Source organism: Prunus avium, chromosome 7 (genome assembly GCF_965620075.1).
Source record: "Prunus avium chromosome 7, drPruAviu1.hap1.1, whole genome shotgun sequence".
Classification (NCBI taxonomy): domain Eukaryota; kingdom Viridiplantae; phylum Streptophyta; class Magnoliopsida; order Rosales; family Rosaceae; genus Prunus; species Prunus avium.
This window is the reverse complement of record NC_142290.1, coordinates 5,068,351-5,140,439: the sequence shown is the minus strand read 5'-3', so window position 1 is coordinate 5,140,439 and position 72,089 is coordinate 5,068,351. Positions and strand designations below refer to the sequence as shown.

Here is a 72,089-nt window from a genome sequence, read left to right as displayed (position 1 = left end):
GGTTTTTCACAACATGAAAACCTCAACAAATTTACAGGGACGTTGATTTCAACAAAAACTTGCGAATTCTAACCAATTTTGTACAAAAACTTGTCTAATTCTAACAAAATTTGTACATTTTATAAAAATGTTTAAGTATGCTAAAATTCCTCTACTCCATATGAACACACACAAACTCTGCCCATTCTTTCCTAACTTCTTCAATGGCAGCTTGGGGGTATGGCGCTTGATCCTTTCCTTTGGCAAACTGCAGTCCATAAACAAAGATTAATCTCACAGACGACGCTATTATTCATTCACCGACATAGTATATATATTCAACGACGGTATTTTTAATTTACCGTCGTTGATAATATAAAAACCCACATAAAAATAAATCTGAAAATTGTCTTCTTACCATCTTCTCAAATTCCAGGGAAGTATCCTTTATGATGTCTCTCATAAAGCGCATGACATAATACCCGCATTCTACACTGCTTGGTTGCTTTGGAGTGCCGGGCAGAGTTTTCCAGAGAGGTGTTTTACGGCCTACTCTGCCTATGTGTGTATTATACATTTTTAGAGCAGAGTTCACAATGTTTTTCCCGTCCTCATCCACAAACCGATTTCCAGGCAGTGGATCCAGAAAATATACGGTTTCCTTCTTTGCTCTTACAATGATCAAGACCCAATGACGGCTGCACAAAATAAATATAAAGGTTAAATTGTGTTATATGCAGAGCATCATACAAACAAAATCCTGTTTTTTGTTTTGGAGACTAACCCTGGATTGTAAGGCATCAGGAATATCTGTTCACCATCTGTTTTTTGAAGACGATTGGCTACGAGACGTGATCTTTCAGTTAATGAACCAGCGTCAGCACTAACTAGAGCAGGGTCTATAAAGCCAACCATATTCACCATATTTGCAGCTTTCAGATGATCAAACAGGCACCTAAATATATGAATTGAAACCATGAGTGTTTTTTTTTTTAAACAAAAGGAGAGTGTCAAATGAATATTTGATAAGGACAAACCTCATATATATTGCAACGACAGTAGCCCCAATTTCTTCCATGCCAGCAAATTGGGTAATATCTTCATGCAAGACGAAGGTGTTACGATCTATGCCAAACACCTCCTTCTCAATCATAAAGCTCATAGCCTTCTCCTGAGGCTTTAGTGTCGATTCAACATAACTACAAAGGGATTGTAAAGAAGATGGCAACTCCAGCTTTGTATAATCTGGTACTTCAGTACTCTGTTTGAACAAATAAAGCAACATAAGTGACGTGGTAAATAAATAACAACGACGGTTTAAATAACAAAACGTCGTCTTAAAATGAGTTACACGACGGTAAAAAAATACCGTCGTAATGAATACTTTATTACGTCGTTTAAATAAAACCGACGTCTAATTCAAATGCAAAATTCATAATTAATGAATTTACCTTTTCAATTTTCTTTTCTCCAACACTGGATTGCTGTTTTAATAAATAAAGAGATATATATATAAGAAAGATTGTACAATAATTTAAACATTCAATTAAAACAAACGACGGTTGATAGAAAATATAGACGTCTGAAACTTGAAAAAGAAATGAAAAAGGCAAAGTTAAGAGAATTTACCTTTTCATCTTTCTTTTCTTCAATCTTTTCACGATCCCCAGATTTCTGTTATAAGAAATAAACTCAATATATATAAGACATAGTACAAAAAGGGCAAAAAAAAAAGAGTAAAACAATTAAATTAAACCGTCGTGGTAATAATAACAAACGACGGTATTTAATAATTACAGACGTGTATATTTAATCACACGACGGTAAATAATAAACGTCGTGGTATTTCATATACTACGACGGTATCTAAGCTTGTACAACAATTTAAACATTCAATTAAATAATTGCAGACGTGTAACATTCATTAAACGTCGTGGTAATTCCTTTATTGAAAAAAAAAATTGAAAAAAGCAAAGTTATGAGAATTTACCTGTTCAACTATCTCAAGTATCTTTCCTTCTACTCTCTTTTCAACTTCCCCTGATTTCTGTTATAAGAAATAAAGAAATATATAAATGACATTGTAGAAAAATTAAAACAAATAAATAAACCGTCGTGGTAAACATTAACAGACGACGGTAAATATAAACAGAGAAACAGAAAATTCAAAGTTCAAAGACGTTACCATTTCCTCCTGCTGTTCCCCATTCTTGGCAGTATCCTCCTCATATTGTAGGGCTCTAACATCAAGTGCCCCAGAACAGCTTGCTTTGTCAGACATTGGATTTTTGGGACTTTGCCCTTGGATTTGGGACAATGTATTCAGTTTCAGCAGGCTTGGATCAAAATTGGGGATGATTTTTGAGAGCTGACTCAGCAAATTTTCCCTCTCAGCTTCTACCAATTGCTTCGTCCTAGCCTCCATCTTTAAACTCTCTTCCCTTGATCTAGCCTCCATTTTCAAAGTCTCTTCTTGAAGGACAAGTCTTACACTTTCCTTCAATTGATCAGCAAACCTAACCTTCTGTTGTCTAGGTAAGTTGAAGTATTGCTTAGGGGAAACCCCAGCCCCTACACCTCTAACTCTTCCTGGATGCTCGGGACCCAAAGCCATTGTCAAAACATCATTGGATCCTGACAGAGAAATTGTGCCTTCAGAGACTTGCTTTTGCAAATCATCCTAACAAAAAGACATAATAAAAAGTCAGAATAAGGAAACAAACGACGGTTATTTATAAAAAATAGACGTAATATAATATTTCACACGACTCAATAACATAACAATCGACGTAATATAATATTTAAGACGACGCTAACTAAATACCGACGTTATTAATATATTAACACGACGTCAATAATAATCCAACGACGTCTTATGATATAATTACAAAAAACAGAGCATGGATTCCAGATTCAGACCTTTAACGTCGCCTTTTAAAATATTTCGACGTAGTAAAACTTTTCACACGACGGAAAAATATAACAGCAGACGTAATAAAATTTTTAAAACAGAGTGAGTAGGCTTACAATTAATTTTGCTTTCTCTGCAGTCTTTGGATCCGGGATGTTACCATGTTTGTCTTCTCTTGCTTTTTTCCATAAGGTAGATCGATCAATATCTACCCCAGGCATGATTTCCTTCAAGTCCTCCTTAAAACCAACATATCCTTTTCGAGACAATCGATGATTGTACTCGAGTTTCTCCCTCCTCTGTGATTGTTCTTCATGCACAGCCTCAAATTCTTTAGATAACCTTGAAGCTACAAAGGCATCCCATTGAGCTTTCTCTATGAATTTGTATGTTTCAGGGGGCTGCCTTAATCTATCCTGCTCCTTGATGAATGGAAGGATATGAAACCTCGTTAGTGTGGACTTGAAATCTTTCCATTTCTTGGCGGCAGAAGATAGCACCATTTGCTTGCCCCCTTTACCAACCACAAAAGCCATGTCAACGACTTCCCAAATCTGCTCTTTTATATCCTTGGATATTTGAACCCATTTCTTGTCCACAAGTGGGACTCTGGAGCGTGCCAACACACCAATGTAGGACTGCATCTCATTATGTGCACGGCCATAAGGTTTCCCTTCTTCATTGTACTCAACAACAGGCTTGATTTTCTGAATTTTTCTCTGCACAACACGGGGCATTGTGCTCATACCCCGACCTGACTTTGCCTCCTCAGAAATAGTTGCCGTGCTGGCTGGTTCTGTCTCAGAAGATGAAACAAGCTTCATCTTCTTCGAGGCCTTGGTTTGAGGATTTACAACTCTAAGCTCCTTCTTCGAGGATTCATTTTTTTTCAAACCAGACTCCTTACTTTGGGATTGAGAAACCATGGTTACAGACAAATTAAACCTGCAAGTGAAAATATATCAGTGAAATTAAGAAAAACCACGACGATTATTTATAAACTACGACGTATTATAATATTTCAAACGACGTAAGAACAAAACAAACGACGTAATAATAATTTTACACGACGGTAATTAATCACCGACGTGATAAAATATTACAACGACGTCAATAATAAACAACCGACGTCTTATGATATAATAAAAACAGAGTATTAAATATTACAACGACGTTAATAATAAACATTCGCCGTGGTATTGAAAATAAAACGACGTAAATATTAATATACCGTCGTCTATACCACAAAAACAAATTAGGAACAACGTAAAATATTTTCAGCAGAAAAATAATTAAAAAGATTTTCGAAACAAAAACCATTGTTCAGAGAAATCAAACATGCGATGAAAGCTTGGAAACTTAAAATGATATCCTTAAAAATCAAAAACAAAAAAAGGATATCATTTTAAAAAACAACGACGAACACTTTCACACGACGCTAGGGTGACTGACGAACCGTCGTGGTCTATAAATCTAAACACGTAAATAATAAGCCACCGTCGTCTTATTTAGTTGAAGTAAAAGAACCAGAGTAGTGTTCAAACTTGGAAACTTTTCGTCTTTGTCTGCAAATTTTATCAAACTTGGAAAGAAAAAATGTAAAAAGATTTAAAAAAAAGAAAATGATATGCGCATGCAAAACAGGAACAAAAATCCTTCCAGAAATGCTTACCCTTTGCTTGCGATGAAAGCTTTCTTCTGGAGTTTGGTGTTTCAGTTCAGAGATGAAGACGAAGAGGAGATAAGCTTGAAAGTTTGAAACAGTTCTTGGAGAATGAAAAATGAGAAAAGCTTGAAAGTTTTTCCCGGGTTTGGAACCAATGCAAGTATGGGTCAGGAAGGCGAAAAGTTTAAAATAATAAAAAAAAACCTTTTCATAACAACGACGCTATTAATAGTATGCGCCCTAGTATGATAGATTATACGGCGCTATTGTTAACACTGCCCTATAATATTACTTTCAATGACGGTATGTTTTAATGAAACGACGTTTTGAAATCGAATTACACGACGCATGTGTCTTCAAAAAAGATGAATCGTCATTTTCCAATTTACCAAACAACCTTATATTCAATAATAACGACGTTAAAAATTAATACCACGTCGTTTTAATTACTCATACCGACGTGTAATTTTTTTAATTACACAATAAATTAATTTTCCAAAAACTTACAACGTCGTTTTTATATAGCGTCGTTGTTAAATAATTTATACGACCTTATTTTAAATTTAAAGGACGTGTATGTTATATATAAACGTCTATATTTTAAAACACCGACGTGGTATATAAGATTTGTTTATAAATAATGGGTTTTCTGTCTTTCTGTCGTCTTCATTTTTCAATTAGGGTTTCAACTTTTTCTCAATTCTCTGGAGGCACATCACCTCTCTGTCTCATCTCGCTTTCATTTTTCAGTTTGGATGTTGATGTGTGGGCGCGTTTGTGTATCTGAAAGACACAAACACGCACACATCATCTAAATATTGTCTTTCTGCACAGAAGGAGAACAAGGTCTGCATCAGCCCTCTTTCTCAGCTCCTCCATGATGGGGTTCTCTGGGTTGATCTCCATGGTCTTCTTGCTCGACATGTACCCAGCCGCTCTGTTATCCCTCAAGGCCTGAGCCTTCATGATTCTTTCCATGTTGGCAGTCCAGCACGGTCAGACGGTCAGACACCACAACCTTCTCCACTCTGTCACCCAAAACATCCTTCACAACCTTGCAGAGTCCCTCAAACTTCTCCTTCAACTCTTCCTTCTTCTTTGCCTCGTCTTCACTCTCATCAAGCTTGAGACCTTCCTTGGCGGCTGAGACAAGCTTCTTGCCCTCAAACTCCTTGTGAGAGTAATTGGCACATCATCCACTTCTAAAACATTGCCTTTGTTCATTCTGGTTCGATTATGATGAGGAACAGAGTTCATTCTGGTAATGATAGACGAATAATTGCATAAAATTTGTACGTCGTTAATTTAACAAACCGTCGTGGTTAGTACAATTATGCGACAGTAGAGTTATGGATACCGTCGTAGTATATTATAATTAAAAAGTCGATAAATTTATATTTACAGTCGTGGTAACTTAATTTAAAGCGGCGATTTTTTTTGTAATTAACCGTCGTAGATTCCTTTGAATTTATGCGTCGCTGACTAAGAAAATTGGGTCGTGTTTATTAATTAATTAACACGGCGTCTTATTTTTATATCGTCGTCTTTACTTTCTACGGCGGTGATTTCATAGATGCAGTCGTTGTTTTTAGGTTCAGATTTTAACTCTGAAAATACCTTTGTAATAAGACGACGCTTTTTTAATTTGGTGCGTCGTGGTTTCAAAATATCTATACGTGTGCCGTTTTTTAGGTGTTTAAAGTATGTTTCTACGACGGGTTTCTATTACCGTCGTCTTTTAAAAAACGACGACGGTTTTTTGATCTACCGTCGTTGTTTACTGGTCGTCTTTTGCCGTTTTTGTAGTAGTGTTTCTTGAATGACACCATAAAAACCCATATTTGAGAGAATTGGGTTTTTATCCTTGGCACTAGACACTTGCATGGTATGTGCAAGTAAATAAACTCCACTATTTTGAACTGTCCGCACATCATCTTGTGCCTTGATGTTAAATTTAACACTTTTAATAAGATAGCTCCTATATAATGGCACTGCCATGTTTGGACCAGCTACTAGCCACCTTAAATTTTCTGATACCCCACGATTGCCTCCCTCATCAAGTTCACTTTGAACCTGCAAATTAATCATATCTTAATTCAATCTAACATAGAAAGAAGAAAATTAAAAGTCCAATATGTTATTGAATAACATATACCTTGAAGTGTAGCCATTGAATAAAAGTGCTATTGTGCTTATCTTGCAGCCACTTTGTTCTCTTTCTAAATTTTGGATAAGCGGCCTTAATGTGGATCATATGTTCCCTACATGACACGAAAAATTCAAGCATTACGGTCCCAATCAATTATTGCATACCTTAAATTTAACATAAGGAATAATTTAAAATGGAAACTTAAAGAATAAAACTCATACTCGATATAAGGTAGGACTTCCTCCGTATTCTCCAAGACATATAGATGTGCTTGGTTCAACAGGTCCCGATCAACTACGCTCACTGTGCAACCTGATAATGGCTTTGAAACTCCTATCTTCTGACTTGATGGCACTCCAATTGTACTAATATCAGATAAATGTTCAGTGCAAAATTCTACAGCTTCTTCAGCTATATAACGCTCCGCAATGCAACCTTCGGGATGAGTACGGTTCTGAACATACCCCTTTAGAACTTTCATATATCTTTCAAACGGATACATCCATCTAAAATATACTGGCCCACATAGACGAACTTCTCTGACAAGATGTACTACTAGATGAACCATGATATCGAAGAATGAAGGTGGAAAGTATTTTTCAAGCAAACACAAAGTAACTACTACATCTTCTTCCAACTTATCTAGCTTGGAAACATCAACCATCTTTGCACATATAGCATTGAACAAGAAGCACAAACGAGTTATTGCATACCTTGCAGGCTTCTCCAAAACAGAACGAATTGCCACAGGGAGCAATTGTTGCATTAAGGTATGACAATCATGTGATTTAAGGCCAAGAAGTCTTGAATCTTGTAAAGATACAAGATTTTTTATATTTGAAGAATAACCTTCAGGGACCTTCATACCATAGAAAGAATTGCAAACCGCTCTCTTCTCTGCTCTTGACAAATTCCAAGGCCCTGGAGGCAAACAAGTACTTCTTTCTCCATACTCGGGTTGCAAATCAGTTTTGACCCCCATGTTCAATAAATCTAACCGAGCAGCAATCCCATCTTTATTTTTTCCAGGGATCTCCAACAATGTACCAATGATACTATCACAAACATTCTTCTCAATGTGCATAACATCTAGGACATGCCTCACTGGAAGGTATTTCCAATACTCAAGATCAAAGAATTTTGACTTCTTCTTCCAACAAACTCTGTCACCATCATTTTCACCTCCACCTCCCCCTTTTTTCGAGCCCCATATGTAATTAATATCTTCAACCATATGCAGCACTTCTTCTCCCGTTAATGGCTCCAGAGGCGTGCCATATTCAGGTTTCCCATTAAAAGCTGCACGTTGCCTCCTATATGGATGATTGATTGGTAACCATTTTCTATGCCCAATGTAACAAATTTTGTGGCCATTTTTCAACTTGTGACTAGGTGTATCATCGCCGCATATTGGACAAGCTTTATATCCTTTAACAACACAACCAGATAAGTTTCCATAGGCTGGAAAATCATTAATGGTCCACAGTAATGCAGCTCTGAGTGTAAAGTATTCTCCTATGTGTGCATCATACACTCCTATAATCCCATCCCACAAAGATTTTAAATCATCAATCAAAGGCTCCAAGTAGACGTCTATATCATTTCCAGGTTGTTTAGGACCGGAAATCAATAAAGTCAACATCATGAACTTTCGTTTCATGCACAGCCATGGTGGGAGATTATATGTAACTAAGATAACTGGCCAGCAACTATATTTGCTACTTAGATAACTGTGGGGATTGAATCCATCAGATGAAAGAGCCAATCTCAAGTTTCTCGGCTCATTACCAAACTCGGTCCATTTATCATCAACAAGTTTCCAAGATGGGGAATCTGCCGGATGAGACATCTGACCGTCAATTGATTTTCTAGCAGCATGCCAAGTCAAATTCTTAGCTGTCTCATGTGATTGAAACATCCTTTTAAACCTTGGAATTGGAGGAAAATATCACAACACCTTTGCTGCCACACCCTCTTTCAAGAATCCATCTTTGGTTTCCTTCCACCTTGAGATACCACAAGTAGGACAATTAGTTGAATCTTCATACTCCTTCCTATACAAGATGCAATCATTGGGGCATAGAGGCCGGTATTGTATTTCCTTCTGGAAGCAACTCGCCCCGAAGTATCAATAATTCTGTAAAACATACATCACTCATCCCATGTTTTGCCTTCAAATTATACAACTTCACTAATGCCGATAACTTGGTGTACTTTCTACAACCAGGGTACAATGGTTGATCTCCATCCCCAATCACATTAGCAAACTCATAAGGATTGGATCCAAAATCACCAAAATCATTATCATCCATCTCTATTTCTTCAGACACAAAACTGTACCTGCTATGGTCATCATCTTCTTCAACATTTCTACTAGCATTAGTAGTTGGTTCCCAAGGTTCTCCATGAAATGTCCAATTCTTATAGCTTTGGTCAACTCCATTAAAGTATAAGTGATCCCTTATAATTCCAACCCCAAACAATTTCAAATTCGCACATTTAACACATGGACAACGGATATGCGTTGTAGTTAGAAGATTTTCTACAGAAAATTGCAAAAATGCTTCCACCCCTAACTCATATGCCTTCGATCTTCTGTCCGAGTGCATCCATGACTTATCCATCTCCGACACTATATCCTATTATCTATAATAAGGTGAAAAGACAAGCAATGACTATCACTATAGCAGATTATATAAGGTTTTAATAGCAAATAATATAGTATACAGACGACGGTTTTTAAACAACAAAAGACGAATTACACATATATAGACGGCGGGTTTTAAAAAAACGTCGTCTAATGCTAGCAAGAAACAGACGCCAGCGAACTTGAACCACGACGGTAGTTAAAAACTGCGTCGTGGTATATATTTACAAACGACGGTTTGTTAAAAAAACCGTCGTCGTATGCATAAAAAGATATCGAAATCCCAGTTTATTTTCAAGAACCCAAAATATATTCAAAACACAACATATACATTAATTTTTAGGTTGGGTATTAAGAACACGTATACTAAGCACGAAACCAACATATACTAAGCATGAAAACATTAAATCCATTCACGATTCATGAAAACATTAAACATTAAACACATTAACCCATACCGTCGACAACATTAAAAAATCACAAAACCCTTTACCACAGAACTGAATATCATTCAATGAATTTACAAACATGAGATTAGGGTTTGTACTTACAGGTAGGCAGAGCTCACAGATTATGGCCAACTTGGATTCGACGGAGTTGTAAACTTGGCCAACTTGGATTAGACGAAGAGCCCAACTTTGAATTAGAGTTGAAGTGAGAGAGCGGAGCGAAATGTTTTAGGTCACAAACTATGGCCAACTTGGTTCAGGGTTACAAGTATAAGAGTTAGAGCGAAATCTGAAAATTTTATGTCAAGGTGAAATTTTTAGAAAGCGCGCTTTTTAAAAAACATCGACGGAAACAACAAAACAACCGTCGTTAAAAGTTCAACCTAAACATGACACTTATTTAAAAAATGACGTCATTGTAAATATCCTTACGACGCAAAACCAAACTACCGTCGTTAAACCCTAATAGACAAATATAACCTAAACCCTAAACCCTAATAAATAAAATCACAATTATATATATATATATATATATATATATATATTTTTAAAATAATTTCTCCAAAGGGATTAGGGTTTTATGTCCTAAAATATCTCGTCCATAAAACCCTAAACCCTAATCCCTTTTCTAAATTTATATAAACCCTAAACCCTAAACCCTAAACCCTAAACCATGAAAGTATAAGTGATGTTGTGACTCATGAAAACATTTCTCTTTTTGGTTTTAATTTTAAATTTGTATAACTCAAACTTAATTTTTTAAAGCTTAAGGGGGAAGAAAATATCTCAATGACTTCATAGGAGTTGACGTTGCATTTTTTGGATTTATTTTAAATTTATTTTGAATATTTTGAATTAAATAGAATAAAATATTATTTTAAAAACCCACAAACCACGTCGGCGTTAATAAATTAACGACGTTTTAAATTATAATAAACGACGTAATTTTTAAACAAACGTCGTTTAAAGTTAAAACCATGGCCATTTTTACACAGAAAACGACGTACAAACCATTTTCCACGACCTAAACGTGTATAATGTAATTAATACACGTCGATATATTACAAAAAACGACGTGTTAAATAATATACCATGACACGAGAGATTAATTTATCGACTTATTATTTTGGAGTATACTACGACGGTACCTACAACACTACTGTCGTGTTTATTTACCACGTCCTAAGTTCAAATTACCGTTGTATTTTTTCAATTTATACATGTGCCTTCTCTGTAAACCGCTATCTTATTTTTATAGCTTTTTAAAATTAATTAATTTTTCTTTTATTTTGGTAATATCTTTCTTAACACAAAACAAAATTTAATTCTCAATCCTCAACAACATTTTCATCTTAAAAGGCAAATCTCTTCGTGTTAAATATTGATCAATATTTACACAATATATGTACACAAATTTGGCAAATACATCGTGGTTTCTTTTCTGCCTTCACCCTCAGCTTGTTCTCATATGCAAGCTGGGCCCTCTCCTTCCTCTTGTTCTCAAGCTCCTGCACAGCCACAGATGAATATCTAATAATTTCATAAAATCAAAATCAACAAAGTGTGAAAAGCTCACTCCTCGATTCCTGGTTACATTGTAGTCCCCTTTTCCATAGTGATCAACTTCAAAACTCCTGTGTAGCAAGGTGGAACCAGCCTTAGAACCTGTTGTGGGTTGTGCCTTTGGGGTGGGGAGAGTGGGGGCTGGGAAGAAGCTAGGAGTGGGCTTGAGGTTCAGAATGAATAGACTTTTCTCTGATTTGGGAGGAACCCACTACAGCCACCACCACCTGAGTGCGGCTGCAAACCCATGCAGGTTCTAAAGCTGGTTTCACCCTTGCTACACAGGAGGATTTAGCAAACCCATGCTTGGTCTTGTGAGGAATCATTCTGCAACCCTAATTGAAAACTGAGAGTTAAAAAACGCGTGAAAAAATCATATTTAAACAAAATATCGTAAATATCCACGTCGGTTCTAATATACATAGCGACGTCATATTTGACTAATCAACGTCAGTTTAGATACACAAGCGCCGTCATAATTACATCGGAAATCCAAAAGTCATTTGGCGAGTATTAAAAAGAGAACGACGTCGTTTTCAGAACCCCAAAGTAACCACGTCGGTTTATTAAAATACACAGTCGTTCGGCAGTTGTGATAACTACGTCAGTTATGAATTATTTACCGTCGTTATAACTTTATAATACGACGGTTTGAAAACCCTTTTACGTCGCTTTGTAAAAACTATGACGTTGTTATGTGTGTACAACGTCATTTTAAAAAAACCACGGTTTAGAAATGCGCCCTTCGATAATCATCGACGGAAAACAAAAAAACTGTCGTTAACAATATAAATAAACATGACGCTTATTACATCTATACCCTAAACCCTAAACCATAAAATATAAACCCTAAATTATATATATATGTTTAAATAATTTTAGAAAAGGGTTTATGGTTTTACTGCCTAATATATATTAACCGTAAACCTTAAACCCCAAAAATAAACCTTTATCCCCCTAAACCCTAAACCCTAAACCATTAAAGTATAAGTGATGTTGTGACTCATGAAAGCATTTTTCTTTTTGGTGGTAATTTTAAATTTGTATAACTCAAACTTAATTTTTTAAAGCTTAAGGGGGAAGAAAATATCTCAATGACTTCATAGGAGTTGACGTTGCATTTTTTGGATTTATTTTAAATTTATTATGAATATTTCGAATTAAATAGAATAAAATATTATTTTAAAAACCCACAAACCACGTCGGCGTTAATAAATTAACAACGTTTTAAATTATAATAAACGACGTAATTTTTAAACAAACGTCGTTTAAAGTTAAAACCATGGCCATTTTTACAAAGAAAATGACGTACAAACCATTTTCCACGACCTCAACTATTAACTTCTCGCCGTCTAAAATCAAGAAAACAACGTCGTCAATAGAACCAACAACGTCGTTTGAAAAACCTTTTACGTCGCTTTTTAAAACTGTGACGTTGTTATGTGTGTACAACGTCTTTTTAAAAAACTACGGTTTTTCACAACATGAAAACCTCAACAAATTTGGTTCAGCGTGATCTTGGGTTTTTCACAACATGAAAACCTCAACAAATTTACAGGGAGGTTGACGGTGCATTTTTTGGTTATATTTTAAATTTATTATGAATATTTTGAATTTTGATAGTTATAAAGACGACGGTATTCTATATAATTATGTCGTTGCAAGTGCGTTTACACGTCGGTCACACAATTTCCGTTTTTTAAAAATAATGAAAACCTATTTGAAATTCATAGGGAAAAAAAGAATGTTTAAGAATGTTTATGTCTAATTCTAACCAATTTTGTACAAAAACTTGTCTATTCTAACAAAATTTGTACATTTTATAAAAATGTTTAAGTATGCTAAAATTCCTCTACTCCATATGAACACAAACAAACTCTGCCCATTCTTTCCTAACTTCTTCAATAGCAGCTTGGGGGTATGGCGCTTGATCCTTTCCCTTGGCAAACTGCAGTCCATAAACAAAGATTAATCTCACAGACGACGCTATTTTTAATTTACCGAGGTAGTATATATATTAAACGACGGTATTTTTAATTTACCGTCGTTGATAATATAAAAATCCACATAAAAATAAATCTGAAAATTTTCTTCTTACCATCTTCTCAAATTCCAGGGAAGTATCCTTTATGATATCTCTCATAAAGCGCATGACATAATACCCGCATTCTACGCTGCTTGGTTGCTTTGGAGTGCCGGGCAGAGTTTTCCAAAGAGTTGCTTTACGGCCTACTCTGCCTATATGTGAATTATACATTTTTAAAGCACTGTTCACTATGTTTTTCCCCTCCTCATCCACAACTCGATTGCCAGGCAGTGGATCCAGAAAATAGACGGTCTCCTTCTTTGCTCTCACAATGATCAAGACCCAATGACGGCTGCACAAAATAAATATAAAGGTTAAATAGTTTTATATGCAGAGCAAACAAAATACTGTTTTTTGTTTGGAGACTAACCCTGGATTGTAAGGCATCAGGAAAATCTGTTCACCATCTGTTTTTTGAAGTCGACTGAATACGATACGTGATCTTTCAGTTAATGAACCAGCGTCGGCACTAACTAGAGCAGGGTCTATAAAGCCAACCATATTTACCATATTTGCAGCTTTCAAATGATCAAATAGGCACCTAAATATATGAATTGAAACCATGAGTGTTTTTTTTTTTTCAACATAAAGGCGAGTGTCAAATGAATATAAAAATAAGGACAAACCTCATATATACTGCAACTACAGTAGCCCCAATTTCCTCCATGCCAGCAAATTGGGTAATATCTTCATGCAAGACGAAGGTATTACGACACCTCCTTCTCAATAGTAAAGGTCATAGCCTTCCCCTGAGGCTTTAGTGTCGATTCCACATAGCTACAAAGGGATTGTAAAGAAGATGGCAACTCCAGCTTTGAATAATCTGGTACTTCAGTATCCTGTTTGAAGAAATAAAGCAAGATAAAGTGACGTGGTAAATAAATAAATACGACGGTTTAAATAACAAAATGTCGTCTGAAATTAAGTTATACGACGGGGAAAAAAATACCGTCGTAATGAATACTTTATTACGTCGTTTAAATAAAACCGACGTCTAATTCAAATGCAAAATTCATAAGTAATGAATTTACCTTTTCAATTTGCTTTTCTCCAACACTGGATTGCTGTTTTAATAAATAAAGAGAGATATATATAAGAAATCTTGTACAACAATTTAAACATTCAATTAAATAAAAAATACAGTGGAAATTTAAAACAAACGACGGTTTAAAGAAAATATAGACGTCTGAAAATTGGAAAAAAAATGAAAAAGGCAAAGTTATGAGAATTTACCTTTTCATCTTTCTTTTCCTCTATATTTTCTACTATCTTTTCTACTTCCCCGGATTTCTGTTATAAGAAATAAAGAAATATATATGACATTGTACAAAAAGTAAAAAATTAAATTAAACCGTCGTGGTACTCAATAACAGACGACTGTATGTAATAATTACAGACGTGTAAAATTCATTAAACGACGTTAAATAAAGAATTACGACGGTAATGAGAATTGAAAAAAAAATGAAAAAGGCTAAGTTATGAGAATTTACCTGTTCAACTATACCTGTTCAACTATCTCAAGTATCTTTCCTTCTACTCTCTTTTCTACTTCCCCGGACATCTGTTTTAAGAAATAAAGAAATATATAAATGATATTGTACAAAAATTAAAAACAAATAAATAAACCGTCGTGGTAAACGTTAACAGAAGACGGTATAATAATTACAGACGTCTAAATAACATCAAACGTCGGTTTAATAAAAAATGCGTCATGGTATAACTTTAACACGACGGTAAATATAAACAGAGAAACAGAGAATTCAAAGTTCAAAAACGTTACCATTTCTTCATGCTTTTCCCCATTCTTGGCAGTATCCTCCTCAAATTGAAGGGCTCTAACATCAAGTGCCCCAGAGCAGCTTGCTTTGTCCGACATTGAATTTTTGGGACTTTGCCCTTGGATTTGGGACATTGTATTCAGTTTCAGCACGCTTGGATCAAAATTGGGGATGTATTTGGAAAGCTGACTCAGCAAATTTTCCCTCTCAGCTTCTACCAATTGCTTGGTCCTAGCCTCCATCTTTAACCTCTCTTCCCTTGATCTAGCCTCCATTTTCAAAGTCTCTTCTTGAAGGACAAGTCTTACACTTTCCTTCAATTGATCGGCAAACTTTACCTTCTGTTGTCTAGGTAAATTGAAGTATTGCTTAGGGGAAATCCCAGCCCCTACCCCTCTAACTCTTCCTGGATGCTCGGGAGCCAAAGCCAATGTCAAAACATCATTGGTTCCTGACAGAGAAAGAGTGCCTTCAGAGACTTGCTTTTGCAAATCATCCTAACAAAAAGACATAATAAAAAGTCAGAATAAGGAAACAAACGACGGTATTTATAAAAATATCGACGTAATATAATATTTCACACGACTCAATAACATAACAACCGACGTAATATAATATTTCAGACGACGCTACCTAAATAACGACGTTATTAAGATATTAACACGACGTCAATAATAAACCACCGACGTCTTATGATATAATTACAAAAAACAGAGTAGTGATTCCAGATTCAGACCTTTAACGACGCGTTTTAAAATATTTCGACGTAGTAATATTTTTCACACGACGTAAAAATATAGCAGCAGACGTAATAAATTTTTTAAAACAGAGTGAGTAGGCTTACAATTAATTTTGCTTTCTCTGCAGACTTTGGATCCGGGATGTTACCATGTTTGTCTTCTCTAGCTTTTTTCCATAAGGTAGATCGATCAATATCTACCCCAAGCATGATTTCCTTCAATTGCTCCTTAAAACCAACATATCCTTTTCAAGACAATCGATGATTGTACTCAAGTTTCTCCCTCCTCTGTGATTGTACCCCATGCACAGCCTCAAATTTTTCAGATAACCTTGAAGCTACAAAGGCATCCCATTGAGCTTTCTCTATGAATTTGTATGTTTCAGGGGGTTGCCTTAATTTCTCCTTCTCCTTGATGAATGGAAGGATATGAACCCTCGTTAGTGTAGACTTGAAATCCTTCCATTTCTTGGCGGCAGAAGATAGCACCATTTGCTTGCCCCCTTGACCAACCACAAAAGCCATGTCAACGGCTTCCCAAATCTGCTCTTTTATATCCTTGGATATTTGAGCCCATTTCTTGTCCACAAGTGGGACTCTGGAGCGTGCCAACACACCAATGTAGGACTGCATTTCACTATGTGCAAGGCCAAATGGTTTCCCTTCTTCATTGTACTCAACAACAGGCTTAATTTTCTGAAATTTTCTCTTCACAACATGGGGCATTGTGCTCATACCCCAACCTGACTTTGCCTCCTCAGAAATAGTTGCCGTGCTGGCTGGTTCTGTCTCAGAAGATGAAACAAACTTCATTTTCTTCGAGGACTTGGCTTGAGGATTTACAACTCTAAGCTCCTTACTTTCATTTTTTTTCAAGCCAGACTCCTTACTTTGGGATTGAGAAACCATGGTTACAGACAAATCAAACCTGCAAGTGAAAATATATCAGTGAAATTAAGAAAAAACACGACAATTATTTATAAACTACGACATATTATAATATTTCAAACGACGTAAGAACAAAACAATCGACGTAATAATAAATTTTCACGACGGTAATTAACCACCGACGTGATAAAATATTACAACGACGTCAATAATAAAAAACCGACGTCTTATGATATAATCAAAAACAGAGTATTAAATACTACAACGACTTTAATAATAAAAATTCGTCGTGGTATGAAAATAAAACGACGTAAATATTAATATACCGTCGTCTATACCACAAAAACAAATTAAGAAAAACGTAAAATATTTTCAACAGAAAAATAATTAAAAAGATTTTCGAAACAAAAACCATTGTTCAGAGAAATCAAACCAGCGATGAATATATCCTTAAAAATCAAATACAAAAAAAGAATATCATTTTAAAAAACAACGAAGAACACTTTCACACGACGCTAGGGTGACTGACGAACCGTCGTGGTCTATATATCTAACCACGTAAATAACAAGCCACCGTCGTCTTATTTAGTTGAAGTAAAAGAACCAGAGTAGTGTTCAAACTTGGAAACTTTCCGTCTTTGTCTGCAAATTTTATCAAACTTGGAAAGAAAAAATGTAAAAAGATATTAAAAAAAAACGAAAATGATATGCGCATGCAAAATAGGAACAAAAATCCTTCTACAAATGCTTACCCTTTGCTTGCAATGAAAGCTTTCTCCTGGAGTTTGGTGTTTCAGTTCAGAGATGAAGACGAAGAGGAGAGGAAGACCAAAAGTTTTCTCTCGGAGATAAGCTTGAAAGTTTGAAACAGTTCTTTGAAAATGAAAAATGAGAGAAGCTTGAAAGTTTTTCTCGGGTTTGGAAATAGTGCAAGTATGGGTCAGTAAGGCGAAAAGTTTAAAATAATAAAAAACCGTTTCATAAAAACGACGCTATTAATAGTATGCGCCCTAGTATGAAACATTATATGGCGCTAGTGTTAACACTGCCCTATAATATTACTTTACACGACCCTTTGTTTTAATGAAACGACGTTGTTAAATCGAATTACACGACGCATTTTTCTTCAAAAAGATGAATCGTCATTTTCCAATTTACCCAACGACCTTATATTCAATAATAACCACGTCGTTTTAATTACTCATACCGACGTGTAAGTTTTTTAATTACACAATAAATTAATTTTCCAAAAAATTACAACGTCATTTTTATATAGCGTCGTTGTTAATTTATTTATACGTCTATATTTAATTTTAAACGACGTTTATGTTATCTTATAAACGTCGATAATTTAAAAAAACCGACGTGGTATATAAGATTTTTTTATAAATATTGGGTTTTCTGTCTTTCTGTTGTCTTCATTTTTCAATTAGGGTTTCAACTTTTTCTCACCTCTCTCTGTCACCCAAAACATCCTTCACAACCTTGCAGAGTCCCTCAAACTTCTCCTTCAACTCTTCCTTCTTCTTTGCCTCGTCTTCACTCTCATCAAGCTTGAGACCTTCCTTGGCGGCTGAGACAAGCTTCTTGCCCTCAAACTCCTTGTGAGAGTAATTGGCACATCATCCACTTCTAAAACATTGCCTTTGTTCATTCTGGTTCGATTATGATGAGGAACAATGGTAAAAAACGAATAATGGTTCGATTATGATGAGGAATAGAGTTCATTCTGGTAATGATAGACGAATAATGGTAAAAAATTTGTACGTCGTTAATTTAACAAACCGTCGTGGTTAGTGAAATTATGCGACGGTAGAGTTATGGATACTGTCGTAGTATAGTATAATTAAAAAGTCGATAAATTTATATTTATAGTCGTGGTAACTTAATTTAAATCGGCGATTTTTTTTGTAATTAACCGTCGTAGATTCCTTTGAATTTATGCGTCGCTGACTAAGAAAATTGGGTCGTGTTTATTAATTAATTAACACGGCATCTTATTTTTATATCGTCGTCTTTACTTTCTACGGCGGTGATTTCATAGATGCAGTCATTGTTTTTAGGTTCAGATTTTAACTCTAAAAAATACCTTTGTAATAAGACGACGCTTTTTTAATTTGGTGCGTCGTGGTTTAAAAATATCTATACGTGTACCGGTTTTTTAGGTGTGTAAAGTATGTTTCTACGACGGGTTTATATTACCGTCGTCTTTTAAAAAACAACGACGGTTTTTTGATCTACCGTCGTTGTTTACTGGTCGTCTTTTGCCCTTTTTGTAGTAGTGAGTAGTCATCAAATGAGAAATCCCCAAAATAGTTTTGCTTGTAATTGTTAACATGCCACCCATATGGATCCGAGATTGGTTGACGTTGTCCATAAGCAACATCATTTGAAGATTGAGTCTCGGATTCTTTCCATGAGTCGCTTGATTCCATCCCAACAGGAATGGGATATGAAGGGTAGGGAAATGGTTGGTTATGAGTATAACCATAGTTACTACTCATCTCATGTGAAAATTTGTTTCTTGCAAAAAGAATTCAAAACACAACCATGTATATATATAAATATTTTAGTATTTTCACAAAAACATAAGTGATATGGTGGTTAAGGTGTTGAAGGAGTAAAATGGTTTTCATAAATACCATGTATATAAATATTTTTGAGTTTTGTATCGGGATATTATCGGGATATTATCGATAATATCTCGATATATTGCCCAAATCATTCATAAAATTGTTGAAAATATCTTCCCGATATTATCGGGATAATATCGATATATTGACGATAACACTATGGTTAGTTGTTAAAATATCGGACCCCCAAAAATAAGATATTATCGGGATAATATCGGGGATATTGTCGATATTTAATACCTTGGTCATGCCATTCGGGTTATGTAATGCTCCAGCTACCTTCATGCAATTGATGAATGAGGTACTCCGCCCTTTCATTGACGACTTTGTCATTGTATACTTAGATGGCATTCTCATATTTAGTGTCACATGGGAGGACCATCTTCATCATATTGCTCAAGTTTTGGAGGTTCTACGAACAAATTAGTTACAGTTAAATAGTAAGAAGTGTGAATTTGGGAAACAACACCTTATATATACTTGGGATTCATTGTTGGTGCAGGAGAACTGAAAATGGACCTAGAGAAAGTACATGTGATTTCTCAATGGCCTACGCCCCGTTCAGTAACTAAAGTTCAGAGCTTTATAGGTGCATGTCAATATTTGCGAAAGTTTATTCGGCACTTTTCACAAAGTGCAGCACCCTTACATTCTCTTACAATGGCCAATCAAAAGTTTGAATGGTCGAGAAACCATGAAGAATCTTTCCAATTGTTGAAACGAAAGATTACAGGGGCCCCAGTACTAGCATTACCGAATCTGCAAAAACCATTTGAAGTAGAAGCAGATGCATTGAACTATGCCATGGGAGCTGTATTATTTCATTGTATTATTTCAGGATGGGAAACCAGTTGCATACCATTATGAGATGTTTAGTGGACCGGTATTGAACTATCTGACAAGGAGTTGTATACCATCAAGCAGTGAAGCATTGAAGAGCTTACTTGTTGGGAAAAGAAGTTGTAGTTCACTCATATCATAAACCTCTTCAGTTTTTAACTACACAGTCTAAGTTGCAGCAAGCTCGCCATATGAAATGGATGTCTTACCTACAACAATTCAATATTGTGATAAAGTACAAGAAGGGAGCAACTAATAAGTTGGTAGATATGTTATCTAGATCACCTACACCAGTTAGTTCCCCGTTGCTAGTGGCTATGCAAATCCAACCCATTGTTCCTTTTGAATATGCCAAAGGGTACGACGCAGATGCTGATTTCAACTCAGCCTATGCCAAGCTGCAACAAGGAAAGCCAAGTGGGTTTCAATTGAAGGATGGACTAATGTACAAGGGAACAAAATTGTGCATTCAAAAAGATGGCGACAAATTGCAGTGGATTCGTGAGGGTCATACTTCCAAAGTAGCAGGGCATTTTGGAGTTGAGAAAACTTTATTGAATCTTTGTCACTATGTGTATTGGCTGAAGATACATCTCGATGTTTCACGATACATTCGAGGTTGTGTTCTATGCAACAGATCGAAGCCTTCCAACAAAAAGTTAGGACTCTATCTTCCATTACCAGTACCTAGCCGACCTTGGGAGAGTATCTCGATGGATTTCTTAGGTGGATTGCCTAAAACCAAGTCTGGAAATGACTACTTGTTTGTGGTGGTAGATTGTTTTAGTAAGATGGTGATTCTCATTCCATGCAAGAAGACCATTACTGGAGAAGGAGCTGCTAAGTTATTTTTCCAACATGTTTGGAAGCATTTTGGCTTACCTACATCGATTATTTTTTACAGAGACTGTCGATTCTTAGGCCAATTCTGGAGGTCGTTATGGGGAATGATGGATACCAGATTGAAAAGAAGTACTGCATTTCATCCACAGACAGATGGGCAAACGGAGGTCGTAAATCGGACTATGGTACACTTGTTGAGGGGTTACAATTCCAAGCATTAGAAGACTTGGGATGAAAGTCTCCCTTACTTACAATTTTCTTTCAACCGAGCAATTCGTGGCTCCACACTCAAATCTCTATTTGAAGTTTGTTTGGGTTATTTACCCCAGAGTCCTTTTGATTTAGCATTCACTATGAGTGACCAGCCATTAAGTGGGAAAGAAGAAGAACAACATATTCGAGCACAGAAATTTCTCGAACGAGTCAGAAAGATTCATACTGAAGTGGAGGGACAACTGAAACGTTCTCAACAACGATATAAAACTTGTCATGATAAGCATCGTGTGCCATGTAACTTCAAAGAAGGTTACCTAGTATGGTTACACCTTGGAAAGGAGCAGCTAACCGTTGAAGGCAAGAAACTGAAGCCTATTCGTCATGGACCGTTCAAGATCATCAAACAAATTGGTGATAATGCCTTCAAGGTCATCAATGTCGAGAATCTTAAGATTTTTGAGCCATCTCTACTTGATGATGATCCCGATGAAGACACTCGTCTTCCATCAGTTGATGACTTAAAAATTGAACAAGAAGACCCCTTGCTGGAGGATTGTATCTTGGAGCAGAAGGTTCGTGAGACCCAACATGGAAAGTATGAGTATTTTCGTATTGGCAGTAAAGGGCAACTTCCCAGCAAATCGAAATGGTATATTCGAGACAAAGCTACCCAAGAATTTCCACATCTCACCATTTAACTTGAGCAAGAGCTCAAGGTCTTAAATGGGAGAGCCATGATCCAAGTAGATCTTTCAAGATAATTGTTGTGTGGATACAGCTGCACCAAAATGGATTAAGCTGCATCCTCAACTTGTGATACTCGCAAGTGCACGAGCCGTTTGGTAGTATAGCATATGTAAGTGCGAGGTCGATCCCACGAGGATTGGTGATTGAATGATCCCATTCATTTCTCCTACACAAAAAGGAAATGAAAAAAGGAAATAAATAAAACAAGAAAAAGGAAATACCTCAAGCAAATAAGTTCCCAAGTTCAATTAGATTAATGGATTGGTTCTAGCTAAAGTATGATTAAGCCATGGTGTGTGGTCATAACCTTGTGTTCCTAATTCCCTAATTTGATCATTTGTTGTCTAACCTAAAATTAAGCATTAGGAACCCATTAAGCATAGAAGAACAATTTAAACAACCAAGCATGTATCTAATCCCTGTTGTCGAATGTCCATACATACTCTTCCTATTCATAGTTCAATTCGAATTAAAGCATGGTGTCTACTCTTAATTCAAACCAAGATAGCTAACATGCAAGCCTAAATGGTGATCAATCATTCAAACTAGCATATTAACTTATAAGCATAATGAATAAGAACAAAAACCATAATTGAAACTTGGAAACTAATTCAACTTGAAAACTTAAGGAAAGAATTTACATTACAAAGAAAAATAAATTGGAACTAAGAAAACTTGAAGGAAAATTTAGTAAAAACATTATTGTTACAACAATTGACAACTTGAAAGGAAACTAAGAGAATTTGAGGGAGAGAAGGGAAGGGAGCTCTAGAGAAGTGTTTGAGAGCTCCCCCCCTTGGGGTGTGTTTACAAGCTTAGAGAACTTCCCTATTTATAGGCCTAGGGGAAGTGAAAATCTGAATTCAATATGGCTAATGCATACAACACTTGTTTTATAAAATCTGAAATGGTTGATGCACTTGTATTAGAAAATCTAAATTGGGTGATGCACTTCACCAATAGATCCCACCAGCAGCCCTAGCTCATCTTCATGTCACCATGACCAAGCTTCCAACCAAAAATGATAGCTCATACCTAGCTCACCATGACCAAGCATCCAACCAGCACATGCTGAGGTCAGCATGACCAGCAACTTCAAGGGCTTACAACTTGGGCTTCTCTTAATCAAATTAGGACTTTAAGCACTTGCAATTGAAGTTCAGAATGTCTTCTTTCCAGCCATATGTTATTTGGGCCAATCCAAGGTCGGAGGAAGAAGTTAAGGCCGAAACAAATTGCTAACTCATTTTCCGCGCTGATAAGATCCATCCTGAGCATGGTTCTGTGTTTGCTAGGTAACGGACTCCAGATTTATCCAATGGGGCTGAATTTTGGATATGTTATAGTACACACCAATTGGAACAACTTTCATGAAGAATGTGGCCTCATTAGAGCTATGTAGGTTGCTGAAACAAAGCTTTCAATATGACCTACGAAACTGGGCTGGCAGGGGACTGTAGCCAAAATTGAGTTTGTCTTTAAGCTCTTCATCCATTCATCCAAATTAGGCCCTAACATGCATGGATTGCATCATTTACTATCCAAAGCCCTCATTATTACCTAAAGCTCAATGAACTGAAAGATAAACACAAAAAGGATTAAAAGCACAAGTTTAATTCAAAAACATAACCAAATCATAAGCTAAAAGGGTACAAAATGATATGTAAATATGCACCGATCAAATACCCCCAAACCTAGATTTTGCTAGTCCTCGAGCAAAACAAAAGGAAAACAAAGATAAAAACAAACAAGAAGTTAACTAGACCACTTTCGTAGGTAACTCGATTGCATTGAGCATATGCAACAAGCCTTTAAACCTCTAGGCATCCCTAGTAGGAGGAGTTGTGTCTCCTGAGGGTTTAACAGATACGATACCCACAAACGTTTTACTGACTCTGTAAAACAAGGTAATTAGAAAACTTAAAAGATTGTTAGTCCTTAAGCAAAATAAAAAAAACAAAAACAAAAAAAATAATTACATTAACAAAAACAAAACAAAAAAACAAAACAAAACAAAACAAAACAAAAAAAATTACAAAAATAAAAAGAACTCAAAACAATCTTTCCGAACATTTTCTGAAGAGAAATGACTCATGCACATGACTCAAAAGTTTTAACAATAAAAGCTCAATTTTAAACATTATTCACAAAGCGGCAAAGTTCAAAACATAATATGCTCAAAGTGTGGTAGTGTGATAGCCAAATGCAACAAATTCCTCAATCTTAGTTTTCACACAATTTCAAAAATCATACAAAGCACAAGTTCAACTTCAAATCTCACCAAAGTTGTCCTCTCACAAATGAATCACTCGGAAGAGGGCTATAATGCAACACTCAGTTATAAACATGAGATTAGAGTTAAACCATAAAGACTTAACTCGAAATAGAAAGATGAAGAACTTGCATTAATATGATCTCAAGAAGGATGTCAAACACTTAAAAGTAGAAAAATGAATGCAATTCAACCACATGACATTTAAGATCAATTTAGGTCTTTAACATAGGTTGTAATGGGGCCAAGGGTGTAAGGTGAGTAAGAAATGAAAGGTATGGATAAAACAAAGTCCAAGGAACTCAAAATATAAGAGCATAAAACAATTGTTTACAAGACTTCGAATCATCACAATGAGAATTTATTTTTCTTTTACATGATCAAAACTCCTTATACCTTCATTTACATTGATTCACTCCTTTCCTGAACAACCACCAATTTATTTTGAAGGCCCAAAAATGAAACCCAAAAATGAAATTTCATTCAACCACCACTTAATCACAACTTTTCTCTTTTCTTTCACCAATTGTGTGATATATATATATATATATATATATATATATATATATATATATATATATATATATATATATATATTTTCTTTCGAAATGTAACACCCATTCCCTATGAGTTCCTTAGAAAGGTAAATATTTGTTTTTCGGGCTAAGGCGAGGAAATATAATCGGTAAATGAAAGAAAAGGTTTACATGTAGGCTCAAAATGGTTAACAATGGAAAATCATGCTTAAGCATGCATAAGGTTAACTTGAAAGGCACAAACGATCCAAAGAGGGCCTTAATATCACTTCTTAAATGTCGTGAAGTCAAATTGCATAAGAATAAATGACTTTTAAGTGTTCAACCAAATCAATGAATAATGAGATCAAACAACAACTTAGATGACAAGAAATTAAGAGTATGTGTATAACACTCATGAATTGAAGTACAAGGCTCAAAAGCTCACTTTATATGGTTGGTTATATAAGTCTAATTTATGCTTCATACAATTCTTTAGATCATGCAAATCCTTTAATTGGAAAATTATGAAACAAATGGCAAGTGTAAAGAAGGTTTCAAGCATATCATGCTAGAACAATGCCAATTTTTTTATTTTATTTTATTATTTATTTATATGAAATCCAATTTTCATTTAAGTCATGCAAACATTTATTACAATCTCATCAAATGTGTTCGGAAAGTGACTAAACAAAACAAGATTCAAAACAAGAAAGAAATTTAATTTAATTTTTTTTTTTAATTTTAAGAAAAACCAAGTTTACTTGCTAAACTCCAATACCCCCAAACCTAGAAATGAGCATTGTCCTCAATGTTTAAAAATTAGCCACAAACAATGTCATAACAAGAAATGAAAGGTACTAAAGTAAATATAAATCACAAAACACACTTGAATTAAAATACACAAATAAAATAAAATAAAATAAATAAAAATAAAATTACAAAACAAACAAACAAACAAATAAATAAATAACGAAACAGTAAGCCCTAAACAGACAGTCTTAGGCAAACTAAAACCCAAACGTTTGAAAGCCCAACCCCAAAGAAAGTTAACTCACTTTGAAACCAAAACAATGGTGAAAACCCGACCCACAATGAAATCCAAAGCCCACACGTTTTAATTTTAATTTTTTCTTAAAAAGATAAAACGTGAATTATGAGCGCAAAGCAGGATTTCTAAAAAGAGGGAATGTGGTCCCTGATGTCGTCTCATGGATAGTCATGGGCAGACTGAGCGAGACACGTGTTGACAGATAGAAGCACCGCAGATTTCACAAGCAGAAATTACGGGCTCATGGAAAGGCGCGAAGGCTTTACTGAACGCGTCCGTTCAGAAAAGACATGTCGTGATAAATGAGTTGGGTATGGTTGGAAAGCGAGAAGGTTGTGGGACTCGAGGAATGCTGGAGATTCAGAAATGCTTAGACGCTGCAATGGCTAGGGTTTGTCAAAGACTATGTATATAAGAAGGAAAAAGATGGGGATAAAAACAAAACCACAAACTCAGAAACACAAAAGAGAAAAGAAGAAAAAAAAAATCAGAAATCAAATGGCCTCATCCTACCCATTTTCGTTGGATCTCAACCTAGCTCCACCGACTCAGACATTGGGCCAAGCAGCGGCACCAGTATGGATGCCCTACTTTGGCTCCTCCCGGGGGCCTGTGTCTGTCAATGACTCAATACTCCTAGACAACGATGTTGCTATTGGAGTTGGCAGAAATTTAGTGACTCCCAAAGATATACGTGTGTTCGGGACAAGGGATAACAACCGGGTCACGAGTGATGCCCTGGCACTGAGCGTGCAGAGTACAGCATGTGTCGCAAGTTTGGGTCATCGCCTACTTGCGAAGTCCCATGAGGTGGAGGTGCTCAAAGCTCAGTTGGCGGCGGAGCGAAGTATGGTTGAAGATTGTCAGAGTGCTATAAAAAGCTTGAAAAGGGAAAGGTCAAGGATAGTGGAGGTGAATCGACACCAGCTAGAAGTATTGCGGGACGAGAATAAAAACCTATCAAAGATGGTAGAGTTGTATTCTCGCGACATGCGAAAGCAGCTAGAGGACCTAGACCGACTGGGTAAACGCAAGAAAGCAGATCACGAGAGTAGTTACGCTCAAGCTAAGATTGCGATCTTTGGGAGCTCAAGTGATGAGCCCCAAGAGGCTGTGCGTGAAGACCCAGAAGTGGACATCCAGACGGCCAAACTAAAAGCTCCTATGGTCGAGACACCGAGCGCCAAGAAGAAATGATTTCAGTTTTTATTTATTTATTTATTTTTAAAGTTTTTTTTTTTTTTTTTATATATAAAAATGTTATGCTATCTCAAAGAGACGATTGACCCTAAATTTAAAGAATGACAATCAAACAAAAACACGAAAACCCAAACATGAAATTTTTATTAGTTAAGTAAACACACAAATAGCTGCTTCTTCTTTTAAGAGAAAAACTTAAGGATGACCAGTTAAGGGCCTCAGAAAACACAGCCAGGGGTTCCGGGAAGGTTGGAGGGGTCACAATGATCCCGCTTAAAACCCGAACTTCTTAGACACCGAAGGTGCCGCCTAAAGAACTCCTAGACACTGTATAGACTGCGGTTGCTCACTAGAGTTACCAAAAATTTAGCTCCTTCAAAGAATATCCTATGAGTTTTAAATTATAAAACCTAATAAAAACAAAATAAATAAATAAATAAATAAAAACTGAAATAAACACGCAATTCAAACAAGAATTTAAAAGAAGAGATGGGATTCTTGCACCAGGTGTCCAAGACGCATCTTTAATTTTGTCTCTTCTTCCAACTAAATTCTTGAGAAACCTGACAAACAAGAAGAAAACAATTGAAAAAAAATAAAATAAAATAACAACTGAAAAAAGCAAAAACACAAACATCAGAAAACAGGGAGGCAAAAGTAAGTGAAAGTGTAAGCATGCTCCCTTTTAAAAAAAAACGTGCTCGCAATTTGCGCCGGAAATGAAGGGATCCGAGAGAAAAGAGCACAGGATAGCACCCTCGAGATCCGAAGTGCTTTCGGCTCCCTCGTCTGTATAAGTCTATTTAAACTCATCTCGGTGAAGTAGAAGAGCACCCCGCATTTCTTCCTGCAAATTCAGAGAAAAACATCAAAAAATCCAAAAACAAAACAATGGCATCCTCATGCACTCACCTTGATGATCTTAACCTTGAATTGTCCCTTGCGCCACCGAATGCGCAGATAAGGGTTCCTCCAAACCATGTCTTCCCAAACTCCACATATCATCACGGTACGGCCTCAAACTTTGCTGAGATAATACCGAACTTTTCTGAGGCAATGCCGAACAGAGCAGCGCTGCTGGGAGGCATGATTGGTAACAAGCTCACACCGACAGATCATCTGCATGTGGCACAGAGGTCTGACAAGGCAGCGGTGGAGGAGTCCCACAATTTAACTGTACTCCACGCAGTCTCGGCTACCAATTTGGGCATGCGATTGCTGGCGAGAACACGGGAGTGTGCCGCGATGAGCGAGGAAATAGCTTCCTTGAAGGCTATGGTGGCGGACTTGCAGAAGCGGCTCTATTGTGCCAATCAGCACGTGGAAGCACTGCAGAGAAAAAATGAGGACCATGTGGAGCTGCTGCAGATTCTGCAAGTAAGAGAAAACAGAGGCATGCCATGAAGATGAAGATGAAGATGAAGAAGTTGTTTTTATTTTTAATTTACTTAAATGTTTTTTTGTTTTAAACTTTTTATCTTTTTGAATGCAATGTTTGAATAAAAATGTGTTTTTAACACTCAGAAATAAACTAACTAACCACACCAAGTAAATAAATAAACTAACCTAATAAAACAAAAAAAACATAAAAGAAAACCAAGAAGTTCCAAATTGAATTTTTTTTAAATTTTTTTTTTTTGTTATTATTATTTACAACTAACTGACCACACAAAGAAAAAAAACAACAAAGAAGTTCCAAATTGCAATTTACAAGGAAAAATAAAAACCCAAATTTCAAATTTCAAATTTTTTTTTTTTAATTTTTTTATATTTATTATTATTGTTTTTAAAACACACAAATATACAAGCAACTCACGGATGACCAGTTAAGGGCCTCAGAAAACACAGCCAGGGGATCCGGGAAGGTTGGAGGGGTCACAATGGTCCCGCTTAAAACCCAAACTTCTTAGACACCGAAGGTGTCGCCTAAAGAACTCCTAGACACTGTATTAACGGAAGTGCTCACTGGGGTTACCATAAGTCGGCTCATATGAAAAATCTTTTTTTTTTATTTTAAAATTTTTAAGATAAGAAATAAAAACAAATTAAGATCAAATGAAACAACAAACCATAAACAAAAATGAACTAAGTACTGTAAACAAATTCAAACAAACAACATAAATTGTTGTACTAAAAGAAACAAACCAAGAAACCAAAGAAAAAAAAAAAAAAACAAACAAACAAACAGCACTTTCTATCACCCGTTTATCACCATTTGGACAGATTCGTTTCTATGTTTTTCAGCTTCGACCTCTGTTCAGTTTTTAGGCTATAACTTTCCAACCGTAAGTCCAAATTTTACGTTCTTTATATAGTTGGATTCAGCATAGAAAAACAAAGAACTCAACGTAGACCAAAAGGCAAAAATAACTACGAAAATAAACAGAATTCAAAGAAGAGAAAGGATTGAAATGCTCCCCCTTGAAGCAATTAGGTCGAGCATGGATGCACTTGGAGGTCGCGACTTCTCCCACTACTCCACACTTCCTATCTTTGAAGTTGCCATCTCTCTCCATTTTTATTGAGCTATTTACATTGCTAAAACAAACACATACAAAAACTTGAAACGGAATTAAAGGATTACGAAATATATATAAAAAAAAAACTAAAAATGAAAGGGAAAATCAACACAAGTCCAATTCCATGCTTCAAAGCAACAAGCACCAATGGGTTGTGTAAGCTGGGACTTAAACCCAGTTCTCTTGCCTGTTGGGCAATTGTCCTTTTCTGTTGGACTACAAACACAACTTGTCCATTAACGTCATTAACTTTAAAACTTGAAATTGTCCAGTTAAGAAAAAAAAAATAAAGTAGGAAAACCAAATAGAATCAAACAATGTTACCGATCCCCGGCAACGGCGCCAAAAACTTGTTGTGTAGATTTCAGCTGCACCAAAATGGATTAAGCTGCATCCTCAACTTGTGATACTCGCAAGTGCACGAGCCGTTTGGTAGTATAGCATATGTAAGTGCGAGGTCGATCCCACGAGGATTGGTGATTGAATGATCCCATTCATTTCTCCTACACAAAACAGAAATGAAAAAAGGAAATAAATAAAACAAGAAAAAGGAAATACCTCAAGCAAATAAGTTCCCAAGTTCAATTAGATTAATGGATTGGTTCTAGCTAAAGTATGATTAAGCCATGGTGTGTGGTCATAACCTTGTGTTCCTAATTCCCTAATTTGATCATTTGTTGTCTAACCTAAAATTAAGCATTAGGAACCCATTAAGCATAGAAGAACAATTTAAACAACCAAGCATGTATCTAATCCCTGTTGTCGAATGTCCATACATACTCTTCCTATTCATAGTTCAATTCGAATTAAAGCATGGTGTCTACTCTTAATTCAAACCAAGATAGCTAACATGCAAGCCTAAATGGTGATCAATCATTCAAACTAGCATATTAACTTATAAGCATAATGAATAAGAACAAAAACCATAATTGAAACTTGGAAACTAATTCAACTTGAAAACTTAAGGAAAGAATTTACATTACAAAGAAAAATAAATTGGAACTAAGAAAACTTGAAGGAAAATTTAGTAAAAACATTATTGTTACAACAATTGACAACTTGAAAGGAAACTAAGAGAATTTGAGGGAGAGAAGGGAAGGGAGCTCTAGAGAAGTGTTTGAGAGCTCCCCCCCTTGGGGTGTGTTTACAAGCTTAGAGAACTTCCCTATTTATAGGCCTAGGGGAAGTGAAAATCTGAATTCAATATGGCTAATGCATACAACACTTGTTTTATAAAATCTGAAATGGTTGATGCACTTGTATTAGAAAATCTAAATTGGGTGATGCACTTCACCAATAGATCCCACCAGCAGCCCTAGCTCATCTTCATGTCATCATGACCAAGCTTCCAACCAAAAATGATAGCTCATACCTAGCTCACCATGACCAAGCATCCAACCAGCACATGCTGAGGTCAGCATGACCAGCAACTTCAAGGGCTTACAACTTGGGCTTCTCTTAATCAAATTAGGACTTTAAGCACTTGCAATTGAAGTTCAGAATGTCTTCTTTCCAGCCATATGTTATTTGGGCCAATCCAAGGTCGGAGGAAGAAGTTAAGGCCGAAACAAATTGCTAACTCATTTTCCGCGCTGATAAGATCCATCCTGAGCATGGTTCTGTGTTTGCTAGGTAACGGACTCCAGATTTATCCAATGGGGCTGAATTTTGGATATGTTATAGTACACACCAATTGGAACAACTTTCATGAAGAATGTGGCCTCATTAGAGCTATGTAGGTTGCTGAAACAAAGCTTGCAATATGACCTACGAAACTGGGCTGGCAGGGGACTGTAGCCAAAATTGAGTTTGTCTTTAAGCTCTTCATCCATTCATCCAAATTAGGCCCTAACATGCATGGATTGCATCATTTACTATCCAAAGCCCTCATTATTACCTAAAGCTCAATGAACTGAAAGATAAACACAAAAAGGATTAAAAGCACAAGTTTAATTCAAAAACATAACCAAATCATAAGCTAGAAGGGTACAAAATGATATGTAAATATGCACCGATCAATAATTAAACAATAAATATCATTTAAATTCAAGTCAGTTGAATAACTTATCAACCATTAGACTCAAATGGTTTAAGAAGAAATGGTTCTCAACCATTTAAAAATTAATGGTTTGAATTACCTAAGGAATTTAAACCACTTAACATTTGTGGTTTAAATTCATTTATTATTTTTAGCTTTCTATTCTAGGCATTTAGGCTTGTATATAAACCATTGTAGTTGAATGAATTAAACAAGCAGAACTCAAAGCAGTTCCTTAGCTTCTTCCTTCTGTTTTCTCTAATTGTCTTAAAATTCCTCCCGTTCCCGTATTCTTATAAACTAGGAATTCATAGTTCTATCGACTAGAAGTTTTGGATCAATTGGTGACAATATTATGGCTAGAAGGGGTTAGTCCTTTATAAAACATACGCATTTCAAGTTTCCAAGGAATTCGATGATGAGGACATTGATTAAGCAGCCCCTTGAATCTCTCCTATGCTTCATAAAATGACTCATCATCTTGTTGTGCAAATAACAAGATCTTGCCCCTAAGCATGTCAGTTTTTTTGTGTGGATAAGTATTTCTCCAAGAACTTCTTTTGAATGGCAGCCCATCTAGTGAGTGAACCAGGCTTCAAAGAATTCAACCAATACTTCGCCTTATCCTTCAAAGTGTATGGAAACACTCTCATTTGAAGTTGATTTGTTGTCACACCTGTCAAGAGAAAAAAGCTCACAACATTAAAAATATCATTCATATGAGTTAATGGATCTTCATTAGGTAAACCATAAAAGGAAGGTAACATATTAAGATGAGAAGATTTAAGCTCATAGTTTCGAGCTACGGTGGGCAACAAGATGCTTGAAGGGGATGTTGGAATTGTTGGGATATCAAGGTCTCCCATGAACTCATTGGTAGCCATCTTTTCTTCTTCTTCTTCTTGGTATGAACTTGCTTCTGAATTTGAAGGTGAAGAACCAGGAAGGTCAGTGTGGAAGGTGGCAAGAGCTTACTATTTTGCAGTTGACAACTCTCTTTTTAGTCGATTCTGAATTTCTGAGATCACTCGGTTGGGTTGCAACGTTGGTCTTCCTTCCACTGATCTAGAACTTCTGAACGAAGACCTTACTTGTTCAAGGAATGAGTTTTTAGACATAAAATACTTGAAACAGAAAATTGAATTAATTAGAAAACACTGAAAAGAATAGGGTAACCTTGGGCACATAACTAGGGAAGAACTTTCATTTAGTCCCCGGCAACGACGCCAAAATTTGTTGTTATGTTATGTTAACTCGCAATTGTACGAGCTAATTAGTACTATAGCAAGACAAGAACAAGGACGTATCCACAAGGTCTAAGAAGTTAAACTTCGTTATGTACTTAGATTACAGAATTCAAGAAAGTAGGAAGTTAAGTCTAAAACAGAATTTAAAGTGAGAGTGATTGTGATTGTCAAAACAAATGAAGCAAAATGAAATTGCAAACAAAAGCAAAATAAGCAAATGCAACAAAGGGTGGTTTTGAAGGTTGAAAAACAGATTTGGAGACTAAGGCATTTGATTCACCATAACAATTCAATTCTAGGTTATAAGGATTCAAGTGACAAGTCTAATTCATATTCGAAGATTGATTCTAGCTAAAGTATGATTAAGCCATGGTGTATGGTCCTAACCTTGTATTCCTAATTCTCTAATTAGATCCTTGTTGTCGAACCTAAATTAAGCATTAGAAATCCATTAAGTATTGAAGAATGTTTTAAACAACTAAGCATGTATCTAATCCCTGTTGTCGAATGTCCATACATACTCTTCCTATTCATAGTTCAATTAGAATTAAAGCAAATGGTGTCTACTCTTAATTCCAACCAAGATACACAAATCTGAATGGCAGCTCGGCGTTCCGATTAGCATATAGGCAGGTAGGCATAATGAATAAGAACATGAATCATGAATCAAACTTGAAACTTGAAGTTTATAAACCTAGAATATTCATGTTAGGTTAGATCGAAGCCCTAGTGAGCTTCGGGTTGATTGCTGGAGTGTTTGGGGTTGTGGGAGTGTTTTGAGGGTAGTTTCTGAATGCGTTTGGGGAATGATGGGAGTGTGGAGGATGGAGTGAAGGATGGATGAATTGTGGGAGTATGAATCCCACAATATGGTTCTGGGAGTGTAAATCCTAGGATGTGGATCCCTTTGGTGTGGAATGGAAGTGGTATTTATAGTGAGAATGAAAGGAGAATTCAGAATTGATTTATGCCTCCATCAACAAAACTCACTTCACCAACCTCACCTAACACACCAATGCAATAGAATTCTAAATTGATTTGGTTGTTGCACTTCACCAACAAATCCCACCAGAAACCATAGCTCATGCATAGCTCATTATGACCAAGCAACAATCAGCTCATCCTTAGGTCAGCATGACTAGCAACTTCATGGGCAAATGAATTGGGCTTCCCTTAAGCAATTGATGACTTTGAGCCGTCCATCTTGAAGTTCAAAATGTCATCTTTCCAACCACATGTCATTTGGGCCAATCCAAGGTCGGAGGAAGGAGTTAAGGCTGAAATGAATTGCTAACTCAATCTGCAAATTTTTGCACCATTTTGTACATTTTCCTATCCAAAGCCACCATTGCTACCTAAAGCTTAATGAACTGAATGATAAACACAAAAGAGATTAAAAACACAAGTTTAACTCAAAAACATAACGAAATCATAAGCTATAAGGGTACAAAATGATATACAATTATGAACCGATCAATAGTGGTGCTATATACCATATTACTTCACACTCCTCTTTATTTGTTCAATCACATCCTTCTACCACACCTTCTGTTCATTTACCTGCTGGTTCTTCCATCCCCATTGATTCTACTGGCACGATACTTTTTAATAAAGATATTATTTTAAAAGATATTCTTTATGTGCCTTCCTTATGCTTAAATCTTTTATCTGCCAGTAAAATCACTCAGTCTTTGCATTGCTGCATGATCTTGTTTCCTGATTTTTGTATTTTGCAGGACTTGGCTACGAGGAAGATGATTCGATGGGGTAAGCAAAGTGGTGGCCTCTACTTCCTGTCACCGGTTCGCACGTCCTCCGCTGTCTGTCACACCACCGCTTCCAGTACCATCTAGCACCACCGCCTTGGTCATCCCTCACCTACTTGTCTACATCTAGTATCTAAGTCTATTTCCTCTATTCATCCATCATTTGACAATAATTGTGACATTTGTCCCTTAGCAAAACTGACTCTTTTTCTTTTCCATCTAGTATTATTTTTTCTAAATTTCCTTTTCACTTAATACATTGTGTTTGGGGACTCCACAAACACCCCACACATTCGGGTGCATGATATTTTTTAACCATAGTTGATGATTTTTCTCGTTGCACATGGTTATTTCTTATGAATCATAAATCTGATCCTTAGTTGCTTATGTCATTTTTTAATTTTATTTCCACTCAATTTAATTCCCACATTAAAATCATTCGCAGTGATATGATGCTGAATTTCTTTCATTGCGTTCCTTTTTTATTACTCACAGTATTGAATTTCAATGTTCTTGTATTTACACCCCAAAACAGAATGGCGTTGTCGAACAAAAGCATCGCAACATTTTACAAGTTGCTCGTGCTTTACTTTTCCAATCTAATGTACCTATGCACTTTTGGGGTGAATGTGCATTAACTGCTGTCTATTTAATTAACCGTTTGCCTACCCCACTTCTCTCTAACATCACACCTTTTGAACGTTTATATAATCACGCACCCTCATATGATCATCTTCGTACTTTTGGTTGTTTGTGTTATGCTACTACGGTCTATCCCATTTCCAAATTTTCTCCACGTGCTAGTCGTTGTATTTTTGTTGGGTATCCTTTTGGGCAAAAGGGTTACAAATTATTTTATTTGGATTCTAGGCAATATTTTGTTAGTAAGGGATATTCGATTCCATGAAACTACTTTTCCTTTTAAACCCATCACCTCATCTAACCCCACCAAAGTTTTAACTTTTCCATTGGACCCCACGTTCACTTCACCTCCTCTCCCTCTTGCACCATTTTCTGACCCCTCTGTTGACTTTTTTGCTCCACTCCCCACCTCACCCGACACCCCCTGCCATCTCTCCTACCTTCGGCACTACCAGCCTACCCACTTCCCCAACCGCGCCCCCTACACCAGCTCCCTTACCTACTTCCCTAGTTTCCCACTCCGATACTCACTTGGTCTCACCTATTGAACCTCCAGCTCCTCCCATTCCCACACCTCCATCCCCCATCCCCGGCCATTCGACCCGCAATCGTACCCAACACACATGGCAGACAGATTACTACATGAACTTTGCTCATCATGAACCCCATCAATCATTGACTCCATTGTCCAGTTCTAAACAAGGTACAAGGCACCCTTTCTCTAAATTTTTTTTTAAATCTTATTCTCGTCTTTCTCCTTCCCATTTTTCTTTTCTTTGCTATTATTTCTAGTCTTCATGAGCCCCCTTGATTATCAGGAGACTTTTTCTCCCACCGCCAAACTTACTACTGTGCAGTGTCTTTTAGCATTTGTTGCTTCTCGCAATTGGAGACTCCATCAACTGGATGTTCAAAATGCCTTCCTTCATGGTGATCTTAATGAGGTCGTCTACATAGACGTTCCCCTTGGTCTTTATCGACAGGGGGAGAATATGGTATGTCGGCTCAACAAGTCCTTGTATGGTTTAAAGCAAGCTTCCTACAATTGGTTTGTGAAATTCTCTCATGCTATCCAATGGGCAAGTTTCATTCAATCAAAGGCCGATTAGTCCTTATTTACCAAATCTGAAGGCAACTCCTTTACTGCAGTGCTCATTTATGTAGACGACATTATTGTAACAGGCAATAATGAACACGCTATTAAGTCCCTCAAAGATACTCTCTTGCCACAATTCCGCATGAAAGATCTTGGAAATCTAAAGTATTTTCTTGGCATTGAAGTCTCTCGATCGCAAAAAGGGATTTTTTTCACAACGAAAATATGCATTAGATATTTTGAAGGATGCAGGATTATTGGGATCTCGTCCTAATTCCTTCCCAATGGAGGAGCATTTAAAATTAAATCCTGAAAATGGCGATTTGTTACATGATCCCACCAAATATAGGAGATTGGTTGGGAGATTAATTTACCTCACAGTGACAAGGCCTGATATAATATACTCTGTGTAAATCCTGAGTCAATTTATGCAAAATCCTCGTGCACCTCATTGGGAAGCTGCTTTAAGAGTTTTACAGTTCATTAAAGGCAATCCTGGTCAAGGATTATTTTTTTCCTTCCTTTAACGATCTCATTTTAAAAGCTTATTGCAACTTTGATTGGGCACAGTGTACGACAACTCGGCGATCTATTTCGGGATTCTGTGTCGTCTTAGGAAACTCTTCAATTTCCTGGAAGTCAAAGAACCAAGCCAATGTTGCCCGTTCTTCCGCTGAAGCAGAATATCGAGCTATGGCTGCAACATGTTTGGAAATTACATGGATGCGATATATTTTGCAAGATCTCAAGGTTCCACAAACTCAGCCAGCAAATTTATTTTGTGACAACCAAGCGGCTATTCACATAGCCAAAAATCATGTTTTTCATGAACGCACAAAACATATTGAGATTGATTGTCACATTGTGCGAGAAAATTACAAGTTGGAATTATTACACCATCCTATATACCATCACGTTCTCAACTTGCAGACATCTTCACCAAGCCATTGGGAAATGAACAATTTCATCACTTAAGTAGCAAGTTGGGACTTCAGGACATTCACTCGCCAACTTGAGGGGGAGTGTTAGATAAAATCCCACTGATTAGTTGTATATTCCCTAATTATTGCATAGGAATATTGTACATTATTTCTTTCCTGTAATAGCTCTCCTTTATCGTCATATAATGGTTGTGTGATGTTGTAAATATTCATTCAAGGAATATTAAATACTTTTCTATATTCTTTGTCTCTCTAAATTTAATAACATGACTAGGAACCAAAAGGAATAAAGTATTTGTTTACTAATTAATAATGATAAGAAGTCACTAAGAGGCATGTTTGGAAGTGCTTTTGGAAGAGCCAAAATTGCTTTTTGACAACCAAAAGCTCTTCTGACAGCCTTTGACAAGAAAATTTAGAAGTGCTTCTAGGTCATAGAAGCGTTTTCTGGAGAAGCACCTGGTATGTGCTTCTTCAAGAAGCATTCCAAGTGCTTTTCCAAGAAGCACTTGAATTTCTTATGAAAATTTCAAGGGTTTAGAATCACTTCATCTCTCATCACATTCTGGCTTTCGTAGAGATTTTCTTATTTTAGAAGCATAATGAAGTTGAATTTTTATAATATTCAGCCTAAATCTTTTTTAAAAAAATTTAATACAAACGATATTATAGGGGAGGGGAGAATCAAACCTAGGACCTCAGGTGTAGAGGTAATTGGTCTTAGAGCATCTCCAAGGGAAGAGGCAAAAGAGTAGGCGAACCTCATTTGCCTTGCCACATCAACAGTATCATGCTCCAAGGGAAGAGGCAAATGGGTTGGCAAAATATACCTACTCTCCCCAACAAGGCAATATTGCCTACTTCAAAGTGAAGAGGTGTATTTAACCCCACTTGCTTTTTATAATAAAATACAATCTCCACACTCTCACATACTTTCTATAAAATATAATAGTAAATGTAAAAGATAAAAATAAATAATATAATAATAGTTTGTAGACTTTCATTGCCTAGTCCATTGGAGTGACCAACTTTTTTCATGAGGCAAATGGGTAGGCAACATGCCACCTAGATTGTTATAGTACAATTTTGCCTATTTTATTTGCCTCTTCCCTTGGAGATGCTCTTAACCACCTAAAGCTACAAGCCCATTTGAGCATCTACAATAGCCTCTTCAATAGTTTTGGGATGTCTCTCCAACAACCTTGTCAAAGTCAGTCATCAAAGTTACAACATCTTTCTCTCTCTAGGACTGGTAAGTTGACCTTGGCTCTTCAAAATATTTAATTTTACTTTGAAAAAAAAAAACCTACCTTGAAAATGTTAAAAACATGCATTTTTTTTCTTTTCAAATAATAAATTAGACATTTTTCACACGTTTTCATATTTTTCATTCTTTTCCATGATATTGCATTAATTGAATTGAAGAGTCTATTAATTGGAGCAAAAATTATTCAAGTAGCAATTAAACCTTTAATTTGAAAAGTTTAATCTACTGCTACTATTGGAGAGGCTTACATGTATCATGCTTGAATCTTAATTTAAGAGGTCATTTAAAACGTTCACTAGAGATGCATTTAGCCTAGGGTTGACTGTCATGAAATGCAATAAATATACCCAGTATTTTTATATACAAGGAAAGAGATACTCGTAATACCCTTCAAAATGAGGGGGCCATGTTGTAAGGTTCAATCCAAACCTCCAATAACAGCTCTCTAATTAATCAGAAAACGATTAAGAACACTAAATTATATAACCTCTATGCAATAAATCTACCAGTATTCTTATATACAAGGAAAGAGATACTCATAGTACCCTTCAAAATGAGGGGCCTACGTTGAAAGGTTAAATCCAAACGTCCAATAACAACTCACCAATTAATCAGATGACTATTAAGAACACTCATTATATAACCAAAGACCGCATCACATAACCACTTAACATTTAAAGAACCTTCGAAGTAGTTATTGCATTGCAATCTAATAAACAAGCACACTTGCTCCAACGTAGGGAAAGGAAGGAAGTCATTTCCTCAACGACCCAAAAAGACCTCTGATTGTAATGATGATAAAAGACCACATGAAAGGATCAGAACTGGAACTGCATCTCAGGAGCATATTGTTGTGAAAATGGACAAACACTTTCACTCACTCCCCTAATGATCTTGTTGTTGATGGACTTTGTGACACACACAAGGATGGATGAATCACACACACACACACTTGAGAAACCAACCAAGCACAAAGTGACACAAGTATTTTAGAGGTTCAGCAATTGCCTACATCCTCTTGGTGATCCCCTTGAGAAATTCACTAATGAAAGAATAAGTTACAACTTTGGTTTACAAAGAAACCCCCTTAGAACTCTATTCTCACCCAAGCTCTCTTTTCTCTCTCACCCCTTGCTCAACACTTGATACACTTGTGAACACTCTCACAACTCTTGGTGTTTCCCCCCTTTGGTGTCTAGACTACTCAAGACTCAACTCAGCTCTCTCTTGAACTGATTGCCCTCTCTTTCTTCCTCCCTTGGTAAGTAAAACCACACTTGTTGTCTTGCTTCCTCTTCCCTTTAATACACAAGCCTTTGGACTTCAGAAGAGACTCCTTCTTTCCTCCCACGTTCTGCCCTTGGTTACCTAACATGGACCACAACTTGGGCAGACCAAAGGCTAGGCATTGATAGCTGCAACTTCAGCCACCCTATCTAGAGCTATAGGGTAGGTACTCTTTGAAACAAGTCAACTATCCTCATTCAATGGTGCTCCAGCTTTTCCAGCACCTTGCTAGACATCCTAGAACCCATAAAACTCCTTGGAAGCTCGAGGGATTAGGTAGGAAACCGACACATGTGAAGACACCTTGAAAAACGCATGGAAAAAACAGCACAGCAACACTGGCGACCGGTCGCAGATACATTGCGACCGGTCGCGGATACCTTCGACCGGTCGCTTCCTGCGATTTCTCCAGTTTTCGAATCTGTGTAAAAACGACCGGTCGCCCAAACCATGCGACCGGTCGCTCACTCCTTCACTTGCATACTAAATGTGAGCCATTTTTCCAACAATCTCCACCTTGGCGAACCATTTAATCACCCCATGAACCATTGTTGACCTCTAGAACCTCTTCAACCTCTTAGAAATCGTTCTAGTAATTTCCAAGAGCTCCACCATGGCAATACACCTCTTGCCTCAATGCACCTTTGGTGGAAGGTGCTCCTCTCAAGCCTAGACTTGAGTAACCTGGACCTCTTGTGCAGAAAAGAGTTCCCCCATGCCAAATTCGTTGCTCCTTGCCTCCTTGGAACCTTGAATCATGGACTTCCTTTGATACGCATACCAAACCTTTGTTCACTAAATCCCCTCTTAGCACTCCTTGCTCTTGGATTTAAGAACACCTTTCTTTTCATCTATGCACCTCTCCAACTTTCCCGTTTCATGCTCCCTCTAGCACTCCGAAACGTGGCTGGAACTTCTTGGTCCATCCATCCAAAACCAAGGGACGGTTTGATGGATTCCTTGGGCCCGGACCTTGCACTTGATGATGGCTCCACCTGAAGTAGAACCCCTTTGTGAGTTTGTTGTTGTTGCCCTCCTTCTTCAGCCCTTGTGTCAAGCTCCACCTCAAATGGAGACTCCTCCATGACCACCTTGGCAAGAAGTTTCCCTTCAACAACATTCTCCTCCTCATCCCTTGTCTTGACTTCACTTTCTGCACCTTTGAAATCAAGCACCCTTGATGATGAACTTGCATGCAAGAAGAACTTGCTATGACTTCCTTTCCTCATATGTGTCAAACATCAACTTATTTGCACACACATGATATGAGCACCCGGAATCACAAAATCCAACTTGAAGTAGAACTTGAACCCTTACCCGAAGAGCTAGCCATGACTTCCCCGTTACTCTCCTCCGTAACCGTCAAGAGTTCATCACAAATGTCATCATCACATACATTTTCTGAACTTCCAGCTTTCTTCATCTTTTCCTTCCATACCGGACAATTTTGCTTCCAATGATCCATAGACCCACACTCGAAGCACCCTTCCTTGTCCTTGGACTTAGCATTCCTCCCTTTGCTTCTCTTGCCTTCACGCTTGCTTGAACAATTCCCTGCGAATAGACCCGTGTCTTGAGAGTTTTCCTCCGAACGTTGGGACATCCGGTGATGCGTCATCACATCTTGCACCACCTCCTCAAACTTCAAAGTACTCTTCCCAAACATAAGCGTTGTTCGGAAATGTTTATAAGACGGAGGCAAGGATGTTAGAAACATGAGTGCCTTATCCTCCGTATCATACAACACTTCCATCCTTTGCAAATCAGCAACACATCTATTGAAGCTGCTCAAATGCTCCATTAGATTACCTTCCTCCTCCATCCGAAGATTTAGGAGTTCTTCCTTGAGGAAGAGCTTGTTGGACAGCGACTTCCCTGCAAACATCTCTTCGAGCTTCTCCCATGTTTGCTTCGCTGTGTCTTGCATCACATTGATGAGCACCTCATCGGTGATGTAGTTCTCGATGGCTCCTCTAGCCAACTCGTCTAGAACACCCCACTCTGCGTCTGTCATGGTTGCTGGCTTCTTCTCTTTGCCTCCCAAGACAATGCTGAGATTTTGTTGTGTAAGGGCTGACTTCATCCTCCTTTGCCAAAGAGTGAAGTTCTCCTTCCCTATGAAAGGCTTCAACTCCACCTTCATGGTGACAGATTGTGGTTGCCTCTGCTGCAAAGAGCTACCTCCTTCTTCACCTTCCTTGTCACTTGCCATCTTCAACACACTAGAACTTGCTGCTCAAACTCAGCTCTGATACCACTTGTTGTGAAAATGGACAAACACTTTCACTCACTCCCCTAATGATCTTGTTGTTGATGGACTTTGTGACACACACAAGGATGGATGAATCACACACACACACACTTGAGAAACCAACCAAGCACAAAGTGACACAAGTATTTTAGAGGTTCAGCAATTGCCTACATCCTCTTGGTGATCCCCTTGAGAAATTCACTAATGAAAGAATAAGTTACAACTTTGGTTTACAAAGAAACCCCCTTAGAACTCTATTCTCTCCCAAGCTCTCTTTTCTCTCTCACCCCTTGCTCAACACTTGATACACTTGTGAACACTCTCACAACTCTTGGTGTTTCCCCCCTTTGGTGTCTAGACTACTCAAGACTCAACTCAGCTCTCTCTTGAACTGATTGCCCTCTCTTTCTTCCTCCCTTGGTAAGTAAAACCACACTTGTTGTCTTGCTTCCTCTTCCCTTTAATACACAAGCCTTTGGACTTCAGAAGAGACTCCTTCTTTCCTCCCACGTTCTGCCCTTGGTTACCTAACATGGACCACAACTTGGGCAGACCAAAGGCTAGGCATTGATAGCTGCAACTTCAGCCACCCTATCTAGAGCTATAGGGTAGGTACTCTTTGAAACAAGTCAACTATCCTCATTCAATGGTGCTCCAGCTTTTCCAGCACCTTGCTAGACATCCTAGAACCCATAAAACTCCTTGGAAGCTCGAGGGATTAGGTAGGAAACCGACACATGTGAAGACACCTTGAAAAACGCATGGAAAAAACAGCACAGCAACACTGGCGACCGGTCGCAGATACATTGCGACCGGTCGCGGATACCTTGCGACCGGTCGCTTCCTGCGATTTCTCCAGTTTTCGAATCTGTGTAAAAACGACCGGTCGCCCAAACCTTGCGACCGGTCGCTCACTCCTTCACTTGCATACTAAATGTGAGCCATTTTTCCAACACATATCCAAGTGCTTCAAGATGAGCAGCCATGGCCTTGTTCATGGGTGGTGGACCACACCTCAGAATCTGGAGATTCCAGGAGCAAAGTCAGCGCTTGCTTATCAAACAAAATGCAAGTCTACTATTCATATCTAAGAGGCAAGATTGAGAAAACATGTTTGCAAGGGTTTATAGGCCATGTCGCGAAAATAAATAATTAGTCACTTACCTTTCATGCGTGGGGGCAGGGAACTGGACTTGAATCATTTCCTTTGAGACAAAGCCAACACCACCATCCCATACTTCAGGAGGCTGAGGAGTAACATTTTGCAGAGGTAGTTCATTAGGAGGAAAAGAGATAATGGTCATCAGTCATGAGACATAATTCTTCAAACTTACAAAGTTAACAAAAACACCATTAGGAAGGGAAAGAGAAATAATTTGGATATATACAGCAGAGAAGTCGATTCACCTGATTCAAGAAATAGTAAATTTTGACGCGGTCAGGGTAGATACTAGTAAGGCGATCCAATTCTTCCTGCAAATAGTCAATGTTCCTATTACGAATAGAATTTGTTCCTATTAGGAATAGAATTTATATTTTATTGTAATTATCTAATTTGAGTAGAATTAGGAGATTGTGTACATATTTCCTATTTGTACCCACTCTGTATGTAGTATATATATTCCTCCTTGAGAGAAGAATAAACATATCAGTTTAAACCCTAATTATTTTGAGTTGGTATCAAAGCGTATTCTGATATGTCTCTACAACATCAAAACCCTAATACTAAAAAATACTTATTTCCCCTACACCTAGCCTATACACCTAAACCTGTGCCGCCTATACATCTAAGCATGTGCCGTCTCATATCTCTTACTATCGTCGTCGTCACCTAATCTTTTGCTATTGCTGCCGCCGCCATCTATCACCATGTCAGATGTCACTGAATCTTCTTCTTCTACTCCTATTGTGACAGTTCATACCGAATCATCCACCAATCTACCTATGGGATTCAAATTGAATGGATCCAACGATGAGATATGGGCTTCGATGATCGAACTCCATGCTACTACACAAGGCAAATTGGGTTACCTGACTGGCGACACTAATGCCCCTGATTCCCAAGACCCAAAATTTGGGAAGTGGAAAATTGCTAATGCTATTGTAAAAAGTTGGATGTTGCGAACTATGGAACCCAGTTTGTTGAATATGTTCATACTCTACCTACTGCTAAGGAAATTTAGGATGCTATTAATTAGATGTCTTATGATGGCTCTGACATATCCCAGCTCTATGAACTGCAGTGCCAGGCTACCCATCTCAAGAAAGAGGGTCATCCTATCTCTACCTATTTTGCCGAACTTAAGGCAATCTGGCTTGAATTGGACAAGAGACGTCCTTTTCAGATGAAGTGTGCTGATGATATGAAGACTTTTCAGGCTACTGTTATGGCAGATCGTGTGTATGATTTTTTGGCTGGCCTTGACAATACTTATGACAAGGTCCGCAGTGATATTCTACAGAGTGATAAAGTTCCAAGTACCGAAAATGTATTTTTTATGGTCCGTTGAGAGGCTGAACGCCAGATTACTATGCTTGGATTCGACACCAAGATTGGGGAACCTGCTGTTGTGTTTGCTTCCAAAAACACTGCTTTGGTTTCTCGGCCTACAAGGTTTGGCTCTTCTGCTGTTCCGTCTCGTCGCCTGACTTCTGCAGAAAAAGACAAACTGAAGTGTGATCACTGTGGTCAAAAGAGACATACTATCGACACCTGCTGGGCATTACATGGGGTACCAGATTGGGAGAAGGAGCAAAGGCGTTTAAAAAAGGAACAACTGGACGGTAAAGCTCATGTGGCTGTTTCCCCCACTTCTATGGCTGACATCACCACTGGGCACAGTCACCTTACTACTACTCCTCATTCGAATTTGACCATAGTCTCAAGCACTCCAACACCTCCGCCTCCATATAACTTTGGCAAGGCTTTCCATGCCCATGATACACGCGATACAGGTTGGATTATCGATTCAGGAGCTACTGACAATATGACGTATAATTTTGCTTTATTCTCTACTACTATTCGGCCTCATCGTGATTATGTTCTAACTGCTAATAATGCTGCTGCTCCTTTCACGGGGGCTGGTTCTATACTCCTGACACCTGCTTTACCATTGGACAAAGTGTTACTGATTCCATCTTTGTCTAGTAATTTATTATCTGTGCCACAAGTTATTGAGCAGTTAAACTACGTTGTACTTATGTATTCGTCTTTTGTCTTACTATAGGATATCCAGACTCGGGAGATCTTTGGTCGTGGTACTAAAAATGGGGGTTTGTATTATGTGGATGATGTGGCAACTAGTCGGGTTCTTCGTGCTGGTAGCGCCGAAACTTCTCAACATCATCGGATTTGGTTGCTACATTGCCAATTTGGTCATAACTCCTTTGGATATTTATGGCATTTGTTTCCTACATTATTTAGTGGTGTCAACGAGTCTACTTTCCAATGTCATACTTGTATTTTAGCTAAGAGTCATCGAGTATCCTACCCTCTAAGTTATAATAAATGGCTTATGCCATTTGATTTAGTTCATTCTGATGTTTGGGGACCTTCCCCTGTTTCTACAGCCTTGGGAGTTCGCTGGTTTGTATTATTCGTGAATGATTGCACTCGTATGATGTGGTTATATGGGATGAAAAATAAAAGTGATGAGGTTGAAATTTTTCAGCGTTTCTATCAGATGATTCAGACTCAATTTATGCTCCCTATGAAGGTTTTTTTATTTGATAATGGTGGAGAATTTGTTAATTTGGTGTTATCCCATTTTTTTTCACACTAATTAAGGGTGTACTCCATGAGACTACTTGCCCTCAAACACCACAACAAAATGGGGTTGTTGAACTTAAAAATGGGCTGATCCTTGCTGCTGCCTGTGCTCTGCTGCTTGGTGCGTCAGTTCCAAAATGGTTTTGGATGGATGTTGTTACCTATGCAATCTATCTCTTGAATCGTCTACCTTCACGAGTTTTGGATTTCCAAACTCCTATGCAGGTACTAACCCGTCATATCTTTGCATCTTCTATGTTGACTCTGTCTCCAAAGGTGTTTGGTTATATAGTCTATGTTCACCTCCATCAGAATTAAAGGAGTAAGTTGGACCCCGTGCTCTCCGCTGTGTCTTTCTGGGTTTCTCTCCTCATCAGAAAGGCTACTGATGCTATCATCCTGCAACCCAACGTCTATATGTCTCTATGGATGTTACCTTTATTGAGGATGAAATGTTCTTCTCTGATACACCCGAGCATGTCCTTCAGGGGAAGACTAGTAGTGAAGGACATAACTAGCTAGATTTACAAGGGGGAGTAGTATTGGATAGTTTGATACAAAGGGGAGAATCGACCGAACCTGCTGAACCTGATATTTTAACTAATGTCGCTGCTGTCACTGAACCGATTGCCCCCCATGAAGCTTCTCTAATAGTACCTGATCAAGCTCCCCTAGATATTCCTGAGGTAAATGCTTCTATTCATACTGCTGATAATTCTTATGTTTTACCACCTAGACGGAATAGTGGGGTTCCACCTGATCGTTACTCACCAGAAGGCAAAGCAAGATATGCTATTGCCCATTATGTGTCTGATCACAGGTTATCACCTGAGTGCAAAGCGTTTGTGACCAGAATGGATAGTATTAAAATTCCAACCTATGTTGAGGAGGCATTTAATGATCCAAAGTGGGCTAAAGCCATGAATATTGAAATGGAGGCGCTGCAGAAAAATAATACAAGGGACATTGTTGATCTACCAAAGGGAATGAAGCCTGTAGGATGCAGATAGGTGTTTACAGTTAAATATAATGTAGATGGTACTGTGGAGAGGTACAAGGCAAGATTAGTAGCTAAAGGGTTCACTCAGACATATGGAGTTGATTATCATGATACTTTTGCACCTGTGGCTAAGATGAATACTGTCAAAATTTTGTTGTCCTTAGTAGTAAACTTGGATTGGACCCTGAGGCAATTTGATGAAAAAATTGCTTTCTTACATGGTGAACTAGAAGAAGAAGTGTACATGAGTCTTCCACCAGGGTATAGCGTTACCGGTGACATGGGGAACGTGTGCAAATTAAAAAAGGCGTTGTACGGATTAAAGTAGTCTCCTCGGGCATGCTTTAGCAGATTTACTACAGCTATAAAGAAGTTTGGTTACCAACAGGCCAATACTGATCATACTCTATTCATTAAACATAGGGCTAGTAAGGTGACCTTGTTGATTATTTATGTTGATGATATGATTGTGACTGGTGATAATACTGTAGAAATCGAGGAACTGCAGAAGCGTTTAGCATCTGAATTTGAGATGAAAGATTTGGGCAACTTGAAATATTTTCTAGGAGTGGAAGTCACTCGATCTAAACATGGCTTATTTCTTTCACAAAGGAAGTATGTCATGGACCTGCTAGAAGATACTGGAATGCTTGACTGTAAAACAGCTGATACACCTATTATTGAGAATCATAAACTTGATGTTTATATGGATCAGGTCCCAACTAACAAAGAAAGATACCAAAGTTTGGTTGGGAGATTGATTTATTTATCATTGACACGCCTTGATATTGCCTGTGCGGTAAGCGTTGCTAGCCAATTTATGCATTCACCCAATGAGGATCATATGGCTGTTGTGATGCGTATTCTAAGTTACTTAAAGTCTGCTCTAGGGAGAGGTCTATTATTTAAGAAAAATGGCTACTTGGATCTAGAAGGTTATACTGACGCAGATTATGCAGGATATTACAGATAGACGTTCTACATCAGGTTACTTCACCTTTATTGGTGGTAACCTAGTTACGTGGCGTAGCAAGAAGCAAAATGTTGTGTCTCAGTCCTCTGCAGAGTCTGAGTACAGAGGGATTGCCCAAGGGGTTTGTGAAATACTATGGTTGAGGTGGTTACTTGCTGAAATTGGGTTTAGACCGGATGCTACTACAAAGCTCCATTGTGATAATCAGTCTGCATTTGAAATTGCTAACAATCTGGTGCAACATGATTGAACTAAGCATATAGAAGTTGATCGGCATTTCATTAAGGAGAAGCTGGAGCATAAGTTAATTTCTATACCTTTTGTGCCTTCTTCGGAGCAGCTTGCAGATATGTTGACCCATGCCATGTCGAAGCGCCGATTTGAAGACTCACTTGACAAGTTGGGCATTACCGATATCTATGCACCAACTTGAGAGGGAGTGTTGGCGTGAGTCAATGTTCCTATTAGGAATAGAATTTGTTCCTATTAGGAATAGAATTTATATTTTATTGTAATTATCTAATTTGAGTAGAATTAGGAGATTTTGTACATATTTCCTATTTGTACCCACTCTGTATGTAGTATATATATTCCTCCTTGGGAGAAGAATAAACATATCAGTTTAAACCTTAATTATTTTTAGTCAAATAAACGAAGGGGATTTGATCCAATGCATCGACTAGAAATTTATAGGCTTAATTGCAATCTCCTATTACTATTCTTAATGACTCATGTCCGGTCTGGCTCCCATTACTATTCTTAATTTTCCCCTCAAGCCCTATTTTGTAGAAAAAGATATTTGGCTTGAATGAATATTTCACTAATAACATAGAAATATATACATGAGTTTTCCTTGTACAATAAGGAATCCTACAATCTAGGAATTCCATCCAAGGGAAGGATTGGATATATGAATCAATTACAAATTTCTTTCCTATTTAAAATATATTTACTTTCTAACATATTTTGACCTTGTAAACCAATTTAGCATTGAACCGAATACCCAGCATGTTGTGCCTAAACTAGGAGGTTTACGTAATAGGCGATGCAATTAGGTTTGTTCTTCAAGTTTTATCTACACGTGCAACATGGAAAGATCATCTTTGTAAGTGGGATTTGTATAGTACTAGTCAGCTATGAAATATCAAATTAAATAGCATTAGTAGGCCCAGCTTGGTAGTACTATATACAGAACCAGAATGCTGTTTCCTCAATGGAATCATGGCCAAAACTAGTCAAGGTATAAATTAACAAATAAATATGATAAGTAGACGATATAAAGATAAGTTGATAATGATATGCAAAGAGGAGAGCACGATACCTTTAAAAGAATGTCTTCATATATCACATTGGCATAGATCAAGGGCACCTTTGTTTTCTTTTCAATTCCAACCAGACCCTTTAAATCACTTGACGATTCGCGATTCAATTTTGTCAAAACATGTTGAACAACTTCTTCAACAAAATCGGCCTCTGTCCTCCTGGCAAATATCGTTATGAAAGACAAACAATAGTATGAGTAAGTATGAATCAAATGATAACAAGTAGAAATTGATACAAGCTAGAGATTTAGTATACCCTGTTTTTCTTGAATAATGAAACCCAGAAATATTGGCTGCTTCCTCCAAAGCAGCCCTCCAGTTGGCCACCTCATCCCTGCTGCGCTTAAGTGGACGATCTTCAAGTGCATAAGTTACCTGCTGTTTTCGTACATGTGATGGATCTATGTGATAAAAAATGGGTATAACAATCTGTCCATGGCTTTTCTTGCATCCAAGTATATGCACAAGTTCTTTCAAACACCATGTGGAAGAAGCATAGTCTTTTGAGAAAATGACTACTGCTATTTTCGATTTCTCCATTGCTTCTAGAAGGGTAGGTCCAATGTCGTCTCCTTTCTCAAGTCTGTTATCTATGTAGGTCTCAACGTTCTCCCGGCATAAAGCCTTGTGAAGATGGCTGGTAAAAGTATAGTGATCAGTGCATATTTACATATCATTTTGTACCCTTCTAACTTATGATTTGGTTATGTTTTTGAGTTAAACTTGTGCTTTTAATAAGTTTTGTGTTTGTTTCAGTGTTATAAGCTTGAGACTCACTAATTGCATTTTAGAGACAAGTTAGCTCAAAACGGTGTCTGCAGATCAGTCAACTTCACGGATTGGACTGTACTTGCTCAAGAAGAACCAGATGATGAGCCATACATCATTGGAAAGATACGGAAGTCTAGTTTCTGTATAATTTTACGGTTTATGATTCCGAGTTTTCTAGAGAAAGTTATACATGTTTTGGAAACTTAAGGTCAAATTCGGCAGCATCTGCGTTACTGGGCCAAAAATCACATTTGAAGGCCTTCCTGATTTTTCCTTGAGTTGGGCTGCATATGCTTGGAAAGATAATTCAAAGAGCTTCAAGATCCATATTTTTCCAGATTTTTCAGAATGAAGCCACAAGCCCAAAACGAGCCCACAAGCTGGCTGCAATGCATTGTCATGCATGACATATGTATGATGAAGTGTTGTTGATTGTGGGAAAGTTTGGTGAAGCATATTCAATACCTATTTTGAGTGAAATTTTGCAGCAGCCAAAAGATGATGAAGTCGGGGTGCAACACTAACCCTAAAGACAAGAGGAATTGTTTTCAAATGCAATTGTGTGTTAGGTTAAGTTGGTGAATTAAGTGGAGTGTGTTAGGTGAAGTTAGTGTGTTTAGATAATTCAATTGTATAATTCAGATTTTCAACTTCCTTAGGCCTATAAATAGTGAGGTTTCCTAAGCTTGTAAACACACCCCCAAGGGGGGGAGCTCTCAAACACTTCTCTAGAGCTCCCTTCCCTTCTCTCCCTCAAATTCTCTTAGTTTCTCTTTCTAGTTTTCAATTGTTGTAATGAAATCTTTTGTGTTGAAATTTTCCTTAAGTTTTTCTTAATTCCACTTTACTTTTCATTATGTAAATTCTTTTCTTTAGTCTCAAGTTTGAATTAGTTTCCAAGTTTCAATTATGGTTTTTGTTCTTATTCATTATGCTTATAAGTTAATATGCTTGTTTGAATGATTGATCACCACTTGGGCTTGCGTGTTAGCTATCTTGGTTTGAATTAAGAGTATACACCATGCTTTAATTCGAATTGAACTATGAATAGGAAGAGTATGTATGGACATTCGACAACAGGGATTAGATACATGCTTGGTTGTTTAAATTGTTCTTCTATGCTTAATGGGTTCCTAATGCTTAATTTTAGGTTAGACAACAAATGATCAAATTAGGGAATTAGGAACACAAGGTTATGACCACACACCATGGCTTAATCATACATTAGCTAGAATCAATCCATTAATCTAATTGAACTTGGGAACTTATCTACTTGAGTTAGTTATTTTCTTTCTTTCTTGTTTTATTTATTTCCTTTCTTTTTCATTTCTGTTTTGTGTAGGGAAAATGAATTGGATCATTCAATCACCAATCCTCGTGGGATCGACCTCGCACTTACATACGCTATACTACCGAACGGCTCGTGCACTTGCGAGTATCACAAGTTGAGGATGCAACTGAATCCATTTTGGTGCAGCTGTATCTACGCAACATATAGCGTGTGTCCTCACCTCTGAAATTAAGAAACACATCGTACTTTTCTTGAAAAGGGGGGATATCAGTATCAACAGCAGCTACAGAAGAAGTGGAAGAAGAAGAAGAAGATGTTAATGATTTGATGAACTGAGTCACGATGAGACTGATGATTATGATGAAAATTTGAAAGAAGTCCATATCTGTGTCTCTGAATGCACCAGAGCTATAATTAAAGCAAATCTGATAATTTGAGATGACAACTTGAAGCAGAAAGATAATCTGATATTGTAGATGATGGATGGGTTTAATTAAGTTGCACCTGAGGATCCAATTAAGCGGTTTAGAAAGAAAGAGAATAGAAAGCAATTGCTCTAGTTGACGTGACTATGACCAAAGTGCGCATACACTGAAGAAAGGAAAGAGCATATGGGAGTGGCAGCACAATGGACCCCCCCTTATACACGCTTTAAGTACAAACATTCGCTTCTGAAGATGAAAAAGCACAAACGATCCAGGAAAATCAATAGGGATTAAAAGATAAAAAAGTAAAGTGAAGGAGATTTGACCAAGAACTCAACTTTCGTGCATTCAAACCAAGAACTTAAGCATCCTAATGATAAGTCCATATTTTAAATTGTTGGGTTTAATGTATTTTGTGAGAATTTTGTAGTTGATCCCTAATTAGATGAATTGGACAAAAAGTTGTCAAATTGGACTCAAAAACCTATTAGGATGTGCGGCAAGGATTAATTGGAGACAAAAGAAGATGTTTCTTAGAAGCCAAGCAACCGGACAAAGCTTAAAGGAGGAAGTTCAGTCAAATCCTTGTGGAATTTGGAGAAGAAATCAAAGAGATATTGGGAAACCTATTTTTGGTAGTATTTGACTGTAACTAGGTTAAGAATTTGTATATTATAAATAGCATACGGATGGCCTCATAGAGGAGGCATACTTTTCACTACCCAAAAATACCCAATTCTTGCAAAGAAAAGTTCTGCTACCGCTAGCCACCTTGGAGCTTTTTGGGAGTTTTCGAGTTCATCCTCGTGTCTACCATCAACCACTTCGTGATTCTCGATAAGTTTATCATGTTCTAATTTCCTTTTGCTAGGGCTACGATGTAGCCTAGCCATGAATACCTTATTTCTGAGTTTATGTTAATTTGATATTATTTTCCATGTTGAGTATCTTTTACCGTTCTTAATGCTTTGAGTGCTTCATCACCACTTAATTGATTTGATGCTTGAGTTGACGATAGGAATATCCAACTTAGGATTTTGCTTCTAGTAATTGATACCACAGGTTACTTGAGTGAACTGGAAGGTTAATCAAGGCTTGTGTGGTTTCCATGAATTTCCGTAGAACTTAATGGGTTTCTACTTCTTAGTTCTTCATCTAGGCATAGAGTGATTGTTGGAATTTTAAAAAGGTTTTAAAAATTTAACTGTTTTTATTTATTTTGGCTATTTTATTTTATTTATTGTGGGGGTTATAATAAATATTTAATATTCAGGTTTTATTTCTGGTTGGTGAATGCCTTAATTTTTTGGTTGGTGAACTTTTATGGTTGGTGAAGGTTACATGTTTTTGGATGCCTATAAAAGGTCACTCCTCCTTCACATTTGAAATACACACAATACACCATCAGAATATCACATATCACATTCTGATTCTCTCTTTTTCTACTTTTATATATATTCTCTACTTTATATTATTATTATTTTGGGCAATGGCTATGTGACTTGGATACCTATATCCGTCTATGAACGTGCTCATCGCGGATCTTAAGTTTGTGTACATGGGGTTGTATCTTAGAGTCTTGTAGACCGTCCCTACCTGCACGTAGGGAGACTACAAAGGCTTTAGTACAGCGTCTTTGACATGCTTCACCGTACCAAACTCACCACCTTCTTACTTATTATTTATTTTCCTTTTACTTACCTATTATTTTGTTTTCTTCAATTTCATTATACCTTTAAAGCTTTCCAATTTTTTTATAAGTTATTTATAATTATAAATGTTTTTGTATTTGGCTTTACGGAAAGGAAAACTATATTTTTTATAACAGTGGGATGGTTGTAGGAATACTTTTGGTATAGACAGGCATGTCATATTGAATAATTAAGGGAAATTTACCATTAACATGGATAATAATTAGGATTAATTGGCTACAGGAATAGGGTAGAATTGGCTATAGTGAAATCAGAACCCTAGTGCTCATACCATCAGTGTTTGCCGAATTTTATTATTGTTTATGTTAGTTAATTCGTGTTAATTACTTACTTAATTCATATCAAAGCCTCATTATTCGAACATCCAGATAAAGTTTAGGATTAATCATAATCAGTACTCAGTTAATTAGTCTTCATCTTTGCAAAATGATACTCACTTACCACTATACTATTTTGCTACGATTTTGTGCTCTACAATTTCGTTATCAATTTTGGCGCCGTTGCCGGGGACTAAACTAATCTTAATTGATATTGATATATTTTAGTCAGAAGTTTACTTTAGAATTATTTTTAATTGTATTTTTATTATTATTATTTTTTCTACAGGTACTTGTTTAGTCAGTGCATGAGTTTTGGAAGACGTTCGCAGACATCTAATCTTATACCTTTAGAAGCTGAAATTGCGCAGACGTTTCATAAGCGCAATCGAGTTAACCAAGCAAGACCCCAGCAAAATCCAACTGAACCAACCACCATGGATGAAGACCAAAGGCCGCTTAGAGATTTTGCCACTTCCACCGCCGCATCGTCGTGCATTTTCTGCCCCACAATCGATGCCAACAATTTCGAAATTAAGCCGATGAGCCTCAGCATGATCCAACACAATTCCATCTTTTGTGGCCTTCCTCACGAGGACCCCAACACCCATATTTTGAATTTTTTTGGAGATATGTGACACATTCAAGATTAATGGAGCTTCTAGCGATGCCATTCGCCTTAGGCTTTTTCCATTCTCACTGAAGGAGAAAGCAAAATCGTGGTTGACTTCTCAACCACCCAATTCGATCACTACATGGGATGGTTTAGCTACAAAAAATTTGGCTAAATTCTTTCCTCTAGCTAAGACCGCATAGCTCCGCAACGAAATCATGACATTCGCACAATTCGACAAGGAACCGATGTATGAAGCTTAGGAGAGATACAAGGAGTTGTTTTGCAAATGCCCACATCATGAGTTACCAAAGTGGATGCAAGTCCAATCATTCTACAATGGGCTAAGCAATACAAGCAAAACTCTCATTGATGCCGCAGCTGGAGGAGCCTTGATGACCAAAACGCAGGATGAAGCATACGAATTGCTTGAGACCATGGCATCCAATAGCTATCAATGGCCTAGTGAACATGCAATGCCTAAGAAAGCCGAAGTTCATGACGTCGATGCAATAACTGCATTAACTGCACAAATTTCTACTCTCTCTAAACAACTTGGTTCATTAAATGTCAATGAGATTCAAACCCCTAATGTTATTTGTGAATTTTGTGCAGAAAATCACTCTAGTTGCAACAATGGGAATCCCTTTACCGCACCTAGCAAGTAAACCAAGTCGGAGATTTCAATCGTCAAAGGAATAATCCATATTCCAACACCTACAACCCTGGATGGAAAAATAACCCAAACTTCTCATGGAGTAATAACCAAAATGTACAGGGACCTCCACCTGGATTTCCACCTCAAGAGAAAAAGATTGGGTTAGAGGACATAATCGCTCAACTTGCTGGAAATATGAATACTCTCTCAAATAACTGTTGTGAATTAGAATGACTAACTCACTGCCCTTTTAAGATCTTGTTGTTGATGGACTTTTAGACAAAGAACTCAATGATGGATGAGTCTTACACACACACACAGAAATTAACCAAGCACAAATGACACAAGTGTTTATAGAGGTTCAGCAAATTGCCTACATCCTCTTTGGTGATCACCTTGAGAAATTTCACTAATGAAGATAGGTTACAACTTTGGTTTACAAAGGAAAACCCCTTAGAACACTACCCTCACAATCTGTTTCTCACTCACCCTTGCTCAACACCTTGATACACTTAGAGAACTCTCTTGCTCTCACCTTGGTTTTTCTGAAACTCTCACCGAAAAACTTCCACTTCTGCTCCAGCCACTTCCTAATTATCCAACTTGTTTTCTCCTCTTGTGTTATCTTACTTCACCCCATTTCCTACACAAGCCAATAGACAAGAGATAAGATATCAGCTTGTCCTCCACGTTCTTCCCTTTAGTCACCACTTAGACTAAATGTCAGATCAAGTAGGTAAATAGAATCCAACTCAGCCACCTCCCACTTACACCAGAAAATGGAGAGTGATATCTTTGAAATAAGATAACCAACTAGCTATGAGTGCTCTCCCAACTTATCCAGCACGTAGTCAACATTCAATTAACTCAGAAGTGACCCACAAAGCTTCTGAAATCATGTGGAAAGCGATAGCCATCGAAAACACAGTTGAAAACACGTAAGGAAACGTCACAGCACGACTGGAGCGACCGGTCGTCAGGAATGGGCGACCGGTCGCCAGAAGTTTTCCCTCCAGACTTTGAATCTGCTTCTAAGCGACCGGTCGCAAATGTCAAGCGACCGGTCGCTCGTGTTCCTGCGACCGGTCGCAAAGAACTAGCGACCGGTCGCTCCTTGGTTTAGCTCCAGACCTCGAATCTGCCAGAAAATGACCGGTCGCAACTTCCCAGCGACCGGGCGCTTTTAGGCAGTTTCAAATACTCCCTTTGAGCGCCAAAACCTTTGTATCCTTTAGGTGAGCCATTTTTTCCAACAATCTCCACCATGGCGAGCCTAATACTCCTTGTGGACATCATTGCCTTCCAGGACATCTGTAATGTCTTGAGAATCGCCCTGATAACTCTCAAGAACTCCACCTCAATCTTTAGCATGTAACAAGATTGAGCAAGCTCAAACAATGCTTGAACTTTGCTGCTGTGACTGGCTTTGTTAGGCAATCTGAAGCGTTCTCATTTGTATGAACCTTCATTATTGTGATGTCTCCATCATTCACCCAATCCCTTATCCGGTGGTATCTCACATCAATGTGTTTGGACCTCCCATGGAACACTTGATTCTTTACTAAGCAAATAGCACTTTGACTGTCACTTAGAATCACCACCAAGTCTTGAGCTATCCCGAATTCCTTTGCCAATCTCTTCAGCCATACCGCTTCTTTTGAAGCTTCCGTTAACGCCATATACTCCGCTTCCGTAGTAGACAAGGCACTAACCGACTGTAACACTGCTCTCCAACTAATCGGTCCTCCACCACAAGTGAAGACATATCCTGTGGTGGATCTCCTCTTGTCTAGATCTCCAGCATAATCAGAATCTACAAACCCCGACACACATGCATTTCCTTGTTGTCTTTCAAACAATATCCCAAGCCTTTTGGTGCCCTTCAAGTACCTGAGAATCCATTTTGCTGCTGTCCAATGTTGCCTTCCAGGATTCGCCATATACCTTGACACCACACTAACGGCTTGGGCTAAGTCGGGGCGTGTGCACACCATTGCATACATGAGACACCCTACCAAGCTTGCATATGGAACTTTACTCATTTCTTCCTTCTCCACATTCGTAGAAGGACATTCTTTTGCACTTAACTTAAAATGCTCCGCCAAAGGAGTAGACACCGGTTTGCAATCCATCATATTGAACCTTTCAAGTACCTTGGAAATGTACTTGCTTTGTGACAGCCACAACTTGCCTTCCTTTCTGTCTCTCCTTATCTCCATTCCTAGGATCTTTTGTGCAGCACCAAGATCCTTCATGTCAAACTCCTTTCCAAGCAATGTCTTCAAATTCTGGATTTTTGACATGTCCTTACATGCAATTAGCATGTCATCAACATAAAGAAGCAAAAGGATGAAGTTACCATCCTTGAATGCATGAGAGTAAACACAACAATCAGATTCACATCTTCTATACCCAATCTTCATCATGTAGGAATCAAAGCACTTGTTCCACTGCCTTGGAGATTGCTTCAGCCCATACAAAGACTTCTTCAACCTGCAAACCAGATTTTCCTTCCCTGCTTCAATGAACCCTTGAGGTTGGCTCATGTAGATGTCTTCCTCCAATTCACCATGAAGGAAAGCAGTCTTCACATCCATTTGCTCCACCTCCATGTCCTCTTGTGCTACTATGGAGAGTAGAAGTCATATAGAAGTATGTTTCACCACCGGAGAGAAGATTTCATCATAATCAACTCCCTCCTTTTGTAAGAATCCTTTTGCCACCAACCGAGCTTTGAATAAGGTGGCACCTTTCTCATGCATTTCTTCTTTCTTCCTAAACACCCATTTGCAGCCAATAACCTTGCGACCTTTGGGTTTAGGAACCAACTCCCAAACTGAGTTTTGGTGTAGAGATTCCATCTCTTGCATCATAGCTTCCATCCAACTTTCCCGTTCCTTGTTCTCAACAGCTTCTTGGAACGTGGTTGGTTCTTCTTCACTAGCATTTAGGGCATAGTGAACTGCATCCGTCTCCCATCCAAACCTTTGAGGTGGTTTGATGGTTCTCTTGGGCCTGGACCGAGCTATAGATGATGGCTCCACCTGTTCTTGAGCCTCTTCTTCTTCTTGAGTGTGTTGTTGAAGCTGCCCAGCTTCTTCCTCTTCAATGTCAGACTCCACCTCCTCCTGAACGTCTTCAGTTGGCTGTTTCCGTGAAGTCTTTCTTGACACCTTCTTGAGTGGAACTTCAATGGTTGTTTCTTTCTCAACAACATCCTCCTTTGCCTCTGAATTCTTGACTTTGTTCATAGGTATGGTCTTCTCATCAAACACAACATTTCTGCTGAGTATCTTCTTGTGGTTCACTGGATCCCACAGCTTGTAGCCCTTCACACCACTCTCAAATCCAATGAAAATACATTCAAGAGACTTTGGCTTCAACTTGGATCTTTCATCACTAGGAATAAGTGCAAATGCACTGCACCCAAACACCTTAAGATTCGAATAATCAATTGACCTTTTAGACCATACCTCCTCTGCACACTTGAACTCAAGATTTCTTGAAGGCGATCGGTTAACCAAATAGGCAGCGTGGTTAACCGTTTCTGCCCAAAAAGATTCGGGCAACCCTGCATGAATTCTCATACATCTCTCACGCTCCATGAGAGTTCGGTTCATCCTCTCCGCAGCTCCATTTTGTTGGGGTGTCTTCTTCACGGTAAAGTGCCTCTTAATGCCTTCGCTTTTGCAAAACTCAAGGAACTTGCTGTCCTTATATTCACCACCATTGTCACTCTTTAGGATCTTGATCTTTCTTCCGGTTAGGTTCTCTACTTCCGCCTTCCACTCTTTGAATTTGGTGAAGACCTCAGATTTCTCCTTCATGAAGTAGACCCAAACCTTCCTGGAAAAATCATCCAAGAAAGTCACGAAATAGCGAGCTCCACCCTTCGATTTAACTGGTGATGGCCCCCATACATCCGTGTGAATATAATCTAGCACACCCGTGCTTTCTTCCTCTTTGTTTCGCTGCTTGAAAGCTATTTTTGATTGCTTTCCCATGGTACAAAATCTGCAGAACTCAAGCTTGCAACTTTGAACACCTTTCAACAATTTTCTGTTGTGTAGTTCCTGCATGCCCCTCTCACTCATGTGCCCTAGCCTCAAATGCCAAAGCTGAGTTTCATCTTCCGAGTCCTTGCTTGTAGATACAGCTGCTCCACCTATGATTGTTGTACCACACAACCTATATAGACAGTTAGGTTGTATCTCTCCCTTCATAATCACAAGTGAACCTTTTGAGACTATGAGTTTCCCTCCATTTGCTTTGAATGAATAACCATTCTTATCAAGAGTTCCAAGGGAAATGAGATTCTTACGCAACTTTGGAATGTGCCTTACCATTCCAAGCGTCCTAACAGCCCCATCATGCATCTTTACCTTGATTGTACCGGTTCCTTTGACTCTACACATTGAGCCATCCCCCATCATCACTTCACTGCTATCTTCTTTCTCATACGTGTCAAACCACTCCTTGTTTGAGCACATATGATATGAGCATCCGGAATCCAAAATCCAATCGGAAGAGGAACACCTTGAAGAATTAGCCAATGCATTTGTTTTAACATTGCTATTAACACACAAAAGCTCACCATCACTTTCCGTGACATCCTCCGCTGTGTTTGCTGCATTCTTCCCTTTGTTCTTCTTCTCTTTCCATATGGGGCAATTCTTTTTCCAATGCTCCTTTGACCCACACTCGAAACAACCATCTTTCGCCTTGGATTTGGACCTTCCTCTATTGCCTTTCTTGCCTTCACGCCTCTTTGAACGACCTCTCTCTCCGGTCTTTGCAACTAGACCTTCGCCTTGAGAGTTTTCTCCCGAACGTTGAGTCATCCTATGGTGTGTCATGATGTCTTGCACCACAGGCTCAAAATCAAGAGTAACCTTTCCGAACATAAGAGTGGTTCGGAAGTGTTTATAGGACGAAGGTAAGGATGTCAACAACATGAGAGCCTTATCCTCCGGACTATAATTCACATCCATTCTCTGCAAGTCAGCAACACATCTATTGAAACTACTTAGATGTTCCATTAGATTTCCTCCCTCCTCCATCCGAAGATTTAGGAGTTCTTCCTTGAGGAAGAGTTTGTTGGACAACGATTTCCCTGCAAACATCTCTTCGAGCTTCTCCCATGTTTGCTTCGCTGTGTCCTTTATCACGTTGATGAGCACCTCATCGGAGAGATAGTTTTCGATAGCTCCTCTGGCTAACTCGTCAAGAACTCCCCACTCATCATCCGTCATGCTTGCTGGCTTCTTCTCCTTGCCAACCAACACAACATGGAGTTGTTGTTGTGTAAGAGCTGACCTCATCCTTCATTGCCAAAGAGTGAAGTTTTCCTTCCCTGTGAAAGGCTTTAACTCCACCTTCATGCTTGCTACTTGTGGTTGCTTCATATGCTGTGAACTGCTACCACTCTCAGCTTCCATGTCACTTGCCATCTTCAACACACTAGCACTCCAAGAGAAGAACTAGCTCCAGCTGCCAAACACAGCTCTGATACCACTTGTTGTGAATTAGAATGACTAACTCACTGCCCTTTTAAGATCTTGTTGTTGATGGACTTTTAGACAAAGAACTCAATGATGGATGAGTCTTACACACACACACAGAAATTAACCAAGCACAAATGACACAAGTGTTTATAGAGGTTCAGCAAATTGCCTACATCCTCTTTGGTGATCACCTTGAGAAATTTCACTAATGAAGATAGGTTACAACTTTGGTTTACAAAGGAAAACCCCTTAGAACACTACCCTCACAATCTGTTTCTCACTCACCCTTGCTCAACACCTTGATACACTTAGAGAACTCTCTTGCTCTCACCTTGGTTTTTCTGAAACTCTCACCGAAAAACTTCCACTTCTGCTCCAGCCACTTCCTAATTATCCAACTTGTTTTCTCCTCTTGTGTTATCTTACTTCACCCCATTTCCTACACAAGCCAATAGACAAGAGATAAGATATCAGCTTGTCCTCCACGTTCTTCCCTTTAGTCACCACTTAGACTAAATGTCAGATCAAGTAGGTAAATAGAATCCAACTCAGCCACCTCCCACTTACACCAGAAAATGGAGAGTGATATCTTTGAAATAAGATAACCAACTAGCTATGAGTGCTCTCCCAACTTATCCAGCACGTAGTCAACATTCAATTAACTCAGAAGTGACCCACAAAGCTTCTGAAATCATGTGGAAAGCGATAGCCATCGAAAACACAGTTGAAAACACGTAAGGAAACGTCACAGCACGACTGGAGCGACCGGTCGTCAGGAATGGGCGACCGGTCGCCAGAAGTTTTCCCTCCAGACTTTGAATCTGCTTCTAAGCGACCGGTCGCAAATGTCAAGCGACCGGTCGCTCGTGTTCCTGCGACCGGTCGCAAAGAACTAGCGACCGGTCGCTCCTTGGTTTAGCTCCAGACCTCGAATCTGCCAGAAAACGACCGGTCGCAACTTCCCAGCGACCGGGCGCTTTTAGGCAGTTTCAAATACTCCCTTTGAGCGCCAAAACCTTTGTATCCTTTAGGTGAGCCATTTTTTCCAACAATAACACCAATCAATTTATGAGCAAGACCGTGACCACATTGCAAAATCAAGCGGCTTCTATAAAAAATTTAGAAGTTCAGATGGGCCAGCTAGCTAATGTATTGATAGGAAGAGAAAAGGGAACTTTGCCAAGCCAAACTAAAGTTAATCCAAAAAATCAAGAACATGTGATGGTAATAACTCTTAGGAATGGGAGGCCAATAAAGATAGCCATTGATTTGGAACAAGAGCAAGCTAGAAAGCTTCCTGCCGCAAGCAAGGAGCAGCAGCAGAAAGTTCCAGCAGCTGCCAACGCTTTTCCAGCAACTGCCAACACTGTTCCAGCAGCTGCCAATCAAGATGGTTTAACTAGCCAACCGAGAACCAACTCCGAGCCTAATCCTTATGCGCCTGCAATTCCATTCCCGCAGAGCCTTCGAAGAAATAAAGTGGATGCGCAATTTTTGAAATTTCTTGATATCTTCAAGAAATTACAAATAAATATTCCTTTTGTCGATGCTTTGGAGCAGATGCCGAGTTATGCCAAATTCATGAATGATATTTTATCAAAGAAGCGGAAATTGGGCACACATGTGATAGTGAAATTATCGGAAGAATGCAGTGCTATTTTGCAAAGGAAGCTACCACCTAAACTAAAGGATCCAGGGAGTTTTACTATACCTTGCACTATTGGAACCACTTACAAACAAATATTGGGTTGGGGGAGATTAACCCAACCATTGTTTCTCTGCAGATGGCGGACAGGTCAATCATATATCCCAGAGGCATAATTGAGGATATTTTAGTTAAAGTCAATAAGTTTATCTTTCCAACTAATTTTCTGATTTTAGATATGGAAGAAAATGTTGAAACTCATATCATTTTGCCCCCCCCCCCCTTTTTAAGTACCAGGAGGACATTGATTGGTGTGGACAAAGGTTTATTGATTTTGTGAGTAGCAAATGAGCATGTGCTTTCAATGTTTTTGAAGCAATAAAATACCCAGTGGCCTCAGACTCTTGTTTTCAGGTAGATGAAGTAGAAAAAACTGTCTCTGAGAAATTTATAGCAGAAAATCCAAAGATGAAGCCGTGCCCTCCAGAAAGGTGGCATGAATATGAAGAGCTGGGAGGCACAACCTTTAAACCACAACCTAGTGAATATGACAAAAAAGGCAATGTGTTCAGAGTACGTAGACCTCCGTACTTGGAAGTCAATTTTGATAAACAAAGGACACCCATTCCTCTATGTGATCCAGGGTGATTGCCTCAAACAGTCGGGCTGGGGACTATAAACTAAGCGCTTCTTGGGAGGCAACCCAACTCGGGACTTTCGTTCCTTTCTACTTTCTCTTTCTTTTGTTTTATTGTTTCATGCTTACCCTGCTTATATTCTTTACACATTGGGGACAATGTTTAGTTTAGGTTTGGGGGTAGGGAATGCAACTCATTTCGTTTTTGTTTTTGTTTGTTTGTTTTTCATGACTGTTTTTTAGGCTGTCATACATCATGTTTCTTTTTGTAATAACTTGTACCAATTGGTGTAGAATTTGAGAATTTGGCCCATGATGCCTTCTTTACTTTTTCGTGCTAAATCCAACCATATAAAGAACGTCAAAATCTAAGTTTTCGTTAGAAAGTTAGAGCTGTTTTTGTGTACATAGATAATAAACTGAAAAATTCCTGCAAGTTCTGCACATGGTCTAAATTACGGGCTGATTTTGATTCTTTCTAAGCTGAATTTCAGGTTTTGGTCATAATGAAAGTTCTGGGTTTTTCTGTCTAGTTTCTAAACATATATGGCTCATTAAATTCCGTTTGGTATTTTGGGAGAATTTTGTCAAAAACCGAGCAGAGGTCAGAACTGGAAGATATTGCAAATTTGGAAATTTGCTTTTGTGTTAAAGTGCTACTTTCTCTTACTAATGGTGATGAATATGTTTTTCTCATAAGGCTAGATTGTGAAGCATACCCAAAAAGAATGATAAAATGCTCTAAATTACATACTGATTTGTGCTTGAACATTTCTGTCGATAATCTTACTCATATGATATGTATAGAAAAAACCCAAAGAAACATCTCATGATCTCTCTCTCTCTAGCTCAAGTAGTATCACGGTAGGGTGATGAAGTGGGTGAAAAAGAAGAAAGTTTTTTTATTCATTTTTGTGTCTGTTAAAACTTAATTGAGTGCTATGTCCTGAAAAATTCACATTAGCAAATGCTCTATTTATGTTCTCTCCAGTTCTAGTTGACGGTAAATGAATTCTAGTACAATCCATAAGGCAAAAATATCCTCGGTGACAAATGATTGCTCATGATCAATACAGTTTTCATTTGGAAATTGAAGCTGCTCGTAACTTAGCTGTCTGGAAGCTTCATACAAAGCAATGCCAACACTTACAGAGAGATTCAGACATCTTACATAAGTTTCAACAATTGGAATCCTAATGTTCCCATGACCTTGTCTTTTAGATTTACGATACGAACTTCGCACGGTATTGTTTCAACTTCTTTTTAAAACACGATTATCTGTATATAGAGGGATGTGAGTAAGAAGTAAATAAACGAGAGGTGTTAGAGGCTTAAAGGTATCTTGTATTATAATGTTGCCATACAAGAGGTGACAAGTACCTTCCTGACTAATGTGTTGACCATATAAAGGTAATGTGAGTGGGTGGAACCATGACCTCATTTTGCGTTGTTTCAACTTCTTTTTAAAACATTGACGTCTGAATCCTTTAACATGGCATACCTTTATTGAAAACCGACGTAAAAATTCCTAACCACGAACCCTGTCGTTAATCACAGACATTAAAAATGATTTTGACGGCGTGAGGAAAAGAAACGCAATGGATTATAGCTTGAACGGTGGTTAATGTAAAATGGCAGCCATGGTTAGGTCCTTTACTACTTCCCAAGCATCCAATTTGTCAACTTTCTTATCCACTTACCACGTCGGTTTTTGTATGGGCCTTGACGTGGTTGGCCTTTTAAAAGTCACTTTTGTATGCATCACAAATTTTTGCACTTCACCTTGCCATACTTGATAGCCATCCTTGGATGATTGTGGAGAAATAGTGGAGACTACCTTTGTGAGATTCTTGAGCCAAATTGCCTATCCTTGAGGGTGTTTGGGAATTCTATCATTATTTCTTTCCTTTCAAGTTTTAGTTGATCTCATTTAGCTTTTTTTGAATTGGATACTAAGAACTACAATCTCTTGGTAGGAATCACATCAATGCTTTCACTTTTGAGTTGGATGGACCTTAAGAGATGAAGTTAGGCTTAAGAGATGAAGTTAGGCTATGCATGTTTTAACCACTAAATAAGCCTCATGTCCTACCCATTGTGTGTGCCATCAACCCATTGAAGCCAAACACTTAGCCGTTTCTTTCATCACCCACATTATTCCTTACCCGTTTCACCTTATTTTTAGTCATACCCTATAGCTTGGAAGATGTCATGGCAAGTAAAGACAATGATGAAGGTTGAGCTCTACATCAACAAAAGAGGTGGCGTGTACCGAGGAAATATGTGCTTAAAGTTTATTTTCTTAAAATAAAAAAAATAAAAATTTATTATTAAAAAAATAAAAATAAAAATAAAAAGATGCATTCAAAGTTAAAGTCAAGAAAGTGAAGCATATCAAAAATCCTGGATGCCTTTGTGAAGTACATTTGAAGAGCCAAGCCGTGTAACGAGATAAATGCCTTGGTATGTCTCAAGTTCTAGTATTTCCTATCGTTTCTTTCGTAACCCATAACCTAGCCTTACATTACAACCATAGTAAATACCTAACGGATCTTTGGGGACTTCTTGCTTAGAAGTGGAGGTATATACTCTATCCAAGTTCTTAGTATTTGATTTCCTTTCCATGAGATCTATTTCCAGAAATTGCTTTTTATTCATCTTGGATGCATATGTGTCTTATATTTTGATTTCTTTACCTAACTACATTCACATATGCGGGGTAAGAGTGCAATCCTAGGTTCTATGTGAAAATTGAGTGTTATCCAGTGAGGCCTAGAGTCGAGGCGAATTTGTACACACGCCGAGTGTGGTTATCTTTAAGTTAGAATGCTTGGAGTACTGACTTTACACTTTACACTTTACACTCTGATGCATTTTATTTGTAATGGCATGGCTTTAGTTTTGGAATTGCAATTAGCATTCATTGGTTATTATTAATTTGTTAGAAGTACTCGCTTTAACGAATTTTTTTTGCAAAGACCCGTGACTGGTAAACCCTCAGGAGACACAACTCCTCCTACTAAGGACACCTAGAGGTTTAAAGGCTTGTGGCACATGCTAAGTGCCATCGAGATTACCTACAAAAGTGGTTTAGTTTAGGTTGTTTGTTTTTAATAATTTTTTACTTTTCGTTTTGCTCGAGGACTAGCAAAAAATAGGTTTGGGGGTATTTGATAAGTCCATATTTTACATATATTTTATGCCTCCTTTACTGATTTTTTTGTTGATTCCCTTGGATTAAATTGTTGGGTTTAATGTATTCTGTGAGAATTTTGTAGTTGATCCCTATAGATGAATTGGACGAAAAGTTGTCAAATTGGACTCAAAACCTATTAGGATGTGCGGCAAGGATTAATTGGAGACAAAGAAGATGTTTCTTAGAAGCCAAGCAACCAGTCAAAGCTTAAAGGAGGAAGTTTGGTCAAATCCTTGTGGAATTTGGAGAAGAAATCAAAGAGATATTGGGAAACCTATTTTTGGTAGTATTTGATTGTAACTAGGTTAAGGATTTTTATATTATAAATAGCATAGGGCTGGCCTCGTAGAGGAGGCATACTTTTTCACTACCCGAAAATACCCAAGTTTTACTACCACCTGCCACCTTCGAGCTTTTTCGGAGTTTTCGAGTTCATCCTCATGTTTGCCATCAACCACTCCGTGATTCTCGATAAGTTTATTATGTTCTAATTTCCTTTTGCTAGGGCTACAATGTAGCCTAGCCATGAATACCTTATTTTTGAGTTTATGTTAATATGATATTATTTTCCATGTTGAGTATCTTTTACCATTCTTAATGCTTTAAGTGCTTCATCACCACTTAATTGATTTGATGCTTGAGTTAACGATAGGAATATCCAACTTAGGATTTTGCTTCTAGTAATTGATACCACAGGTTACTTGAGTGAACTGGAAGGTTAATCGAGGCTTGTGTGGTTTCCATGAATTTCCATAAAACTTAATGGGTTTCTACTTCTTAGTTCTTCATCTAGGCATAGAGTGGGATGGTTGTAGGAATATTTTTGGTATAGACAGGCATGTCATATTGAATAATTAAGGGAAATTTACCATTAACATGGTTAATTGGCTACATGAATAGGGTAGAATTGGTTATGGTGAAATCGGAATCCTAGTGCTCATACCATCAATATTTGCCGAATTTTATTATTGTTTATGTTTGTTAATTCGTGTTAATTACTTACGTAATTCAAATCAAAGCCTCACTATTCGAACATCCAGATAAAGTTTAGGATTAATCATAATCAGTACTCAGTTAATTAGTCTTAATCTCTACGGAACGATACTCACTTATCACTACACTATTTTGCTACGATTCGGTGCTCTACAATTTCGTTATCACTAATGCAAGGAAATTTCCTAGTGATGGACTTCTTCTAGTCATTCCACCGTCCACTATTTAGTATTATCTAAAAAGAAAGATAAGAAAGGCTCAAGTTTAGATTAAATCACATTGTTAATCTTCATCACTCACCGTTCTCCTAGAGAATGGTATACATTTTGAGTGAAACGATGCAAATTGAAGCTTAATTGGGATTTGCAAATGAAAAAGAAAAAATTATAGTTGAGTTTGGTAACCAGATAGGTGGAGGCACGACATGGTCTTGGAAAATACCAGCTGCATTACTCTTGTGTAAATTTGACCTTGTTATGTTGCAATGGTCGTTGTACCTATTTTACCAAATTTAAAAATGGATTTTTTTTTTTTTTTTGTTATTTTTATTTCGTCTAGGAAGACTTTCCCACGTGATAATGTTGTCTCTCACCTTTCATGCCACAATTACATCATGCAAGACACTCAGAATGAAATTCTGTTGACCAAAATAATTAATATTGATACTTTAGTTTTGCATAGTCGTCTAATTTATTTTTGCCTTTTTAAATTTATTGATTTTAGCTGTCTTTTTAGCACAAAATGGATCTAAAATAGGCACGACATGACTAGGAACCAATAGGAATAAAGTGTTTGTTTACTAATTAATAATGATAAGAAGTAACAAAGGAGCATGTTTGGAAGTGCTTTTGGAAGAGTCAAAATTGCTTTTTGACAACTAAAAGAGCTTATGACAGCCTTTGACAAGGAAATTTAGAAGTGTTTTTAGGTCATAGAAGCGTTTTCTGGAGAAGCACCTGGCATGTGCTTTTCCAAAATGCACTTGAATTTCTTATGAAAATTTCAAGGGTTTAGAATCATTTCATCTCTCATCACATTCTGGCTTTCCTAGAGATTTTCTTATTTTAGAAGCATAATGAAGTTGAATTTTTATAATATTCAGTTTAAATATTTTTTTTTTAATTTTTTATAATTTAATACAAACAATATTGGGGGAAGGGAGAATCAAACCTAGAACCTCATGTGTAGAGATAATTGGTCTTAGAGCATCTCCAAGGGAAGAGGCAAAAGAGTAGGCAAACCTCATTTGCCTTGACACATCAGCATTTTCATGCTCCAAGGAAGAGACAAATGGGTTGGCTTAATATACCTACTCTCCCCAACAAGACAATATTGCCCACTTTAAAGTGAAGAGGTATATTGGCCCCACTTTCTTTTTATAATAAAATATCTGTTAGGATTTTGGCTCGTCAAATATGTCCTAGTTGGTTTAGGATTGCTTTAGGAAAATTAGAGGTATTCTTGTCCTAGAGGGATTAGGAAAGAATTTCAGTTTTCCTTATTCAATTCAGGTTTGGATTTCTAGAAGCCTATTTGGTTTTGGATAAGTGTAATTTCCTAATCCACTTAGGAATAGAAATTCAATCAGCCTTGGGACATGTAAGCCAACTCTATATCTATAAATAGGGTGTAGCAAGGCTTATTTTGAGAGAGGGAGAAAACAGCCAGAGACAGCCAAAAGTTTTGAGATTAGTTCTAGGGTTTGCAAAAGTTTTGTAATCTCTATTATTAATCAAAGGAGCAGTGATTTCTCTACCTAGAGAAATCACAACTGGACGTAGGCAAAAGTTCTACCGAACCAGTATAATTCTTGTGTGTCTAAGTTTTCTAAATATTTGCTAGTTTAGTCTATTGCCGTTGGTTACATTAAAGAACAAGATCCAGCAGCAAGTTATTTAACAATTGGTATCAAGAGCCTGGTTCAAGGGGTTCTACGATGTCTAAAGGGAAGATGAATGCGGATCTAGGACCCGTGTTAAAACCTTTTGACGGCAAGGATGACTTCATGGATTGGCAAAGGATGATGAAGAACGTACTGATACAGCAAGATTTGGATGATGAACTCAACGGTGAGAAGCCGACAAGCATGACAGACGCAGAATGGACTAAGGTTCTCAAGAAGGCCAAGAGTTCCATCGAGATCCATCTCACAAGATCAGTTCGGCACATCACTGAAAAGATGACTGCCCATGAAGCATGGACAAAGTTGGAGAATGTTTATATGGGCAAAACCGTGTCCAATAAACTTTTTCTAAAGGATGAACTATTTGGACTTCGACTAGAAGAAGGAGGTGATATTGAAGATCACGTATGTAGGTTCCAGAATTGCATAACTAATCTTCAAAAGGTCGAAGAAACTTACAAAGATGATGATATGGCTGTCATCTTGCTAAGGTCTCTACCTTCGTCTTTCAAGCACTTTCGAACAACTCTAATGTTTGGAAAAGAGTCCCTCAAGCTTGAAGACGTAATTCAAGCTCTTCAGTCATATGCTAAACTAGATGATATAACTGAAAGTTCTCAAGGCCTTTATGCCAAAGGCACGGAGAGAGGGCGGGAAAAGACCAAGGAAGAGAAAACAAGCAACAGAGGTAGGTCAAAATCCAAGAAGAAAAAGGAAAAGAAGGAAGGTTGCTTCGTAAGTGGTTCAGCCGATGATTGGAAGAGGAATTGCAAGATTTGGAAAGAGAAGAAATCCAAGATGGAAGGAAGCTCAGGTTCAGCTAGTGCAGTCACCGAGCATGAGAGTGACAGGGAGCTTCTTTCAGTAACATCAGGCTCCAAGGCTTTCACAAATTGGATTTTGGATACTGGATGCACTTTTCATATGTGTGCAGTAAGAGAATGGTTCGATACTTACAAAGAAGTCAGCAGTGGGGAAGTTTTAATGGGAGATGATTCTGCATGTCCTGTAAAAGGAATCAGCACTGTTCGAATCAGAATGTTTGATAGGATGATACGAGCTTTGGGGAACGTTAGGTATGTCCCTAGACTAAGAAAGAATTTGATTTCCTTGGGTACTTTAGATGAGGCCGGCTATGGGTACGAGTCTAAAAAGGGAATACTCAGGGTAGCCAAAGGATCACTGGTGGTAATGCGGGGTGACCTACAACCCAATAAGCTATATAAGTTAATTGGGACCACTATAGTCGGGGGAGCAGCTGTTTCTGTAAATCAAGGTATAGAAGACAAGACTGAACTCTGGCATCATAGGCTCGGGCACAGAAGCCAGAAAGGGTTGCAAGAATTACACAAGCAAGGCCTGTTGGAAGGCGTGTCATCTTGCAAACTGGACTTTTGTGAATATTGTGTTCTTGGAAAGCAAAGGAAGGTATCATTCGCGAGTAGCAGTGCAGATAACCAAAGCAAGGAGCAACTCAGCTATATTCACTCAGATGTTTGGGGCCCTGCACCAACCAAATCAAATGGTGGAGCCAGTTATTTTGTTACTTTCATGGATGATTTTTCTAGGAAGGTTTGGGTTTATTTCATGAAGCAGAAATCCAAGGTTTTTTCAAAGTTCAAGGAATGGAAAATAGAAACCGAGAATCAAACTGGAAGAAAAATCAAGTACCTGAGAAGTGACAATGGAGGTGAATATACAAGTAATGAGTTTACCGATTACTGCAAGCAGGAAGGCATCATAAGGCACTTCACAGTAAAGAAGAATCCCCAACAAAATGGAGCTGCTGAGAGGATGAACAGAACTCTCATGGAGAGAGAGAGAGAGAGAGAGAGAGAGAGAGAGAGAGAGAGAGAGAGAGAGAGAGAGAGAGAGAGAGAGAGGAGCATGCGATTTCATGCAGGATTGCCTGATAGTTTTTGGGCAGAGGCTGTTAATCATGCAAGTTATTTGATTAACAGATCACCATCTACAGTTCTCGGTTTTAAGAGTGCAGAAGAGGTATGGTCTGAGAAGCCGGTGGACTATTCCAAGCTCAGGGTGTTCGGCTGTAGTGCTTACGCACATATTCCAAGTGATGAAAGGTCCAAGCTCAAACCAAAGTCTACACATTGCATATTCTTAGGTTTTGAGAAAGGAGTGAAGGGTTTCAAGCTTTGGGATATCAACAATAGGAAAAAGGTTGTCAGCCGAGACGTTGTCTTTGATGAGACAACAATGCCTCTGAATAAAGTCGAGAGCAGTAGGGAGAAGAAAGACGATGCTGAAATTGAAGCAACAAAGATTCCGTTAATCAGTTCAGATGAAGAAGCTCAGGTGGAGCAAATTGAGCAAGATGCTGAATCTGATGGTTTTGAGGAAGAAGAAGAGCATCAACATCATTCACCAGTTAGGAATCAGGTGGAGCAAGAAACAGGGCAGTTTGAAGGCACTCTAATCCGCCAGACATCCCAAAGGGTTCGAACTCCAACCAACAATCACCTGCATTCCAAAGATGCATAGCACTGGACAAACCTAATCGGAACAAGAAGAAACCTGACAGGTTTGGGTTTGACCAAGATGAAGTTGATTACGCTCTCAACATTAGTCAAGGAGATCCAACTACTTATCAAGAAGCTATAGCAACTGATGAGCGAGATAGTTGGATAAGTGCTATGACAGAAGAAATGGAGTCTCTTTACAAGAACTCTGTTTGAGAGTTGGTTCCTAAGCCCAAAGACAGAAAGCTAGTTGGATGCAAGTGGGTATTTAGGAAAAAGGAAGGACTACATGAACAAGATGCTGTGAGATTCAAAGCAAGGCTCGTGGCTAAAGGGTACTCACAAAAGGAAGGGGTGGATTATGATGAGATCTTATCACTTGTAGTCAAGCATACTTCTATCAGATTGCTTTTAGCAATGGCAACTAAGCATGACATGGAGATTGAGCATATGGATGTGAAGACAACGTTTCTTCATAGGGATCTAGAGGAGACAATTTTCATGGCTCAACCAGAAAGGTTTGTTGAATATGGGAAAGAGAACCTATTATGTCAGCTAAGGAAGTCCTTGTATGGCCTGAAACAGTCTCCAAGACAGTAGTACAAGAGGTTCGATTACTTCATGCTGAAAATCAATTTTAGAAGATGTTTATAT

General features: G+C 37.9%; 1 protein-coding gene and 2 non-coding genes across 3 annotated transcripts; 1 reads left to right on the top strand and 2 right to left on the bottom strand.

The window, feature by feature from the left end:
• Positions 1 to 31,255: 31,255 nt before the first annotated feature.
• LOC148292891 (Toll-Interleukin-Resistance (TIR) domain family protein) lies at positions 31,256 to 49,936 on the bottom strand. Its single transcript, XM_088244759.1, has 3 exons — positions 49,547 to 49,936; positions 49,290 to 49,449; positions 31,256 to 31,603 (listed from the first exon to the last, which is right to left on the bottom strand). The coding sequence occupies exons 1-3, from the start codon at positions 49,828 to 49,830 to the stop codon at positions 31,589 to 31,591; spliced, it is 459 nt and encodes a 152-aa protein (XP_088100885.1). The 5' UTR covers positions 49,831 to 49,936; the 3' UTR covers positions 31,256 to 31,588.
• Positions 32,140 to 32,246, top strand: LOC148292892 (small nucleolar RNA R71). Its single transcript, XR_015825920.1, has one exon. It is a non-coding gene; the product is annotated as a small nucleolar RNA R71 (small nucleolar RNA).
• A 4,684-nt stretch (positions 49,937 to 54,620) lies between the features above and the next one.
• On the bottom strand, positions 54,621 to 54,726 carry LOC148292890 (small nucleolar RNA R71). The gene has a single exon (XR_015825963.1). It is a non-coding gene; the product is annotated as a small nucleolar RNA R71 (small nucleolar RNA).
• Positions 54,727 to 72,089: the final 17,363 nt, after the last annotated feature.

What these genes read in the sequence shown, in the direction of transcription:
- LOC148292891 (XM_088244759.1), bottom strand. Translation starts at nt 49,830, where the DNA reads ATGGAGAAATCGAAAATAGCAGTAGTCATTTTCTCAAAAGACTATGCT. An exon ending in CATTATTCAAGAAAAACAGG is followed by an intron (nt 49,450 to 49,546) that starts GTATACTAAATC and finishes GATATTTGCCAG; the next exon opens with GAGGACAGAGGCCGATTTTG.